At 38.5% G+C, this 70,309-nt stretch overlaps 3 protein-coding genes and 1 long non-coding RNA gene across 8 annotated transcripts; 3 read left to right on the top strand and 1 right to left on the bottom strand.

Annotated features, from left to right (window-relative positions):
* The first annotated feature begins 18,298 nt into the window (after positions 1–18,298).
* Positions 18,299–26,142, top strand: LOC143273172 (olfactory receptor 2W1-like). Its single transcript, XM_076571544.1, has 4 exons — positions 18,299–18,471; positions 18,916–19,250; positions 21,904–22,136; positions 23,527–26,142. Exon 4 carries the CDS (start codon positions 23,547–23,549, stop codon positions 24,498–24,500), a length of 954 nt encoding a protein of 317 aa, XP_076427659.1. The 5' UTR covers positions 18,299–18,471; positions 18,916–19,250; positions 21,904–22,136; positions 23,527–23,546; the 3' UTR covers positions 24,501–26,142.
* Positions 26,143–38,141: 11,999 nt separating this feature from the next.
* LOC102914065 (olfactory receptor 2W1) lies at positions 38,142–45,901 on the top strand. Of its 3 annotated transcripts, XM_042278752.2 has the most exons (4): positions 38,142–38,308; positions 38,548–38,879; positions 41,185–41,420; positions 42,553–45,648. In XM_042278752.2, the coding sequence occupies exon 4, from the start codon at positions 42,573–42,575 to the stop codon at positions 43,512–43,514; it is 942 nt and encodes a 313-aa protein (XP_042134686.2). In that variant the 5' UTR covers positions 38,142–38,308; positions 38,548–38,879; positions 41,185–41,420; positions 42,553–42,572; the 3' UTR covers positions 43,515–45,648. The 3 variants fall into 3 exon arrangements, 2 of the variants coding, with proteins under 2 accessions (XP_042134686.2, XP_076429092.1); XR_013051505.1 differs by lacking the exon at positions 42,553–45,648 and having other exon boundaries at positions 39,343–41,769; XM_076572977.1 differs by lacking the exon at positions 41,185–41,420 and having other exon boundaries at positions 42,553–45,901.
* On the bottom strand, positions 39,136–55,167 carry LOC102913744 (putative olfactory receptor 2W6). Its single transcript, XM_006988893.3, has 2 exons — positions 54,012–55,167; positions 39,136–40,200 (listed from the first exon to the last, which is right to left on the bottom strand). Exon 1 carries the CDS (start codon positions 55,165–55,167, stop codon positions 54,226–54,228), a length of 942 nt encoding a protein of 313 aa, XP_006988955.1. The 3' UTR covers positions 39,136–40,200; positions 54,012–54,225.
* On the top strand, positions 52,725–58,895 carry LOC143273410 (uncharacterized). Of its 3 annotated transcripts, none has more exons than XR_013051508.1 (3): positions 52,725–52,930; positions 55,057–55,201; positions 58,646–58,895. It is a non-coding gene; the product is annotated as an uncharacterized LOC143273410 (long non-coding RNA). The 3 variants fall into 3 exon arrangements; XR_013051506.1 differs by lacking the exon at positions 58,646–58,895 and adding an exon at positions 56,054–56,348; XR_013051507.1 differs by lacking the exon at positions 58,646–58,895 and having other exon boundaries at positions 55,057–55,428.
* Positions 58,896–70,309: the final 11,414 nt, after the last annotated feature.

Raw genomic sequence — 70,309 nt, forward strand, 5'->3', positions numbered from 1 at the left:
GCAGAAATGGTGGTAGATAGTTATTAACACCCATAGGAAACCATTTATAAATATATCAATTCTTGAGTATTTCAAAAAGTATCAAAGATTTTGTCAGAACATTTTGCCATACTCTTCAAATTTATAAGCTCTAAAACATGTTTACATTCACCAAAGAAGGAAAGTATAAAGAGAAATGGTGTTGAGTCAAAGACAATATAGTTCAAACCATCTAAGTCAGTGGTTCTCAACCTTCCTATTGCTGAAACCCTTAAATACAGTTCTTCATGTTGTGGTGAACTCCAATTATAAAATTATTTTTGTTGTTACTTCCTAACTGTAGTTTTGATATTGTTATGAATTGTAATGTAAACATCTGTGTTTTTCGATGATCTCAGGTGACCCCTGTGAAAGGTCATTCAACACCCCCACCAAAAAATTGCAACCCACAGGTTGAGAACCACAGATGTAGATTATCTTGAGAAGAGATTAGGAGTTCTAAGTCTCGTTCTGGCACCATGTTTCTCTTAGGCACCTGAGTTAGACTTCCAAAACTGAGAATTTACTACTTGAGTTCACCAAATTGCTATGAAAATTTTGCTGCTTAAAATATGCACAGAAATAGTAAAGTGGTATATAATTCTCTTTTCAATCTTGAGCTGACTAGAATCCCAAAAGAAAACCACTGTCTAATTCATCTATGGGCCTACTGTCAAATGCTGCAGATATCAGAAATTGTTATTACTCAACTAGAGTCACCTTAAGGCGAGAACACTAATGAATTCCAAGACATTGTTTGTTCTATTGCTGTTCTTTACTCATCAATGAAGTACTGTGGTAGCTGGGTTTTGTTATATTGATCCTGAATCTCCATGTTTCTCCCCAAATGACTTAGAAGACAAAGTCATATTTCATACATGCATAAGCATACTAATGAGATGTGATGGGACTTAACTATTAAATACAGTTAATAGAATTTAGATTCAAAGAATTGTGCTCAGTGTCTTCCTTCTGGGGCAAAGTTGGAAAATATCCTGAACTCTTGAGGCACAAATTAAAGTGCCTTGAGAAATGTTCCTTTATTATGGAAAAGTAGGCCAATCACTTCCTGTCCCCTTCCCAAAGAAAGGTGATAGAGATCTGTCACAACCATAGATTATGATACAGAGGATAATGCAAAGGAACCTTTGCATACAGATTACTACTATCAAGGAAGGAAAGCATCTCTGGCCTCTTTCTGCAAACATTTGGATGTGATTTGGATAACATAAGTGATAACTTACTATATCCACAAACCCATTTCATGGCAGAAAAGAGAGACTTCCCCAAAGTCACTAACTGTGACTGATAATCTAGGATACTGGAATGCTTTGAATACATGGTAAGACTCAGATACCTAGCAATGGATGTGGGGAAATCTTAGTCTCAGCTGCCAGAGTACAGTATTATTATAATGGGAGCAATTTGGAATTTACAAAGTCATGGGCATGTAGACTACCAAGTTCTCTAGGATCTATGACTATTATGATAAAGACTCAGAAATCACAATTAGTAGGTGTAGCCTGATAGTCAAGGTTAATAAACACCAAACTGGAAGACAGGTTTCATCGCATCAAGTCCCCCATTAGCAAATGCTAACTAAGTTCTCTTCATGTCTGCCTCATCTATCTCATGCATGTATGCGTTTGACATCCTTGGACTTAGAGAGCCTTTTAGGTTGGATGTAGATAAAATCAGAGTAGGATGGATAAAGTATTTCACAAAGGAAACTAACAGAATTTTCTGTCAAACTACACATTTTAAGGCTCGAAGGAAGAATTCAAAAAATAAAATCCTATGTCGTGCATGGCTATTAAAATGAAATGGAGTGTGATCTTCAAAGATAAAGATCTTAAAGCTTCAGAAAGAGAAGTTAGGTGTGCAACTCAGTGGTAAAAAAAACACATACCTAATACATTCAGGTCCCTGGGTGTGGTTCCCAGCATCACCATAAATATCTTCACCCTGAGATAAAATTTCATTGATGCTTCTTACTAATAAATCTTTTTGCTTGCTCCTTGGCAGGTGGAGTTGAGTCAAATACTTCCATTCCAAAACTACGTCAACAGAACAATCAACTCTCAACTGATGTAAAACAGTTGTAATTATTTTGTACCTAAATTTAGTGTTAATTAGCATTTTAATGTGTATAAATACACTTTATGTTTTACTAGCATACTAGATTATGCTTTATTCAAATGCATCCTTGAAGATGTGGTCAATACCTTGTTTCAATAGGAGTTCCACAATATCTTCTGAATTCACTTAACTCCGTACATGAGGATGGTTCTAGAAAGACAGAAAAATGATTAAATTATCTCAATCATTAAGTGAATTCATTTTATATATTACATGTCTACTAATGTGTGTAAAATTGACCATCTATTAGCAGACTTAAGTATCTTGAAAGCACGGAGTTCAGATTTGTAAATTATCTCCAAGGCTAAAAAGAGAAAAGAAGCAAATTTCTTCCAGAGGAGATGCAGCACCACTTTTCCTGGCATACTGCTTCATGGAATTTATTCTCTGGTTCATAAAGTCGGCTATACCTACCCTCAATATTATATTGTCTCATAACAAGTTCCCCTTTCCACTGCTTCAGTGCTCACAGAAATCCAAGATGTTTTTTGGCTTTATCTTCAAACAGAAGAGATTCTTCTTCTGGTGGTGGAGAACACTACTGTGGCCAGTTTTCTGTCAGCTCAACTCTAAATAACTTTCTTTAATCAATATGAACTTTTAACCCCTACCACATCCATTTAACAACTAGAACCAATCCCCATGAGTCGCAGAAGCATATGTTCTAGCTTGACCAATCAAACAGACCCAGCTGGTTGTGAAACAGCCTCTGTTAAGCAGCACTGGCTAACAAAAGCACGCTGGTTCTTCTTCAGGCATAACTGAAATCTCACAAAGCAAGCAGTGCTCACTGTATGTTCAGTGTGAGCCTGGCAGTCTTCTTTGGCTTTAGTCTATGCTTATCCTGCAATACCAAATTCTCCCCAGGTTTCTGCCCTGAGGGGAATTATCTCAGAGTCCAGAAAAGATGCTACCAGTGGCAGAGAATTAATCGAGGGATATCAAAAGAATCTAAACACACAGAGCTCTTTAGTCCATTCACTTTATTCTTCTAAGTCAATGATATCTACAGAGCTTCTTTTCTGATCTCATACTTAGCTCCTCTCTGTCCCTTCTTCCGCTGTTCTCTCATTGTTCTATCTTAGTTCTTTCCATCTTCATTCTTCCTCAAGTCTCTGAAGTTTCCAGTTTACATACACCGACAATCAGCAATTCTCTGGCCAAGGCAAGGTCACAAGGATTGAATTCTTTCAGGGTCATAAAGACAGATAAGAGTTTACACCAGGCAGTGACTGTCAGGCTTTCTTCACAACCCCCAAAAGGGAGTGACTAATGGGAAATCTCTGGTAGGGTCAGCTAAGGGCTAAAATCAATTAGAGGATTCTCAAAAGGAATTTATGAGGTCAGACTTTAACCTTAGAAGTGGATGGGTAAATAGGTTAGGAGTCTATGTCAGCATAAGTCATTAATAAAGTAAAACTGCCTTTTATTCTTTGGCACCATATTTGTCATGGCTTTCTTGGCTATGCCGCTTTCTGAGTAGGGTGGGAGAGAGTTACTCGGTTGCTAGGCAACCTGCATCACAATATGTAGTATTTGGTTAGTAAAAGCATTTTTGCTCTGAGTTAATTGATAAGGGGGGAATCTTTAGAAATAGAAATAACACCTGGGCTGAGATAAAAGAGGGAGGATTAAAGCTTGTTTTTCACAAAAAATGAAGCTTGGCACCTATCATCCACCTGGGCTTGTTGGCAGTCTTCTTGGGTCAGTGGGAATAATTACTTTTATGTGTAACTAGCAGATGTCCAAAACACCATCTCAGAATAGTAAGCAGTAAATTTCTTAAATTAGAGTCTTGTGTTAATAAACTGGAGTGAAGGTAAGGAGTTAAGGATTTAATTGTTAGTGGTTATTTTCTCTTATCTGTAGGTGAGATGAGCTAATGCTTATCTGTCTGCAGTCTGTCCTTGGATATAGGAGAAGTATCGCCGATGAAATACTTTTGTCCAGAGAATGGCCCTGGCCAGATGTTTGCTAATGAATAATAAACACAGCTGGGGAATGTTACCCAAAATACCACAATAGTATATGGGAAGTTGTGTCCAGTAAATGATCAACCGCACTTTTAAAAGTTCTTGGGAAAAATAATCACATGGGAAAGCTACAATAGCACACAAGACATCCACTACAGAAAACAGCTAATATATTCAAAAGCCAGTGTCACCAAGACTCCTTGCATTTTGGCTTTCCTCTGGAAGAGTTCTTGACCCTTCCAGTAATAGCTTTTGCCGATGTCAGCTGAATTCTCACTTCATATTTCTGCAGCTTGCAGCACTGCGTGGTCTTTGTCTCTTCTTCAAGGGTGAAAGATTCCTTTATTTTCTGCAGTAATCTTGCTTGGCGGTTGTTTTGTTTGAGAGTTGTGATTTTTCATTCTAAAATCTTTTCTTTTTTTCACTTGCTTTTGTACAAAAAGGGAGCTTGCTGTGGGATGTTCTGTATGTCCTGTGGGAGCCCATTCTCAGGTTCTTTGTGGCGTTACCCAGCAGGTCCGTATAGAGGATGATTAGGACCATGGGCCTGAGTGCAGGTGTTTGAGATGGTCTGCACTTGGCTGTGCTGGGGGATGGTCTGTATGTCAAGTTGCTCTGATTGGTTAATAAATAAAACCTGATCGGCCGTGGCTAGGCAGGATAAAAGGACAGAAAGGCAGAAGGAGACGCTGCAGCCGCCGCAATGACCAGAGAGGCTGCAGCCGTCGCCATGACCAGAGACACTGCAGCCGCTGCCATGACCAGCAGCATGTGAAGACGCCAGTAAGCCACCAGCCACATGGCAAGGTATAGATGTATGGAAATGGATCAATTTAAGATAAAAGCACAGTTAGCAAGATAAGGACAGTTAGCAGGAAGCCTGCCACGGCCATGCAGTTTGCAAGCAATATAAGTGTCTGTGTTTATTTGGTTGGGTCTGAGCGGCTGTGGGACTGGCGGGTGACAGAGGTTTGTCCTGACTGTGGGCGAGGCGGAAAAATCAAGCTACAGGAGCTTCTCTCTGGAAGCTTCTCTCTAGGTGCTTTTGGTTCTGTGTTCTTGGAAGTTTCAATGGAGTAAAAAGCTTTAAAAGTTACACTTTTTGTGAGCCCAGAAGTGGTGGCACGTTCCTTTAATCCCAACACTTGGCAGGAGGCAAAGATACATGGATCTCTGTGAGTCTGAGGTCAACCTGATCTATCCAGTGAGCCAGAGGTGACAGTGAGAACCTGTCTCAAGAAATAATGTGAAACATTTTTTTAAAACTAACATCATTATAACATGACAAGGAGAGGTATATTTCCCGCCACAGCTGTTGTGGTTCTAAATGTTTTCTGCGCTGCTGTGTCCACCTATTTCCCTTGAAGTGGGGGCACTTTCTGCTAATACTTCATAGAACATGTTTTCTGTGCCCTGAGTATCTCCACAATAGCTCCAGTGTCAGATCGTTACATTTGGTCTCTGCAGTGCTTTTAGTGAGAATGTCCCACACAGGTTCAGATATTTGAACACTTGGCCCCAGGCAGTGGTGCTTTGGGGATGTTGTAGTAAGTTTGGGGGATGGAGCCTTGATAGAGGACATCTGTTCCTAGAGACAGGTCTTGACTGTTTACAGTCTCTGCCCACCATGTTTGCTCTCTGACTCCTGCCTGTGACTGAGATACACTCTCTGATGTTCCTTTTCTTGCTGCTGTGCCTATCACTGGCTGCTAAGTCTCTCCACGATGACAGACACTTAGCTGCTGGAACCGGAAGCCCAAATAACGCTCTTCCTTCCATACGATGTGTCTGGCCATGGTGTTTTATCACAGAAACAGAAAACTAACAAGTACAATCTCTGAATAGCAACATCCCAGAGGTCTTGAGAGATGTGTTTATTACTTTTAATTTGTTAGTGTCTAACTGTAGTAATACTCCCACCTTGATTTCAAGCTCTGATGTTCTTCCACTTGATTCTCTCTGCTGCTCATGCTCTCTACAGAATTTCTATGCTTAGTGTGTAGGGATTTCTGTGTAAAATAATGCACTAGTTTTCACATTCTTTCTTCTGACTTTCACATCCAAATTGTGTGATCTTTTTCTTATATATTCAAATGTTCATCTTCACTGAATAGATGTTTAATTTCTAACTATTTTAAATTTTATTTTTATAGAATCTAAAATCTCTCTCATTGTGTGTGTGTGTGTGTGTATGTGTGTGTGTGTGTGTGTGTTTCCATATGTTATGGGTGTGCAGTTGCTTGAGGTGGCTTAGATAAGATGTCAGATTCCCTGGAGCTGGAATAACAGGCACTTGTAACCACTTGATGTGGGTTCTAGAAACTGAACTTTAATTCTAATGAAGAGCAAGAAACACTTTAACCACTGCACACACTCTGATTTTTTTTAAACTGCATGTTATATATTAATTAAAATATAAATTACATCACTTCATCCTTCTTTTTCCTTCCTTGGTCCCCTCTAATGACTCCACTCTCCTAATTATCCCAGCCCTCTCCATTTCTTCTCTAACTGATAGCCTCTCTTTAAAATTATATTGTCATCCCACACCCCACACAGAAAAGGATAAATACAACCTGCTGAGTAGTTTCATGTTCCTTATATGTATATGTGCCACATTTTCATTTTCCATTCATCATTTGAAGGGCATTAAAGCTGTTTCCATTTCCTAGCTATTGTGAGTAGAGTAGCAATGAGCATGACTGAGAAGGTGTGGACATGAAAGTCTGGATGGGAGGTCATGGGAAATTCACTGGGCTAGAGCCTGGAGAAGGATGTGGAAGGTCAGGCTATGTAGAGTGTGTGATTACATTGTGTTGCATAACCAATTAGAGCATTTGACCATGGAAGAGACTAATTCTCCCTTTTTCAGTAGTCATTAGCTGTCTATTGTTCTTTTTTAATTATATTTTTATATATTTAAAAATATTCATTCTTAAAATAATATTTTTGTTAACATTTACAACAGTATTTTTTTTATTTCATGCAAGATATTTTGATCCTGCTTTTCCCTTCCCCCAACTCATCCTGGATCCTCCCCTCTACCTGATCTACCCAAATTTATGTTTTCTCTTCTCTTTCTGTCTTTAAAAATATATCACACAACTAATATCTAAACAAACAAAAACAAGTAAGACAAAAACACAAAACACAAAGTTCCCCCAACATGCATTAAAAAAAAAAAAAAAAACCCTGGGGCCGGGCGTTGGTGGCGCACGCCTTTAATCCCAGCACTCGGGAGGCAGAGGCAGGTGGATCTCTGTGAGTTCGAGGCCAGCCTGGGCTACCAAGTGAGTTCCAGGAAAGGCGCAAAGCTACACAGAGAAACCCTGTCTTGAAAAACCAAAAAAAAAAAAAAAAAAAAAAACCCTGGAGTTTGAATTTTGTGTTAGCCAACTACAGTTGGATACAGGATGTTAATATACTCAGTGACACTCCATTAGAGAGAACAGATTTTGCCTTTGATGGTGGGTATAAATTACAGATAGCTTCTAGGTTAGGGATGGGAACATGTGTCCACTTGCTCTGCTCAGTGTAGCTTGAACCTGTGCACATTTTGTGTGTCCAGCCACAGACTCTGTGAGCTCATTTGCTTGTCAGTCCCATTGTGCCTAGAAGACGGTTTCTGTGTTTTTCATTTCATGACAGAACCTTTTATATGCTAAGATTTTGTCATGAATGAATATATTCTCTTTTCTATGCCAGCATTGTCTATTCCCATTGTAGGATACTTGACATATGAATATGTACTATAGGGAAATTTTCAGTCTGTGGATGAGAAGTTAACACATTGATTGTATGCAGTTACATGATTAGTGAGGAACTGAAACACTGTTGTTTTCCATGACAGAAGTTTGTATGTGATGCGTTATGTACCTATAATGAAGAGATGTAGTGAAAAGGACACACTTACTATTAAATTTCTAAATCTTATGGCATTATGAACAAGAAGTCTGTGAGCAAATTTTTGAAATATGTGTAGAGAATCATGGAAGCCTTGTCTAGTACCCTTGAGAGGCATGTGTCATTGTTTTTTGAGATTAGAGTCCATGGCTCCTGGGTCACTGTGTGCACTTCATTTCAGTTCCTAAGAAACTGAGGCACTCTCTCATGCAGTGAAGCATTCAGGCTGCCTGTGTTTCTCTGTGTTTTCTAGAAGTCATCAAAGTATACAGAACCAGTGCTGGACAACTAGCCTTAAACATTATTCTTGTGTACCCTGTATAGCTTGCGTATATCATTGTATCCTGGCAACTACCATTGTATTGATCCTGACAACATCTATTGTATTTTGATTCTGTAGGGTATAAAAAGTCTGATTGCTTGCAATAAACTTATCACAGCCTCAGTCTTGCTGTGATCCCTCCAACATGACCTGATTAAGTTCAATTTCTCATCGGCCATAACAGATAACCGTGGCTCAGTAAAGTGCCAGCACTTACAGGGAGGCATAAAAAGTTGAAAGAAACATCCATCCCGTAGTTGAAGTGTTGTCTATGAGGCATGGTTCATACAGAATGAGTATATTCTATTTTGTAAACACATATTCACTAATGTACAATATTAACCTTCTTGCAACATTATGCAACATGCATATCAGAGCAATTATGTAGCTGGGTAAAAATATGGTTAATTCCTCCCAGTCTATAATGATAGTTTTGTATCATTGTGGGAGGCCAGCTCTCACTTTTTTGCCGGGGTACTCTTGAGGAGAGAGGGATAAGAAACATTAGATAGAAAGGTAGTGGGGAGAGAAACAGACTCACAGGATAGTTTCAGGAGGGTCTGGATCAATATCCACCAGCCCTTCCTGTATCTTCTAAAGAGCTTTTTATAGGAATGCCAAGGGAAAGAGCAAAAGACCTCCCCCTAGCACAGCCAAATGCAGACCCTTCCAATCACCTGGTAACCATGCATGTGGTCAAGCCATGCTCTAATGCAGCCCTCCTGGGTAAAGCAAGCTCAGATCTCACTAGGAAACCTCTGTGGGCATCCACATATCATCAATATTACTTTTGTAACAAACAAGTTCCATTTTATAAGCCCATATTTCCTCTGGCTCTCTATAGGCATGTAAGTGTTATAGAGAAGTCCTTTGGTGCATTTCTGTAATTCCTTTATATGGAAAGAAAAAAGTAAGAAATGTCCATTTAATTTGAGAAAATTATATTTGAGGATATTTTATCTAGAACAAAGAGATCTATTTTCAAGCACATACTCCCCATACATGATTATCAGCCAAATGCACTGTTTCAAGAAGACTTAGAGATGATTACAAAACAGAAGTTGTAAAGATGTGTCATTCTTCCAGTCCATGAGAATATCAAGAAAGTAAATAATGCAACTTAAAAAACAGAGGATAGAAGTAAACACAGTTCTCAAAAGATGAAACACAAATGGCTGAAAAACACTTTTGTATTCTTAGCCCTCAGGAAATGCAAATTAAAATTTCTTTTAGATTTCATCTCACCCCAGTTAGAATGACAAAATTAATAAAACATTATATGCTTGCAAGGATGTTAGGAAAAAAGAACACATCATTCTTGGTGGAAGTGCAAACTGGTACAGCAACCATGGAAATCAATATGGAGGATTCTCAAAAAAGCTGAAAATAGATGTACCACTAGATTCAGCTATACCACACTTGGTGATATACCCAAAGGACTCTACATCTTACTACAATCAAAGAATGGATAAAGAAAATGTGGTACAAATACACAATGGAGCATAACTCAACTGTAAAAAAAAATGACATCATGAAATTTTCAAGCAAATGGTTGGTACTAGAAAATATCATCCTGAGTGAGGTAACCCAGACTCAGAAATACAAACATGGTATGTACTCACTCATAAGTGGATACTGGATGTAAAGCAAAGGTTAATCAGACTACAACTCACAGCTTTAGAGAAGCTAGGAAACAAGGAGGACCCTAAGAGGGATGTGCAGATCACCTTGGGTAGGGGAATGAAATGAGAACTCCATGAATAAACTGGGGATGAGGGAGGCAGTAAAGGGGAAGGGATGGGGCATGAGAACATGAGGGAATGGGATGGTTGAGCTGGGGGAGGGATGGAGTGGGAGAGCAATAAAGGAGATATCTTGATATAGGAAGACATTATGGGTAAGGGAGAAACCCGGTGCTAGGGAAATTCCCAGGAACCCACAAGGACGACCCCAGATTAGACTAGTAGCAATAGAGGTAAGGGTATCTGAACTGGCCTATTCTGGTAATCAGATTGGTGGATACCCTAACCGTCATCATAGAGCCTTCATCCAGTAACTGATGGAAGCAGATGCAGAGATCCACAATCAAGCACCAGGCCAAGCTCTGGCAATCCAGTTGAAAAGAGGGAAGAGTGATGATATGAGCAAGGGGGGTCAAGATCATGATGGGGAAATCTACAAAGACAACTGAACCAAGCTCAAAGGAACTCACAAACTTTAGACCGACAGCTGTAGAACCTGCATGGTACCGGATTCAACCCTCTGCACATGGCAGACAGTGTGTAGCTGGGTCTGTTTGAGGGGCCCCTGGCAGTGTGATCAGAATCTATCCCTGATGTATGAGCTGGCTTTCTGGATCCCATTACCTATGATCAGACACATTGCTTACCCTTGATGCAGCATGGAGGGACTTGGTCCTGCCTCAATTCATTGTACCAGGTTTAGCTGTCCCTCCATGGGAGAACTTACCTTGTTGGAGGAGGTGATGAGGAGGGGATCTGGGGGTACTGGGGGTGGATAGGGAAATCAGTGGTGGCTATGTAAATGAATTTTTAAAAATACTAAAAGAAAAAAGGGGGGGAAAGGCCTTTAGCAAATTCAATGTCCCATTATGGTTAGAAAAAAAAAAAAGCCCTGAAGGAAATATGAATAGAAAGTACATTTCTCAACATTATAAAGGCTATATAAGTCAATGTAATGTATAGCCAACATTATATCAAATGAAGAAAACCTGACAGCATTTCCTAAAATGAAACCAGGATGTCCACTCTACACTTTTATTCAATATAATACTTCAAGACTACCTAGGGCAACAAGAAAAAGAAATAAAAAGGATACAAACCAGGCATGTGCTACTTTTCTCATTGCGAAAACAAATATCTCTTAAGAAGCAGCTTCGAAGGGGCAAGGGTTGATTCTGACTTGTGAAGCTCAAAGAGATGCATTCCATCATGAAAGGGAAGACAAGGCTGCAGAAAGAAAAGGTGTGGCAGAAGCGGGAGGGAAAAAAACTTGCTGAAAAATAAATCAGATGGAAGTTTTATGCACAGTAGCTAAAACTTGAAAATAAGATGCTTTAGAATGAGCTTAACCTAGGATCTGAAACCTTTAAAGTGAGAACTTTGTGACTCGGAAGAAATGTTTGAAGAAAACACGAGAAGTTAGAATGGTCGCCTAAGTTTGTGAATCAGCAGAATTAGTCTTATGAAATTGACTACATTACTAAAACAGTCTATGGATTCAGTACAATCCTCAACAAAATCCCAAAGATGTTTTTCACAAAACTGGGAAAAAATAATCTCAAAATGCATATGGAAGTAGACAAAACCCTGAACAGCCAGTGTAATAATTAGCAGAAAGAGGAATGTTGGACTATCACAATACCTGGTCTCAAATTACATTACAGAGCCATAGTTTCAAAAACAAGTTGGGCATGGTGGCACATACCTCTAATCTGAGCACTGGAAGGGCAGAAGCGGTCAGATCTTTATGAGTTCTAGGTCTGCATGCTGAGTTCCAGGCCAGCCAGGGCTACATGAAGAGATCCTGCCAAAAACAACAAAAGCCTAGTATGGTAATGGAACAAAGCAGACACATAGACCATGGAATAGAATAGAAAACTCATAAATAAACCTACACAGCTACAACAAACTAGTTTTTATAGAGGTGTCCAAAGCATATATTAGACAGTCTCCTTAAAAAATGAGGCTATATAGGGAAATGGAACTAAATATATACCTTTCACCCTGAACAAAAATAAACTCAAAATGGATAATATTTGAGACTGCTAGAGGAAAACATAGCTAAAACACTTAATATATAGGCATACAGAAGACTTCCTGAAAAGAGTTCCAATAGCACAAGAGATCCAATGACTGAAATTTAAAAAAGAAAAAACTTCTGAATAACAAACAAATCACTGGAATGTGGAGACAAGCACATAATGGGTGGGAAAAGCAACCTTGACAACTACATATCAGGTGGAGTGAATATATTTAATACAGAAAGAACAAAAATAATTAAACATGAAAGACTCAAATCATCCAACCTATAGATGGGCTAAAGAATTTAATAGGCAGTACTTGAAAGAAAAAATACAAATTGTCAATAAATACTGAAAAATATTTAATATCTTCATCAGGAAAATATGAACTAAAATTGTTTTTAAAATCCATATCACACCAGTCAGAACAGCTGTCATCAAGAAAACAACACATGCTGGTGAGGATTTCAGTAAAAAGGAACATTTATTTATTGCTGATAGGGATAAAAACTTGTGCAACCACTATGGAAATCAGTGTGGAGGCTCCTCACAAAGCCATAAATAGCACTATCATGTAAATCAACTATTCCCCTCATGGGTAAACAACAAAAGAGTTTGTTATCATACCACAGACATACTATAGTACACATTCATGTTTATTGCTGCACTCTTCTTAATATCCAGGAAATGGAATTAGCCTAGATATCTGTCAACAAATAAATAGACAAAGGAAATATGGTACATATGCACAATGGAATTTTATGCAAACCTAAAGAAAACTAAAATGATGATATTTGAAAGAAAATAGAAATTCTGTGTTAAAGTAAGCTGGGTTCAGAAAGCTAAATGCTGCAATTTTTTTCTCAAACATAGAACTTACATTTAAAATTATATACTTGCATATAAATGTATATTTATATATGTGTAAAACATGAATGTAAAAAGGGATCATGAGAGGGGAGAAAGTGGTTATAAAGAAGGAAGAAAATAGAATAACATACTACTTGCAATAAGAAAGCAGAATTTGGGGTAAACAGGGCAATGAAGGGAACATGTTTGTGGGTAGAGGAACCAATTTTCCCAAGTTCCTCATCCACAAGAAAACCTTTCAGACCGCCTGAGTCTGTCAGCAGAAGGTCTATGCTATCCTGTGCAGCAATTGAAGACATAATCCTGCCCTATGTGATAAATGAAGACATACAACCTCTGTCCCACAACAAAGCCATTAGGACTACAGAAGCCCATTAGAGCTGATAAGTCTCTATCATTTTAATTGGTACAGAGGACATTTGATTTATACTTCCTCTATAATATAGCCTTCTCAAATTTCTGATGGTGTTGATTGTTGTGGAGTATTAGTTGAGGATCTGTTACATTTGTTTATGCTGTGGAACTTTCTTTAATGATGCAAATATGTGTTGTATTCTTTTATGTTGTTTTTGTTCTGTGAAAAACTGTGTAACTTTCCTTGTCTAAAACACTTAATTGGTGTAATAAAGGGCTGAATGGCCAATAGCTAGGCAGGAGAAAGGATAGGCAGAACTGCCAGGCAGAAAGAATAAATAGAAAGAGAAAAGCAGAAGATCAAGATGTGAGAGAAAAGAGGAGAGGAAGACTCCAGGGGCCAGGCACCCAGCTACACAGCAAGTCACAGAGTAAAAAGTAAAGAAAGGTATACAGAGTACAGACAGATAAAATCCCAGAGGCAAAAGTAGTTGGGGTAATTTAAGAAAAAGCTAGCTAGAAATAAGCCAAGCTAAGGCTGGGCATTCATAAGAATAAATCTCCATGTGATTGTTTGGGAGCTGGGTGGTGGGCCCCCTGAAAAGAACAAAGAGTAAAAATAAAACAAACTACAGTTGATGGCTAACTGTAGCTTTGTCATTTTGGCAGCAGCAGGCAACCAGCTTATTTGCCAAGGCTGAAGCTACATTAATAGTTCATATGTAAAAATCAGGACTTGCTTTTTCTAGAGCTACTTGGTCTCCTGCTGCAGACAGGTTTGCCTTGCTAACAGGCTTCATATTAAAGGATAAACAGATTTCAGATGTAACATTTTACTATCCCTTTATTTAAGGGAACTTGCTTTGCAATGACTGCTCTTTGTAATCAACCAATTGTGTTTTATGGTAAATAATTAGATAGAAAAAGTTTAAAGTTTATCTAAGTTATGAGGTTATAAGATAGTAATTTCTGAAGATGAGAACACATAAATGCTAATATCACATAAACAAGGACTAAGCATAAGGATAAGAGACCCCATGTGATAGGAATCTAGACTATATTAGGTATGTTCAGATCTATGTTTTTGTTATATGTCAAAGAGCAAATGAAATAAGGTAGTTGGAATTACCTGTTTGATGCAAAATGAAAAAAAATACTGTAAATACTTTTGAAAGTTATCAAATACATAATGGGATTTAAAGCATTGAAGCAGTATAATATCACCTATGAAGAGAATATAAACAGAGAACAGCACGCCTGATGAAAGAATAGGAATGTAAGGACTCTTTTTTTATGATTTCTACATACCCCAGTTTTTTTTCCATTTTATTTATTTTTTTCCCTTTTATTTTATTTTACAATACCATTCAGTTCTACATATCAGCCACGAATTCCCTTGTTCTCCCCCCTCCTGCCCCTCTCCCCTTCCCCCCAGCCCACCCTCCATTCCCACCTTCTCCAGGGCAAAGCCTCCCCCGAGGACTGAGATTGACCTGGTAGACTCAGTCCAGGCAGGTCCAGTCCCCTCCTCCGAAACTGAGCCAAGCGTCCCTGCATAAGCCCCAGTTTTCAAACAGCCAACTCAAGCAATGAGCACAGGACCCGGTACCACTGCCTAGATGCCTCCCAAACAGATCAAGCCAATCAACTGTCTCACCCATTCAGAGGGCCTGATCCAGTTGGGGGCCCCTCAGCCTTTGGTTCATAGTTCATGTGTTTCCATTCATTTGGCTATTTGTCCCTGTGCTTTATCCAACCTTGGTTTCCACAATTCTCACTCATATAAACCCTCTTCTTTCTCGCTAATTAGACTCCCGGAGCTCCACCCGGGGCCTAGCCGTGGATCTCTGAAACCAGATTCCTCAGTCCTTGGATGGGGTTTCTGGCACGACTATTAGGGTGTTTGGCCATCCCATCACCAGAGTAGGTCAGTTCCGGCTGTCTCTCGACCATTGCCAGCAGTCTATTGTGGGGGTATCTTTGTGGATTTCTGTGGGCCTCTCTAGCACTTTGTTTCTTCCTTTTCTCATGTGGTCTTCATTTACCATGGTCTCCTATTCCTTGTTCTCCCTCTCTGTTCTTGATCCAGCTGGGATCTCCGCTCCTGCAGGCTCTCTTTCTCTCCACCCTCGCCCTTCATTACTCCCACTCACATCCAGGTTGTTCATGTAGATCTCAGCCATTTCTCCGTCATTGGGCGATCCTCGTGTCTTTCTTGGGGTCCTGTTTTCCAGGTAGCCTCACTGGTGATGTGAGTAGCAGTCCAATCATCCTTGTTCCACATCTAGTATCCTCCTATGAGTGAGTACATACCATATTTGTCTTTCTGAGTCTGGGTTACCTCACTCAGGATGATTTTTTTCTAGATCCATCCATTTGCCTGCAAACCTCATGATGTCATTGTTTTTTCTCTGCTGAGTAGTATTCCATTGTGTATATGTGCCACAATTTATTTATCCATTCTTCAGTTGAAGAGCATCTAGGTTGTTTCCAGGTTTTGGTTATTACAAACAATACTGATATGAACATAGCTGAGCAAGTGCTCTTGTGGTATGATTGAGCATTTCTTGGGATACCCCAGTTTTTTTAATGTACAGCCAATTGTGCAACACCGCTGATAGTCTCCCTGTTTCTGAGACAAGGTCTGGAACTCTTGATGTAGAACAATCTGACTTTGAACTCACAGAGGTCCACCTGCCTCTGCTTCTCACGTGCTGCAGTTAAAGGAGTGTGCCACCATACCTTGTCTCGATTTAAAATGGCTTTCATAAGTCAAGGTTAAAACAAGCAAGAAAAAGATGGGAAACAGAAAGTGAACAATAAAATTTGTTTAATTAAAGGAGTTTGTAGAAGAGTTATCAGGTTATTTCAGAACCTGAGTACACCAGTGAGAACAAGGTCAAAGATTCATTTAAAACTCTAAGTGACAAGCCAGTTCAGTTCAGGCACCCTCTCCACTATTGCTAGTAGCCCAGGCTGGGGTCATCCTTGGAGATTCCTGGCAACTCCCCTAGTACCAGGTTTCTCTCTGTCCCCATGATGTCACTCTCTATCATGGTTTCTCTTTCATTGCTTTCCCCCTCCCTCCCTGTTTCACCTCAACCATCCATTCCCTTATGTTCTCAACCCCTATCCCTTATCCTCCATTTCCTGCACCTCATCCCCAGTTTACTCATGGAGATCTCATCTATTTTCCCGTCCCAGAGATCAGACCCTAACTGTCATCACAGAGATATTCTCCAATGACTGACAGAAGCAGATGCAGAGATCCACAGCCAATCACCAGATAGAGCTCCAGGAATCCAGTCAAAGAGAAAGAAGAGGGATTCTATGAGCAAGTGCATCAGGATCGTGATGGGGAAACATGCAGGGATGACCAAACCAAACTAGAGGGAACTCATGAAAGTTGGATCGGTGGCTGTGGAGCCTACATGGGACTGGACTAGGCCCTCTACATTGTGAGACAGTTGTGTAGCTTTATCTGCTTGGGGGGCCCCCTGGCGGTAGGATCAGAATTAATCCCTGGTGCATGAGCGGGCTTTGTGAAGCCCACTACCTATGATGGGGCACCTTTTTCAGCCTTGAGGCAGGGGGAAGGGCTTTCCTCTAATGGATGTGCCTCCCCATGGGAGGTCTTGCATTTTGTGGGTGGGAGTGGGGGATGGCTTGGGAGGGAGAGGCTGGGGGCGGGCAGGAGGAGGAAAGATCTTTGATTTGTGTTAAAATGAATGAAAAAATTATTAATAAAAATTATTAATTAAAAAGAACTCTAAGTGACTTATCTCTATTTTCTTCAAAGTATCAAGACTTTGGATATAGTTACAGGAAGAGAGAGACAGAGAGAGAGAGACAGAGTCAGAGAGACAGAGACAAAGAGAGACAAGGAAAATCACTGGGCCAATTGATGTGATCAGAATAAAAAAAAAAATGTGCAAGATAGTTGGTGTTCATTTTGTCCTCCAAGCAAAAATTTAGTATTTACTCAGGTAGACTTCCATTATGAAATTCACCTTTAACTATAAAGCCATTTGTAAAGAAAGTGGATAACCTATAATATTTATGGGAAAGATAGGACACACAAGAACACAGCAGATTAACAGGAAACACAGGCAATTCAAGGACCAGAGTCTAGGTAGACAAAAATGAACCACTTTACATTTCTTATGGCAATATTCTTGATATTGTTTAAAGAATATATGTATAAATGTGCACATACTATAAATAAAACCCTAAAGAAAATGGTTGAAGTGGAAAAACAGCATCTCAAGTATTTTATCAAATATTATATCAGCTTTCTGCAAACTGATAAAAAGTAAACATTATTGCATTAGAAGATGACTAAATAGGTTGAAATCACAAAATATGATTTTATTTTAGTGGTTACTATGTGCCAATCATCAGTGTATTATTCTATATCTTAAGCTCACTTAATCTTTATACTAAAACTTTAAGGTATTTCCTTTCACAATCCAGACATAAAGATAAGGTATAGGGAATTAGGCAATTGTCTCAAGTTTATATAACAGATAAGGGTAACCACAAAGACCTAAAGCTCAAAATTAGGCCCACAATGGATCCATTAAAGAAATACATTGCAAAATGGCCACTTTCACGCAGAGGAAAATAGTGAAAGTTGTTTTCTTGCTCAGTGACAAGAAGCCATTCACATGTGATCATGTATCATGTAGCAAATAATTTGTGTCATTTTATTAGAGTGATTCTTGGTGACATGGAATTATAATTCATGGAAGATAATACAGCTGATGATTACCAACTACCTCATCAAAGTCTTTAGAGTCCTTACTGGTCCAGGACCTTGTGTTTAAATAAGCATCCTGTGAGACAAAAAAAAAAAAAAAGCTACCAGTAATGGGCACTGATTTATTTAATCATGCCTCAGGATCACCAAGACAACTGAACAAAAATATAAATATGATCAAACTAAACTTACTGCTTGGGGCTTTGGAGCACACATCCTCTCTTTCAGGGGCAACTTCTCAGTTTGGGCATCTGAGGCAACAACTGAGTCATAAAAGAGGGAAATGTATCCTAAATTAGAAATGCAGTACCTTATTTAAGTTAATCTGCTCATAGCCAACTTATTCCTGTCATCAGTGTGTGATGTCATGGTAAGGTCATTTTATTTTTTTTTTCATTTTTTATTTTATTTTATTTTACAATACCATTCAGTTCTACATATCAGCCACGGGTTCCCCTATTCTCCCCCCTCCCCTTACCCCTAGCCGACCCCCCATTCCCACATCCTCCAGGGCAAATCCTCCCCCCCCGAGGACTGCGATCAACCTGGTAGACTCAGTCCAGGCAGGTCCAGTGGTAAGGTCATTTTATACAGCTGATTTTTTGCCATAACCTTAGTTTTCAAAATATACATAAAGAGAACACATTTGATTTGTAATGCATTCATAGCCTAGAAAAGTAATTCTAAAAATACATCCTTTATTCCTCTGTCCTTCAGCTTCCCTGCATGCTAGGCAAGTTTCCACTTCTTAAAGCTGTCTTAATGAAATGTCAAGGTGATTCTGCCAGTGTTTCACTGTCTGGTCTCTCCACAGCACCTCAGGGAAGTCAACTGAAGGCTGGTTTTCTGGGCTTCCAGGCAATACTGGTGGATTTTGCTCAGTGTTTGTTCTGGATTATCTGGTTGGTATTCACATTTCTCTACTATCAAGACATGTTTCCATGTTCATGTAGAGGTAAAGGAAGCAGGGAGAGCCCATGACAGCTGCAGCCCTGGGCTGGAGTCACCTGTGGAGAGTCTCTGAGGCAATCCCATGAGGAAGAGCTTCCTCACAGAAATGCTACCTGCAGATGCTGAGACAGCTGCAGCCTTGCAGAAGGACACTAAAGGAGTCCTGCTTCCAACAACCTGGACCTTGGCAATGGAGAGGTAAGACATCAGGGGCCTTCTCCAGTACAGTAATGTTAATCTCTATATTAGTACTGGAAAATAGTTTTCCTTAATTGCCACAAACATGTGAGAAGTAAAAGAAAAGAATTTCAATTGACACAGGGGACTATTCAGGCTTCTGACCAGAAGTGTGAGAACAAATACTTTAAATCTCTACAGAGAAATTATTCCTTTTTGTCCATGTTATACAGGAGAAAATGAATTTATTCATTATTAGAAGAGGAGAACCTAAGGCTATATCTTAATTTTTTATTTCATACATTTTGACACCACAGAAATGTAAACAAGTAATGTAGATTTAATTAAAAATGAAGAATTAAAATGACAAGATTCAGGCTTCTTTTAATCCATTTGTAAGTCTCATGATATGAAATACTAAAATGAATTTGATGGCTTTTTTGTATATTTTACAGTGCAGAAGGATTTTTATTCTTTCCTAAATTAATCTCTGAGCTATAGTGATAGTATTAAAGAAATGACAGCATGAGATTGACTTCAGTTTTTAAAGAATTTTCATTATTTGTGACAAGTGTGCCTGTCAAATCCAATGTGCACAGACTACTCGTTCCTCTGCAGAGACGTTTTGTACTGCACCACTTCTCAGGTGATCGTTTTTCTTTCCGTCCAGGATGATCAATAGCAGAACTCAGGCTCAGTTAACTGTGAAAAGCTAGTGCTAAAGAAATCATGAAATGACTCTCTCAAAATAACTGCTTCAAGCACTATAACCAGTTAGTCCAGTGAATGTGCGTACTTTTGAATCGGGGCCACAATTTAAAGTAATTTCCTCATAATCATCATGGAAAATATTTGAAAGGTCATAGCTAACAAAACACAGAACTTTTATATCATATCTATGCAGAGGGGCAGACAAGGATGCATTAGAAGCACCAGTTTAAGACTTAGCCAGAACTATTTTAACAATATTTTATACATCACGTGCTGAATGTCCAGCATATGCCTGTGAAGCCATCACCACAGCCTTTGTTGCGATCTTACCCATCACCTGTAGAAGCTCCTTTCTGCCTTCTCTGTGTATCACTATCGGATGTGTGATCTGCTTTATCACAGTTGTGTCAATACAGTACAGTAGGGTGCAGCCTTGTTATTTTTCTTCAGATGGCAAGTTATCTTTGTAACACTGGACAATAGATGCTGCTCAGTAGCTCACTTGACATAAGTGTTGGCAGTTCTCAGATGCTCATGGGTGTCTGAGGAAATCTGTGTCACAGTACTGTTGAATTGTGCTGAATTCACTAGTCCTGCAAGTAGAAACTAATGTTATAAATTATGTTCAGCAAGCTGAATAAGTGTTGTATAGATAAAAATCATTTTATCATTCTTTTTCTACTTACTATCACCTCCCTTAAGTAATGTCACAGAATTTAAGCCTAAATTTTAAATTGAGAAGCAATAGTTGCATGTGATTTTTCTGCTGTTATTTAGAGTGTGAGTTTATTTGTTAAAAATCATTGAAAAAAATGAATGGAAACACATGAACTATGTCCCAAAGGCTGAGGGGCCCCCAGCTGGATCAGGCCCTCTGAATAGGTGTGAAGTTGATTGGCTTGATCTGTTTGGGAGGCAACTAGGCAATAGGACCAAGTCCTGTGCTCATTGCATGAGTTGGCTGTTTGAAACCTGGAGCTTATGCAGGGACGCTTGGCTCAGGCTGGGAGGAAGGGACTGGACCTGCCTGGACTGAGTCTACCAGGTTGATCTCAGTCCTCGGGGGAGGATTTGCCCTGGAGGAGGTGGGAATGGGGGGTGGACTGGGGGTAAGGGGAGGGGGTGGGAGGGGGGAGAATAGGGGAACCAGTGGCTGATATGTAGAACTGAATGGTATTGTAAAATAAAATAAATAAAATTAAAAAATAAATAAATAAAAATAAAAAATAAAAAAATCATTGAAAAATACATTGAGGGTATGTATTAGATGCAATAGATAGAGAAAAGAACCACAGAGGACATGTCTGCTTTCTTGGAGTTTTCAGAACAGTGTGCGGGAGAATGTCTAATAGTCTTGACAAATGTTTGTCTGATTATATATTACTTTTATACGATTCTGGTGGAGAAAGGTTACTGAGAAATGCTGTGCCCAGAGCTGTTCTGAGCCACTGGCTTTTTTTTTCTCACTTGATTTCTAGGCTCTACAATATGTTTTTCTATTGTTCCCAATTTTTTTTATGAAAAAACTGAACTCAGCAGTTTTCTTAATTTTTTTCTGGTATCACATAGTAAATGATGGGGGGAGATAAGATGTAAATGAAAGATTGATTTTTAAGAGTGAAAATTGGCTTTATTATGATTAGGAGAGAAGAAATTGTGACAGAAAGAGCATTCTACTCTTTGAACTATTGTCTAGAGGTGGGCAGCCTCCTTACAGCTTCACGGCTCAGTTAAAATTGTATTTCCAGTTCTGTATACAATTGGGCTGTGAGAACAAAATTCATAAAGAATTGTGAGCATAGTACAGTTCTTCAAGAAGTAGCTTCTCCCCTACCCTATAGGATAGGAGGAGATGTGTCAATATATAACAAGAAAGTAGATTCAACACGCCAGGATAAAGGGCACAGATATGGATGATTAGAGCTTGACATTCAGAGAACAATTTGTTTCTAATTCTACTTAGAGGTCCATGCAACTGTACTACAAATTCACACTAAGAGGAGAGCCAGAGAAGTCACTGATGGCAGGGCCATGAAGTACCCGTGAACCAGAGCAAGTAATCCATGCTCAGCTGAATCAACCAAAACTTCAACCCCACAACCTCTGGAACACGGTAGATACGAACCTCGCAGGGGAGAAAACTTTCCTTTAGAAACTGCAGCTGTCAAAAGCTCGCCTTCCGTGGCTTGTCCCCAGGTAGGATTCTGAGCAATTTGCATGTGTGACCCAATCAATGTCTTTCTTCTGGACTTCAAACTCTTGAACACAAGTTCTTTAGCTACATGTCATATTGGCTCCCTGTAGAAGTTAGGCATGCATTGTCAGTAAAAGAGAAAATAAAATGTATGAATGTGTGTGACCATGTGCCTATTAAACATGATGAACATTAACAGGTTGTCCAAAACCAAAGATGAGTGATCCAGAAAACAAGAGAAGGTAGGTCTTTAGATGGAAATGACCTTTGAAATGTTTGAAAAAAGAGAAGACCAACAGTGAATGTGAAAATTGAAATGTAAGGTATGAATACTGAGGTTTATACAAGTACCAAAGCATGCAGGGGTTTCAGGGCAGTTTTCTAAAATGAGAGTACTTATAATATCAGCTGATATATGTTAAGCTCATGGGTGACAAGACCTTAGTGAACCTTGAAATTGTGTAAAGGCATAAGACAAGAATCAAAACAAGGTATCAAAATGATTTAGACTAGGATGATAGTGACTGAAAGTTTTTTAAAATGAGAGATATAATGTATATTTTTACTTTCAAATATATCAGCTTTAGTTAAGAGAAAGGCTGAGTATATAAAAAGATAATGGGGCCCAGGAAAACTTCTAGATCATTTAACAAAAAATGGGAGGACCAAAGATCTCTTAGAAATGAAAAAAGAAGATTGAGGAATACTTTTACTTTTAATCTGACATTAACATAACAAATAAATTTATACATGACTTCACTGACCAGGTAAGAGAGTATCTTCACTATGCTTTAACTACCTTTATACAAAACCAAATAAAACAAATAAAAAATTTCTTAATTAAAAAAAAGAAAAGAACGAACACAGAATAGCCAGTAAAATGGACTTTAGAAATATGGTGAGATTAAAATCTTTTATCACATGAACTTTTCATCTATTCTATTCCTTACTTGCACTCTGAACTAAGTTGTAGCCTGAAAATGCCTATTCTTTGAGATTTAGACTAATAAAAATAATTTGCATATTAAAAAAAGAGAAACCAAAGGGTCACGTTATTTTACAACCCTGTCTTTTTCAAACTTTCAAATATGCATGTGAAGAATTCACACCATGATATAAGAGTAAATTCTTCAGGGTCATCTAGATTAAAAAAAAATTAATATTAAACTCATTCGCCATCAAAGGATCCTCAACAGGTACAAGACAAGTTGACTATAATAGGCAACATGGATGCATTAATTCTTTCAATTATTAACCTAATTTTCCCCTGCAGCTCATTCTGTATTCTACCAGTTACTTTCATAGTCTACATTAACAAATTATTTCTTGTTCTCCTTGTCACACAACTCACTACCTCCCCTCTACCTCCCTCTTCTAATCTTATGACTATAGAATATAAACACTGAAAGACTATGGACCCAAGAAATTACAGTGCTCTGCATGTTTTTATCCTGCTTGGCTTCTCTGACCACCCTCAACTGGAAATGATCCTCTCTGGAATTGTCACCTTCTTTTACGTTATTACCTTAGTGGGTAACACAGCTATCATTCTTGCATCCCTCCTGGATCCCCATCTCCACACACCAATGTACTTTTTCCTCAGGAATTTATCTTTTCTGGATTTGTGTTACACAACAAGCATTGTCCCTCAGATGCTGGTTAACTTGTGGGGACCCGATAAGACCATCAGCTCTGTGGGTTGTATTGTTCAGCTTTATGTGTATATGTGGCTAGGTTCCATTGAGTGTCTTCTCCTGGCTGTCATGTCCTATGATCGTTTCACAGCTATCTGTAAGCCACTGCACTATTTTATAATCATGAATCCACGTCTGTGTATCAAGATGATTGTCATGGTCTGGAGTATTAGTTTGGCCAACTCAGTAGTATTATGCACACTCACTGTGAATTTGCCTCGATGTGGACACAATCTTCTGGATCATTTCTTGTGTGAGTTGCCAGCTATGGTCAAGATAGCTTGTGTAGACACCACAGCAGTTGAAATGTCTGTTTTTGCTCTGGGCATTGTTATTGTCCTTACGCCTCTTATCCTTATTCTGATTTCCTATGGCTACATAGCCAAAACTGTGCTCAACATGAAGTCAAGGGCAAGCCAAAAAAAAGCAATGAATACTTGTGGGTCTCATCTCACTGTAGTGGCTATGTTCTATGGAACTATTATCTATCTGTACTTACAACCAGGTAACAGGGCCTCCAAGGACCAGGGCAAGTTCCTTACCCTCTTTTACACCATCATCACTCCAAGTCTCAACCCCCTCATTTACACCCTAAGGAACAGAGATATGAAAGATGCACTGAGAAAACTCATGAGGTTTTACCACAGATTTGCAGAAGCAAGGAGAAACTAGAAGTCATAAAAGTATTAGAGAGGACAAAGCAATGAAATAACTTCTCTAATTTAGATTCAAATAAGGAATGATCTTTAGATCATGGAGATCAATGGTTGAAGTAATTCTTACAAACAGAGTTGTACGGATGCAAACAACTTGAGGACCATCATGCAGATCTTCAGGTTTCTAATCATTGGCTTGTTCTCAGGGAATACATGTCACTAAGGATCCCTGTTTGCTGAAATGTAGCACAAAGTGACTCTAAATGTAAACTTGAATGCATTTTAACTTATTTGGCAGTCCCATGGAAACTGCTTTGTCTCATTCTATATTTTCTGTTAATGCTCACATATTCTAAAACATCAACCCAAATTATTTCATGCCCATTATATTTTGTACATTAAATAACCATACACAAATAATTTGAAGTGTCCATTTGTCTGTCTGTCTGTCCCTCTATTTTCAAGTTAGGTTTTCATGAAACCAAGACTCTCTCAAACTTCTTATGTATCTGAGGATGACCATGAGCTTCTTGATCCTCCTGCCTCAACCTCCAAAATACTGGGATTATAGGCATGTGTCACCACAACAAGTCCATGTTACAGCCATGTGCTACCACACCCAGTATGTATGGTGCTCTGGATTGAATCCAAGGCTTCATACATGCTAGGTAAGCCCTCTACCAACAGCACTATACCCCCAGCCCTATAAACAATTTTGTATATTGAATCTTTTTTAATCATCCAAACATTTATTCATATTTAGCTCAGATAATGCAATATTATGGCAGCAATCATCATAAAGGCTACCTAAAGAGTGACTTGTTTACCCTTTGTTCAGTGATACTTTGTACTAACATCTTTTGCAATTGCCTTTTTTTTCTGGATTCGTAAATGAAAGCACACAGATTAAAGTGTTTTAAAAGTGACCAACACAGGGCTGTAGAGATGTCTCAGTGGTTAAGAGCATCCGTTGGTCTTCCAGAGGACCTGAGTTTGATTCCCAGCACCCACATGGCAGCCCACAACTATTTCTATCTATAGTTCCAAGGGATCTGACACTCTCTTCTGGCCCCCAAGGGTGCCAAGCACACATGTGGTGCACAGCCATCTATTCAAGCAAAATACCAATACACATAAAATGAATGTAGAGATTACAATACTATCATGTCTATTTCTTACTTGTTACCAAGTAAGAAATGGTTATCTCAACTTTAATGAAAATGGAATATAATGAATTTTATGTCAGTTAGACTTTTTATATGTCTATGGAGTTTGTGTGACTGTTAAGAGGTCACACTGTAATGTTTGTATGTAATGTAATTTCACAAGGTAAATGAAATGCGTATTTCCATATGTCATGACATTTAGCTTTCGTGAAAATAGTATCTCATTTAAACTTTGATATATTCTGTTATCATATATATATATACATATATATATATCCATCTCTAAAAATATCTCTTTTAGATCATTTAAATAAAAAGGAATTAGTAGAATTTCTTGATAAAATCTAAACTGTGGTGGTATTTTTTTCCTCTATTGCTTCATAATTCACAAAATGTGAAGAAGTAAGTCATTGGATGATTACTTACTTGGCCAATCAGATGACACTGTAACCACTCACATAAAATATGTTTAATACAGAATAGAATATTGTGAATTTATGTGTCTTCCTCCTTATATCACTTTCAAAATTGTTTTCAAACACAGTTCACCATCCCACAACACAGACTGTAAGTTCTGTGGGATGAATACTACCATACTCACTATTCTATGTTTTCTCTAATCTTTGTAAAGTTTGTAATTAATAATTTCAATGATATAGTAATCATTTCTAAGTTTCAACAAACTAGATATATAAAATACACAATAGTAATAGACCTCTAGAAGAGTATTAACACTGCCTACCTAGAATTGTTTACACGTATGTGTCTAATATTTGTTTCCCTTTTGCTTATCTTTTCTGCATTTGAGCTAGAAATCAAAATAATAACTCAAATATGTTTGTTTACCTGAATTTATATATAAATTTAGATCATTGCATGGAATATATTTATTGAATTATTATTAAAATATTGAACTTCTAGGAATTAATCAATGCCTAGATGAGCTAATCAGCATGATCTTACACAAATAACCTATGATGGGAGAAGCAAATGAAAATAAATAATAATGATGATAGCTAACTCAAATATTCACTTTAATAAATTGCTTCTTTGAACAAGGAATCATGTCAACACTCATAAGATTTGCCACACTGGCAAAAGCTCCACATAACAAGATTAATACTTTTCAGTGCATATACATTAAGGAGAAGGTACAGAGGCTAACTTCAGATCTTTACCTCTCCCTCCGTTCCTCCAAAGACAATCCCCCTGTCTCTTCCCCACCTCTACAGCAAAACACCTGTTGCAGCCTAATCCCTCCCTCATCTCTAGTGTATCCCACAGATCTTCCCCTCCTAACTTCCTTCCCCCAACTTGTTGTTTTACTCTAGCCCCCAACTCTAGCAGGGACATCCTAAAAACCCAAAGGCCACTCCTGCAAGGGGAGCAGGTAGACTAACTGCAGATCCTCACTTTTCCTTGCATTCCTAAAAACCCAAAGGCCACTCCTGCAAGGGGAGCAGGTAGACTAACTGCAGATCCTCACTTTTCCTTGCATTCCTCCAAGTCCAGTCCCTCAGTCTCATACCTCAACCTCTAGCAGACATTCTGTGCCTTCTCCCCACCACCTGTCCCCATTGCCAGAGAACTAAAAAGCAGATCCTGGTGGAACATCTAGCTTTCCTCCCTCTTGTGAAGCCCCACCACTGCCCCCAGCCCATCCTCATAACTAAGCTTCAGGTCCCAATGCCCAGAAACACATTTTACTTGGAATCCCCAGTGGCCAAACCTATCAAGACCCCCAATGGATTTTCTTACAGGCCACACACAGCCACCACACTCTCCTACTAACCAAAGAAGAAACAGAAACCAAGGAACAAAACACCCACCCAATAAAAACAACACCAGATATCAGCACCTAGAATTACAATCTTCCCAATCCAAAATGCCTAGACACCAGTGCAAAAACAAAATTAATAACAGCCAGAAAAATATGTCTGCACTAGGAACCAGCAACCCTACCATAGCAGGCCCTGAATATTCCAACATCTTTGAAACACAAATAAAAGACCTTAAAACATCCTTTATGAATATGATAGCATTCTTTAAAGGAGAAACAAATAAAACCCTTTCTATGAAAATACAAACAAACATTCAATGGAAACAATGAATAAAACCATTAAAGACCTGAAAATGGATATAGAATCAATAAAGAAAATCCAAACAGAGCGAAATCAGGAAAAGAAATTTTAGAAATTCCAACAGAAACAAGCTGGTTCCTTCAGTTGGTGAAGGCAATCTTCACCAAGAGAATACAAGAGATGGGAAAGAGAATCTCACTCATTGAAGACACATTAGAAGAAATAGATTGATTGATGAAGAAAATGTTAAATCTAATAAACTCCTAGTTCAAAGCTTCCAAAAAATCTGGTATACTATAAAAAGACAAAATCTGAGAATAATAGAAATAGAAGAAGGAGAAGAAACATAAGTCAGATGCACAGAAAAATACTGTCAATAAAATCATCGAAGAAAAATTTCCTAACTCCTGTGGGCAAATCCCTGGGAACCCTCTGGCCAGCCTTTTTAGAGAAGCAGGTAAACTAACTGCAGATCTTCATATCTCTCTCTCCATTCCTTCAAGTTCAATCCACCAGTCCCAGCCCTGCTCCCCAACAGACCCTCCCTAAAGAAGGATATCACTATCAAAGCACAGGAAGCACACAGAACATCAAAGACAAACGTACAAAACAAAGAAAGAATATTAAAAGCTGCAGGGGGGGAGGGAAGATCGAGTAAAATATAAAGACATCTTAGAATTACAACTGACTTGTAATTTTTTAATTTATTTTTATTTTATGTGCATTGGTGTTTTGCCATGGATGTCAGGTCCCCTGAAATTGGTGTTAAGACAATTATGAGCTTCCATGTGAGTGCTGGGAATCGGACCTGGATCCTCTGGAAGAGCAGTCAGTGCTCTTAACTGCTGAGCCATCTCTTCAGCCCCTGCATCTGACTTCTAAATGGAAATTCTAAACATCAAAGAGCCCGGACAAATGTTCTTCAGACTCTAAGAGACCACAGATACCAGTCCAGACTATGATACTCAACAAAACTTTCAAAAAATCACTGTAGATAGAGAAAATAAAACATTACATGACAAAACCAAATTTAAGCAATATCTATCTATAAACCTAGCCCTACAGAAGGTTATAGAAGGTAAACTCCAACCTAAAGAGGTTAACTACATACAAGAAAACATAGGGAATAAATAATCCCAGACCAACAAAGCCAAGAGAAGAAAAGCACAGGTACAAACACACACACACACACACACACACACACACACACACACACACACAACAATAACAACAACAAAATAACAAAAGTCACTTGTTTATTGATATCTCTCACTATCAATGGTCTCAATTCCCCAATCAAAAGACACAAATTAAGAGAATGGATGCAAAAACCAGAATCCACCCTTCTGCTGCATCCAAGAAACACACCTTAACATCAAGGATAGGCATCACCTCAGGGTAAAGGGTTGGAAAAAGATATTCCAAGAAAATAGGCCTAAGAAACAAGCTGGTATCATTATTTTAATATCTGACAAAATAGACTTCAAGTCAAAACTAAACAGAAGAGATAGGGAAGGACACTCATCAAAAGAAAAAGCCATCAAGAGGACATATCAGCATCTATGCCCCAAACACAAGTGCCCCAAGTTTGTAAAGAAAAAAAAATCCTACATCTTAAATCACCTACTGACCTTCACACACTGAGAGTGGCAGACTTTAATACCCTACTTTCACCAATAGATAGGTCTTCCAGAAAACAACTAAAGAGGGAAATGTGGGAGCTAACTGAAGTTATAAATCAAACGGACCTAACAGGTAGTTACAGAATATTTCACCCAAACACAAAAGAATATGCTTTCTACTCTGCATCTTATGGAATTTTCTCCAAAACTGACCACCTACTCAGACACAAAGCAAGTCTGAACAGATACAAGAAAATCAAAATAACACCTTGCATCCTATCTGACCACCATAGATTCTAGATGAGTATCAACAACAGAAACAACAGGAAGCTTTCAAACTCATGGAAACTCAACAGTTCTTTACAGAATGAAAAATGGGTCAAGACAAAAATTGAGAAGGAAATCAAGACTTTCTAGAACTGAATGAAAATGAATGCACAACATAGCCAAACTTATGGGACACAATTAAAATTGTTCTAAGAGGCAATTCATAGCACTAAATGCCTATGTTGTGGAATATTATTTTAACTTGGCAAAGATGTGTTACATTTGTTTATGTTGTGGAATATCGCTTTAACTATGTGAAGGTGTGTTACACTGGTTTCTGCTGCCTTTGTTAATGATGGAAATGATGTTACTTTTGTTTATGATACATTTGTTTATGTCAAGATGTGTTGCATTTGTTTCACCTTGCCTACCTAAGGTACCTGATTGGTTTAATAAAAAGCTGCATGGCCAATAGCTAGGAAGAAGAAAGATAGGCAGGGCTGGTGGGGCAGAGAGAATAAATATGAGGAGAAATCTAGGCTCAAAAGGAGAATGAAAGAAGAAAAATAGAGGAAAGGATGAAGAAGATGCCCAGGACCAGAAGCCAGGCAACTGACAGACAGCCAGACATAGAGACAGCAAGAAAGTAAGAAAAAGTAAAAAGCCATGAGGCAAAATGTAGATAAAAGGAAACAGATTAAGTTAAAAGAGCTAGATAGAAGTGAGCTAAGCTAAGGCTGAGCATTCAAAACTAATAAGTCTCTCTGTCATGATTTGGGAGCTGATTGGTGGCCCAAAAGAAAAAGCCTGGTACATGCCTACATAAAAAAAAAAAAAAAAAAACTGGAGTGATCTTATATTAGCAACTTATCATCATACCAGAAAGCTCTCAAACATAAAGTACTCACAGCCAAGAGTGGATTGCAAAAAAATAATCAAACTCAGGACTGAAATCAATAAAATAGAAAAGAAATACAAAGAATCAATGAAACACAGAGTTGGTTCTTTAAGAAAATCAGTGAGACTGACAAACCCCTGTCCAAATTAACAAAAAAAAAAACCCAGAGAGAATATAGAAGTTAATGAAATTAGAAATGAAAAGAAGGACATAACAACAGACATTCAGGAAATCATAAGGACATACTTTAAAGATCTATACTCCACCAAATTGGAAAATCTAAAAGAAATAGACAATTTTCTTGATAGCTACTACTTTCCAAAGTTAAATCAAGATCAGATAAGCAATTTAAATAGACCTATAACCCCTTGTGAAAGAGAAGGAGTCATTAAGAGTCTCCCAACCAAAAGAAGGAGGAGGAGGAGAAGGAGGAAGAGGAGGAGGAGGAAGAGGAGGAGGAGGAAGAGGAGGAGGAGGAGGAAAAGGAGAAGCAGAAGCAGCAGCAGCAGCACAGGACCAAATGGTTTTAGCACAGAATTCTACCACACTTTCAAAGAAAAGTTAATGCCAATACTCCTCAAATTCTTCCATAAAATAGAAACAGAAGGAACATTGCCCAATACATTTTATGAGGCCACGGTTACTCTGATACCCAAACCATATAAAGACCTAGCAAAGAAAAAGAATTACAGATCAATTTCCCTCATGGATGTGGTATTTGAATGGGAATGGCTCATATATTTGAATGCTTTGTCATTGGGGAATGGTGCTACTTGACAGAGATGAGGAGGTATAGCCTTGTTGGAGTAGGTATGACTTTATTGGTAGTGTGTCACTAAGGGTGAGCTTTGGAGTTTCAAATGATCAAGACAGGCCCAATATCTCTCTCCTTCCTGCTGTCTGCAGATCCAGAAATAAAACGCTCAACTACCACCCCAAAACCATGTCGGTCTGCATGCTGCCATACGTCTCGCTGATAATGGACTAAACCTCTGAAACTGTAAGCAAGCTCCAATGAAATGTTGTCCTTTATAAGAGCTGCTGTGCTCATGGTGTCTCTTCACAGCAATAGAACACTGACTAAGACAGAAGTTGGTATCAAGGAGTGAGGTATTGCTGTGGCAGGCCTGATCATGCTTCTTGTTTGGGGAATGTAGACTTTGGATTAGGAAAAGAGTGGAATGCTTTAAAGGGAGCTTAATGGGCCATTCACATAAGAGCATGGAAGACAGTGGTACTGACAGCAATGTAAATTATGATGGCCCAGCTCAAGAGGATTCAGGGGACAGTATTAATTAGAGACAGTTCTTGTGATATTTTGGCAAAGAATGTGGCTGCTTTCTGCCCTTGTCCAAAAAAATCTGCCTGAGGCTAAGCTGAAGAGTTTTTGGAATAATGGCATTGACAGAGAAGATTTCAAGGCAGTCTAGCATTGACTCTGTCATGTGGCTATTAGTGGTTAGTCTTGTGTAGATCTATAAAGAAAAAGAGCAAATTGAGCCAGGAAAAATACAAAATACACAGTTTGAGGAAAATGGAGCACCAGGAAGTAGAATGGAGCTAAGTCCAGTGATCTAGAAGACAAAAAGTTTAAAGGAAAATCTGATCCTAAAGGCAATAAAGGGAGTGGTGACCTCAGGGCAAGACCCCATCCAGATAAGATTCCAGTTTGTGAAAAGGAATTTTTTTTAAGCTTAAACAGTGAAGGAAACCATTAAAAACAGAAAGCTGGAGAAAGTACATTTGAAGCAGGGGGGCATGTTCCAGTCCCAGCAAGCAAACTTGGTAGCTTTGGCCACATGAATCTGCCTTTAAAGTCAAGGATACAAGAAAGGGGTTAATAGAAACTCTCTCCATGACAAAGGAAAGCTGCTGAAGCCAGGTATGTGTCAATTGTGCTCCTGCATGGAGGCCCAGAGAAAGCACTGTGTGACTCTGTGAAGGTGAAGCCTGGATTGTCCTGGAGACAACAATATGTTGGAGATGCCAAAGCCATGGGATACCTGCCAAAGAGAGCTGCAGACCAGGTGTGGAACCAGCCCAAGAGAGAGAAGTGTATTGCAATCAATAAAGCTGAAAGGAGTTGGAGATCTCAAGAGCACTTTGACATCAGACTTGGAGATGCAGTTTGGAGTTTGCCTAGCTGGTTTTTGGTCTTACTTTCATCTAGTATTTCCTCACTATGCTCCCTTTTCTTTATTTTTGAATGGTAATATATATTCTGTGCCATTGTATGTTAGAAGCATGTGATCTGCTTTTTTAATTTTACAGGGGATTACAGTTAAGAAATTGCCATGAGTCTCAGAAGAACATTGGGCTTTGGACTTTTAAGCAGTGTTGACACTGTTATAGACTATGGGGATTTTTGAAGTTATACTGAATGCATTTTTGCATTATGATATAACTAAAAGCCTCTGGGGGCCTGGGAGCAGAATGTGGTTGTTTAAATGGGAATCGTTCACATAGGCTCACATACTTGAATGTTTAGTCATTGGAGAGTGGTGCTGCTTGACAGGGACTAAGAGGTGTGGCCTTGTTGGAGTAGGAGTGACCTTGTTGGAGGAAGTATCACTGGAGGTGGGGTTTGGAATTTCAAATGTTCAAACCAGACTGAATGCCTCTCTCCTTCTTGCTGCCTGTGGACCTGGATGTAGAACTCTCAGCTCTTCCAGCACCATATCTGCCTGTATGCCAACATACTTCCCACCACGCTGATAATGGACTAAACCTCTGAAACTGTAAGCAAGCCCCAGGTAAATGCTTTCCTTCATAAGAGTTGTTGTACTATGGTGTCTCTTCACGGCAATAGAACGTTGACTAAGACAATGAAGATGGATGCAAAAAAGCTCAATAAAATACTTGCAAACAAAATCCAAGAACACATCAAAAAGACCACCCACCATGATCAACTAATTTTCAACCCAGAGATGCAGGGATGGTCCAATGTACATAAATCAATAAGTGTAGTTCACTCTGTAAACAACCTGAAAAGCAAAAACCACATGATTACCTCATTAGATACAGAAATGGCTATTAAAAAAATTTAACACACCTTCATGATAAAGAGTCCTAAAGATATTAGAGATACAGGGACATACTTCAACATAATAAAGGAAGTTTACAGAAAGACTATAGCCAACATCAATTTAAATGTAGAAAACTCAAAGCAATTCCACGGAAATCAGGAACAAGACAAGGGTGTCCACTCTCTCCATAACTATCCAATAAAGTAGTTGACATTTTAGCTAGAACAATAAGAAAACTGAAGGAGATCAAAGGGATGCATATTGGAAAAGAAGAAGTCAAAATATCTTTATTTGCAGAGGATATAATTGTAGTGATATTGTGTTCCCCAAAATATTGTGCATCCTAATAAACTTATCTGGGATCAGAGAACAGAACAGCCACTAGATAGACATAGACCCTAGAAAATGGTAGCACACACACCTTTAATCCTAGCATTCCAGAGGCAGAGATCTATCTGGATCTCTGTGAGTTCAAAGCCACACTGGAAACAGCTAGGCATGATAACAAGAGCCTTTAATCCCAGGAAGTGATGGAAGGAAGCAGAAAGGTATATAAGGTGTAAAAACAGGAACTAGAAGCTTTTGGCTGGTTAAGCTTTCAGGCTTTCAAGAAGTAGTTCAGCTGAGATTCATTTGGATAAGGACAAAGAGGCTTCTAGTCTGAGGAAACAGGATCAGCTGAGGAACTGTGAGGTGAGGAAGCCGTGGCTTGTTCTGCTTCTCTGATCTTCCGGCATTCACCCAATACCAGGCCCTGGGTTTGTTTTTATTAATAAGAACTTTTAAGATCCGTGCTACATATAATAGCATATATAAGTGTCCCTAAAAATTCCACCATAAAACTTCTACACCTAATAAATACATTCATCAAAGTAGCTGGACACAAAATGAACTCATAAAAATCAGTAGTTCTTATATATATATGAATTACAAAAGGTCTGAGAAAGAAATCAAGGGAACAACACATTTACAATAGCCTCAAAAAATATAAAATATCTTGGGGTATCTCTGATCAAGTAACTGAAAAACTTGTATGATAAGAACTTCAAGTAATTGAGGAAAGAAACTAAATAAGATGACAGGCAGAGGTATGACACACCTTTAGTCATAGCACTATGGAGGTAGAGGGAGGTGGGTCTCCAAGTTTGGTGTCAGCCTGGTCTACAGAGAGAGTGCTAGGACAACCAGGGCTATGCAAAGAAACACTGTCTCAAAAAAAACAGAGAAGGAGGAGGGGAAAGATGAGGAGGAAGAAGAAGAAATTGAACAAGATACCAGAAGATCAAGAGATCTCCTGTTCTCATGGATTGGTAGAATCAACATAGTAAAAATGACCATCCTACCTAAAGACATCTACAGATCCTTTGCAATCTCCATTAAAATTTCAACACAATCCTTCACAGGTCTTGAAAGGACCTTTTTCATCATCATATATAAAATTTTAAAAATGCAAGATAGAAAATACTGAATAATAAAAGAACTACTGGAGATATCACCATCCCCAATTTCAAGTTGTAGTACAAAGCTATAGTAACAAAAACAGCATAATATTGGCACAAAAGCAGACCCATTGATCAAGAAAATAGAATTGAAGAGCCAGACATTAAACCCACTCGCCTATGAACAGCTGGTTTTTCCACACAGAGGCCAGAAAAACACACTGGAAAAAAAGGAATCTTCAACAAAATGGTGCTGGTCAAACCTGACCGCTACATGTAGAAGAGTGCGAGTAGATCCAAACTTATCACCCTGCAGCAAACTCAACTTCAGGTAGATCAAAGACCTCAACATAAACCCAGACACACTGAAGCTGTTAGAAGACAAAATGGGGAGTAGCCTTAGACTCATTGGCACAGGATAAGACTTTGTGAACAGGTACTAAGATCCACAATTAATAAATGGGACCTCATGAAACTGAAAAGCTTCAGTAAGTCAAAGGACACCTTCATTCAAAATGGCAGCCTACAGAACAGGAAAAGATTTTCATCAACTCCACATCTAATAAGGGCTAATATCCAAAATACATAAGGGATTCAAGAAACTAGGTATCCAAAAACAAATAACCCAATTTTTTTAAATGTGGTACAGATCTAAACAGAAAATTCTTAATAGAGGAAACCAAAATGGCTGAGAACACTTAAAGAAATCTTTAACATCCTTGGCCATCAGGGAAATAGAAATCAAAACTACTTTGAGATTTCATCTTACACCTGTCAGCATGGTTGAGGTCAACAAAACAAGTCACAGCTCATGCTGGTGAGGATGTGAAGTAAAACGAACACTCTTACACTGCTTGTGAGTGTGCAAACTCATACAGCAACTATAGAAACCAATACGGCAGCAGTTCCTTCAGAACATCAGAATTTATCTATCTCAAGATCCACCTATACCACTCTTGGGGATATACCCAAAGGATGCTTCATCCTACCACAGGGATACTTGTTCATTCTACTTCATTGCTGCTTTCTTCATAATATCCAGAAATTGGAAACAACCTACATGCCCATCAACAGAAGAATGGATTAAAGGAAATGTGTTACATTTACACAATGAGTATTACTCAACCATTAAAAAAAATGACATCATGAAATTCGCAGACAAATGAATGGAACTAGAAAAAATCATGCTAAGTGACGCATACCAGGTCCACAAAGACAAATACGGTCAGTGCCTTGTTCAACCATCATCAGAGAAGCTTCCTCCTGTAGCAGATGGGAACAAATATAGAGACCCACAGCCAGACATTAAACAGAAAGTAGGAGACCTTGAAACACTCAGCCCTACCTAAATGGGATGTCTATATCAAATTCCTCCCTTCAGAGTTCAGGGAACCCTGTGGAAGAAGAGATGGAAAGAAGGAAGAGCCAGAGGGGATTGAGGACACCAAAAAAAAAAAAAAAAAAAAAAAAAAAAAAAAAAAAAAAAAAGGCCCTTTAAATCAACATATGAACTCACAGAGACTGCGGCAGCATGCACAGGGCCTGCATGGGTCTGCACCAGGTCCTCTGCACTTATATTATGCCTTCCAGTTTAGTGTTTTTATTGAATTCCTGAGCATGTGAATGAGTAGGGCTCTGACTCTCATACCGTCTCTTGGACTCTTTTTCTTCTGTTGATCTGACTTGTCCACTTTCTATGTGATAGTCTTTGTTTGATCTTATATTTTATTTTGTTACTTTTGAAAAACAATGCATGAATGAATTAATGAATGTAAACCTAGTCACTAGAGTAAAGGTTAACAATGGTACTGTCATTTCTAACTGCTGGGAGAGGGAAAATTGGTTTTCTCTAATAGAGTGAGACTGAACATATCAACCACTCCAGAGCAGATCTCATGTTCAGAAGTAGTTGACCAACAAATAATGGACTCCACAGTTTTTGTGAGTGTACTTTTATTTTGTTGTCATTTGTGGGTTTTGTTGTGGTGGCTGTTTGTTAGTTGGTTCTCTTTTGGGTGATGTATTTTGTTTTCTAGGATTTGGGAGCTTTCTTGTTGTACTGGGTTTTTGGTTTGTTTTTGAGGAAGAACTTAAGGGAAGGGAAGAATATAATCAAAATATATATTTTAAAACTGCTTTAAACAATGAAATTATTAAAAATAAATAAATAAAAGGCAAAGAACCTAACAAATGAGAAAAAAGAATACATGAAGAAATTTCCACATACTATAAATAAAACCATAAAAAAAAGAAAAGGGTTGAAATGGAGACAGATTATCTTAGGTATTTTAATAAATATTGGTATCAGCTTTCTACAAGCTGATAAAAAGTAAACATTATTACATTCTAAGATGCCTCAATGGGTTGAAATCATAAAATACACTGCTGGGTGGTGGTAGCGCATGCTTTCAATCCCAGCACTCGGGAGTCAGAGCAAAGCAGATCTCTGTGAGTTCCAGGCCAGCCAGGTGTACGGAGCAGGATCCAAAATAGACACCAAAACTACACAGAGAAATGCTGTCTCGAAAAAGCCGAAAAATAAATGAATAAATAAAATAAAATATAACTTATATGCATGGTTACTGTGTGTAAATGATCGGTGTATTATTGTATATCTTAAGCTCACTTAATCCTTAAACTAAAACTTTAAGGTATTTCCTTTCACAATCCAGATATTAAGATAAAGCATAGGTAATTAGGCAATTGTCTTAAGCATATGAAACGGATCATGAGAACCATAAGGACTTCAAGCCCAAAACTCTTGCCCAATAATTAATCCATCTAAGCACTACATTGTAAAATGCCCACTTTCATCCAAAGGAAAATAGTGAAAGTTGTTTTCTTGCTCAGTGACAAGAAGCCATTCACATGTGATCATGTATCATGTGGCAAATAATTTGTGTCATTTTATTAAAGTGATTCTTGGTGACATGGAATTATAATTCATGGAAGATAATACAGCTGATGATTACCAATTACCTCATCAAAGTCTTTAGAGTCCTTACTGGTCCAGGACCTTGTGTTTAAATAAGCATCCTATGAGACAAAAAAAAAAAAAAAAGCTAGCAGTAATGGGCACTGACTTATTTAATCATGCCTCAGGATCACCAAGACAACTGAACAAAAATATAAATATGATCAAACTGAACTTACTGCTTGAGGCTTTGGAGCACACATCCTCTCTTTCAGGGGTAACTGTTCTCAGTTTGGGCATCTGAGGCAACAACTGAGTCATAAAATGTAGCTTGAATTGGAAATGCAGTACCTTATTTAATTTAATCTGCTCATAGCAAACTTATTCCTGTCATCAGTGTGTGGTGTCATGGTAAGGTCATTTTATACAGCTGATTTTTTGCCATAACCTTAGTTTTCAAAATATACACAAAGAGAACACATTTGATTTGTAATGCATTCATAGCCTAGAAAAGTAATTCTAAAAATACATCCTTTATTCCTCTGTCCTTCAGTTTCCCTGCATGCTAGGCAAGTTTCCACTTCTTAAAGCAGTCTTAATGAAATGTCAAGGTGATTCTGCCAGTGTTTCACTGTCTGGTCTCTCCACAGCACCTCAGGGAAGTCAACTGAAGGCTGGTGTTCTGGGCTTCCAGGCAATACTGGTGGATTTTGCTCAGTGTTTGTTCTGGATTATCTGGTTGGTATTCACATTTCTCTACTATCAAGACATGTTTCCATGTTCATATGGAGGTAAAGGAAGCAGGGAGAGCCCATGACAGCTGCAGCCCTGGGCTGGAGTCACCTGTGGAGAGTCTCTGAGGCAGTCCCATGAGGAAGAGCTTCCTCACAGAGATGCTACCTGCAGATGCTGAGACAGCTGCAGCCTTGCAGAAGGACACTGAAGCCTTGCTTCCAACATCCTGGACCCCGGCAATGGAGAGGTAAGACATCAGGGGCCTTCTCCAGCACAGTAATGTTAATCTCTATATTAGTACTGGAAAATAGTTTTCCTTAATTGCCACAAACATGTGAGAAGTAAAAGAAAAGAATTTCAATTGACACAGGAGACTATTCAGGCTTCTGCCCAGAAGTGTGAGAACAAATACTTTAAATCTCTACAAAGAAATTATTCCTTTTTGTCCATATTATACAGGAGAAAATGAATTTATTCATTATTAGAAGACGAGAACACAAAGCTGTATCTTAATTGTTTTTATTTCATACATTTTGACACCACAGAAACGTAAACAAGTAATATAGATGTAATTAAAAATGAAGAACTGAAATTTTTTGTTCTTAAAAAAATTGTAGTTAGACAAGATTCAGACTTCTTTTAATCCATTTGTAAGTCTCATGATATGAAATACTAAAATGAATTTGATGGCTTTTTTGTATATTTTACAGGGCAAAGGATTTTTATTCTTTCCCAAATTAATCTCTGAGCTATAGTGATAGTGAAATGTATTAAAGAAATGACAGCATGTGATTGACTTCAGTTTTTAAAGAATTTTCATTATTTGTGACAAGTGTGCCTGTCAAATCCAATGTGCACAGACTACTCGTTCCTCTGCGGAGACGTTTTGTACTGCACCACTTCTCAGGTGATCGTTTTTCTTTCCATCCAGAATGATCAAAAGCAGAACTCAGGCTCAGTTAACTGTGAAAAGCTAGTGCTAAAAAAAAAAATCATGAAATGACTCTCTCAAAATAACTGCTTCAAGCACCATAACCAATTAGTCCAGTGAATGTGCGTACTTTTGAATCGGGGCTACAATTTAAAGTAATTTCCTCATAATCATCATGGAAAATATTTGAAAGGTCATAGCTAACAAAACACAGAACTTTTATATCGTATCTATGCAGAGGGGCAGACAAGGATGCACTGGAAGCACCAGTTTAAGACTTAGCCAGAACTATTTTGACAATATTGTATACATCACATGCTGAAGGTCCAGCATATGCCTGTGAAGCCATCACCACAGCCTTTGTTGCGATCTTACCCATCACCTGTAGAAGCTCCTTTCTGCCTTCTCTGTGTATCACTATCGGATGTGTGATCTGCTTTATCACAGGGTGTCAATACAGTACAGTAGGGTGCAGCCTTGTTATTTTTCTTCAGATGACAAGTTATCTTTGTAACACTGGACAATAGATGCTGCTCAGTAGCTCACTTGACATAAGTGTTGGCAGTTCTCAGATGCTCATGGGTGTCTGAGGAAATCTGTGTCACAGTACTGTTGAATTGTGCTGAATTCATTAGTACTGCAAGTAGGGACTAATGTTATAAATTATGTTCAGCAAGCTGAATAAGTGTTGTATAGATAAAATTATTTTCTCATTGATTACTACTTACTATCACCTCACTTGAGTAATGTCACAAATAGAAGCTTAAATTTTAATGGAAAACTATAATAACTGTATATGATTTTCTACTGATATTTAGAGTGTGCTTTTTTTTTTTTTCAATAGAATCTTCTCTCATACAGTACATCCCAATCACAGTTCTCCCCTCTCCACTCATACTACAGTGTGTTTTTATTTGTTAAAATTCACAGATAAATATATTGGGGGCATGTAGTAATATAGTGGATAGAGAAAAGAACCTTGGGGATAAAGTCTGCTTTCTTGGAATTTTACCAGTATTTGGGACAATACTAAACAATCCTAATACACATTTTCATGATTATATGAATTCTGGTGGCCCTGCATTAGTCTAAGCCACTTACAAATTTTGTTCATTTGATTTTTTGCCCCAACAGTAGATGTTTCTATTGTTGACACACACACACAAAAAAAAAAAATATGGACAACTGAACTCAGCAGTTTTCTTAAATTTTTCTGGCATCACATAGTAAATGATAGGGGGAGATAAGATGTAAATGAAAGATTGATTTTTAAGAGTGAAAATTGGCTTTATTATGATTAGGAGAGAAGAAATTGTGACAGGAAGAGCATTCTACTCTTTGAACTATTGTCTAGAGGTGGGCAGCCTCCTTACAGCTTCACAGCTCCGTTAAAATTGTATTTCCAGTTCTGTATACAATCGGGCTGTGAGAACAATATTCATAAAGAATTGTGAGTCTAGTACAGTTCTTCAAGAAGTAGCTTCTCCCCTACCCTATAGGATAGGAGGAGATGTGTCAATATATAACAAGAAAGTAGATTCAACACGCCAGGACAAAGGGCACAGATATGGATGGTTAGAGCTTGACATTCAGAGAACAATTTGTTTCTAATTCTACTTAGAAGTTCATGCAACTGTACTACAAATTCACACCAAGAGGAGAGCCAGAGAAGTCACTGATGGCAGGGCCATAAAGTACCCGTGAACCAGAGCAAGTAATCCATGCTCAGCAGAATCAAGCAAAGCTTCAGCCCCACAACCTCCAGAACATGCTGGATATATAATCTCACAAGGGAGAAAACACTTTCCTTTAGAAACTGCAGCTGTCAAAAGCTCGCCTTCCCTGGCTTGTCCCCAGGTAGGATTTTGTGCAATTTGCATGTGTCACCCAATCAATGTCTTTCTTGTGGACTTCAAACTCTTGAACGCAAATTCTTTACCTCTGTGTCATATTGGCTCTTTGTAAGAGTTCCGTATACATGAATAATCTAAGAAGAATGCATGTATGTGCCTGTTTCCCATGCCAAGAATTAACAGGTAAATTTAAAAAACAATAAAAATTTAAAAAAAAAAAGAGGAAGCAGGGTTTTAGATAGAAATGACATTTGAAATGTTTGAAAAAAGAAAAAAAACACTGAATGTGCAAAATGATATGTAAGGTAGGAATAACAATGCTTACACAGGTAACAAAGCATGCAGGTGCATGAAGGCAGTCTTCTAAAATCAGTCGATACATATTAAGCACATGGATGACCAGACCTTAATGAACCTCGAAATTGTGTAAAGGAGTAAGACAAGAATCAAGATAAGGTATCATAATGGTTTAGATTAGGATGATAGTGACTGAAATTTTTTTAAGTGAGAGATACAATATACATATATTTTGTATTCAAATATATCAGACTTAGTTAGAAGAAAGGCTAAGTATATAAAAAAGATAAAGGGGCTGGGGAAAACTTCTAGAATACTTAGATAAAAACTAGAGGACCAAAGCTCTCTTAGAAATAGAAAAAGAAGAATGAAGAACATTTGTGCTTTTAATCTGACATTAACAAAATAGCTAAATTTATACACGACTTCACTGACCAGGCAAAAGTGTATCTTCACTGAGCTCGAACTACCTTTATAAGAAACCAAAGGGTCATGTTATTTTTACAACGCTGTCTTTTCCAGATTTTCAGATATATATGTGAATAATTCACACCTTGAGATAAGAGTAAATGCTTCAGGGTCATCTAGATAAAAAGAAAATCTAATATTTTTTTCTCATTTGCCATCAAAGGATTCTCAACAGGTACAAGACAAGTTGAATATAATAGGCAACATGTATGCATTAATTCTTTTCATTATTAACCTAATTTTTCCCTGCAGCTCATTCTGTATTCTACCAGTTACTTTCATAGTCTACATTAACAAATTATTTCTTGTTCTCCTTGTCACACTACTCACTACCTCCCCTCTACCTCCCTCTCCTAATCTTATGACTATAGAATATAAACACTGAAAGACTATGGACCCAAGAAATTACAGTGCTCTGCATGTTTTTATCCTGCTTGGCTTCTCTGACCACCCTCAACTGGAAATGATCCTCTCTGGAGTTGTCACCTTCTTTTACGTCATTACCTTAGTGGGTAACACAGCTATCATTTTTGCATCCCTCCTGGATCCCCATCTCCACACACCAATGTACTTTTTCCTCAGGAATTTATCTTTTCTGGATTTGTGTTTCACAACAAGCATTGTCCCTCAGATGCTGGTTAACTTGTGGGGACCCGATAAGACCATCAGCTCTGTGGGTTGTATTGTTCAGCTTTATGTGTATATGTGGCTAGGTTCCATTGAGTGTCTTCTCCTGGCTGTCATGTCCTATGATCGTTTCACAGCTATCTGTAAGCCACTGCACTATTTTATAATCATGAATCCACGTCTGTGTATCAAGATGATTGTCATGGTCTGGAGTATTAGTTTGGCCAACTCAGTAGTATTATGCACACTCACTGTGAATTTGCCTAGATGTGGACGCAACATTCTGGATCACTTCTTGTGTGAGTTGCCAGCCATGGTTAAGATAGCTTGTGTAGACACCACAGCAGTTGAAATGTCTGTTTTTGCTCTGGGCATTGTTATTGTCCTTACGCCTCTTATCCTTATTCTGATTTCCTATGGCTACATAGCCAAAACTGTGCTCAACATGAAGTCAAGGGCAGGCCAAAAAAAAGCAATGAATACCTGTGGGTCTCATCTCACTGTAGTCTCCATATTCTATGGAACTATTATCTACATGTACTTACAACCAGGTAACAGGGCCTCCAAGGACCAGGGCAAGTTCCTCACTCTCTTTTACACCATCATCACTCCAAGTCTCAACCCCCTCATTTACACCCTAAGGAACAGAGACATGAAAGATGCACTGAGAAAACTTGTGAGGTTTTACCACAAATTGCAGAAATAAGGAGGAACTAGAAGTCATAGAAAAGTAAAGCAATGAAGTAACATCTCTAATTTATATTCAAATAAGGAATGATCTTTAGATCATGGAGATCAATGGTTGAAGTAATTCTTACAAACAGAGTTGTATGGATGCAAACAACTTGAGGACCATCGTGCAGATCTTCAGGTTTCTAATCATTGGCTTGTTCTCAGGGAATACATGTCACTAAGCATCTCTGCTAAATGTAACACAAAGGGACTCTAAATGTAAACTTGAATGCATTTTAACTTATTTGGCAGCCCCATGGAAACTGCTTTGTCTCATTCTATATTTTCTATGTTAATGCCCACATATTCTAAAACATCGACCCAAATTATTTCATGCCCATTGCATTTTGTATATTAAATAACCATACACAAATAATTTGTAGTGTTTATTTGTCTGTCTGTCTGTCTATTTTTGAGTCAGGTTTTCATGAAACCAAGATTCTCTCAAACTTCTTATGTATCTGAGGATGACCATGAGCTTCCTGATCCTCCTGCCTCAACCTCCAAAATACTGGGATTATAGGCATGTGTCACCAAAACAAGTCCATGTTACAGCCATGTGCTAATACACCCAGTATGTATGGTACTCTGGATTGAATCCAAGGCTTCATACATGCTAGGTAAGCCCTCTACCAACAGCACTATATCCCCAGCCTTATAAATAAGTTTGTATATTAAATCCTTTTTAATCATCCAAACATTTATTCATATTTAGCTCAGATAATGCAATATGGTAGCAACCATCATAAAGGCTACCTAAAGAGTGACTTGTTTAGCCTTTGTTCAGTGATACTTGGTACTAACATCTTTTGCAATTGCCTTTTTTTTCTGAAATACGCAAATGAAAGCACACAGATTAAAGTGTTTTAAAAGTGACCAACAGAGGGCTGTAGAGATGTCTCAGTGGTTAAGAGCATTTGTGGGCCTTACAGAGAACCTGAGTTTGATTTCCAGCCCCCACATGGCAGCCCACAAATGTCTCTATCTCTAGTTCCAGGGGAATCTGGCATCCTCTTCTGTCCCCCAAGGACATCAAGCACACATGTGGTGCACAGCCATCGATTCAAGCAAAACACCAATAACTAAAATAAATTTAAAGGTGACAACACAATCTTGCTTATTTCTCAATTATTCATAAAAAAAAATTCCATGGTTATCTCAACTTTAATGAAAAGGGAATATGATGAGTTTGATACCCGTTATAATTTTGATATATGCTATGGAATTTGTGAGACTGTTAAGAGGTATTGTAATGTTTCCACGTGAAGGAATTTCATAAGTTAAATGAAGTTTTTATTTCTATATATCATGATATTTAGCTCTTACCAAAAAATAGTATTTTATTCAAACTTTCATATTTTCTATTATCTGATATCCTTCTCCAAAAGATCTCTTTTTGATAATTTCAATAAATCAGCCAGGCAGTGGTGACACACACCTTTAACCCCAGCACTTGGAAGACAGAGTCAGGTAGATATCTGTGTTAGTGGCCAGCTTGAAATACAGAATGTGTCAGGACAGCCAGGGCTACACAGAGAAACCCTGTCTCAGAAAAATATATATAGATAGATAATTTCAATAGATCAAGATAGAATTCACAGAATACCTTGACAAAATCTAAAAATGTCATGATATCTTTTTTCCTCTGTTGCTTCATAATTCATGAGATGTGAAAAAAGAAGTCATTGGAAGCTTACTTACTTAGCCAAGCAGATGACACTATAACATCACATAAAATACTTTTAATGCAGAATAGGATATTGTCAATTTTTTTGTCTTTCTCCTCATCTCTGTTCTAACGTTATATTCAAAACAGCTCACCATCCTACAACAAAGTCTGCAAATTTGTGGCATGAATACCACCCTACTCATTATTCTGTTTTGTGAGTTGTTTTTTAATCTTTGTAACATTTGTGACTAGTGAAGTTCAATTTTATAGTAATCACTTCCTAGTTTCAATAAACTCAATATGTAAACCATACAGTAGTTCTAGACCTCCAGGAGAGCGTTACACTGTCTACCTAAAATTGTTTGTCTGTGCATGTCCAATTTTCATTTCCCTTTGGTTTGTTTTTTCTGCATTTATACTAGAAATTAAATTAAACCTCAAATACTTTTGTTTATCTGAATTTAGATATTTAAATCATTGCAGAAAATATATATGCTGAATTATAGTTAAAATATTGAACTTCTAGGAGATAATCAATGCCTTTGTGAGCTGATCAGTCTGATCTGACATGAATAACCTATGACAGGAGATGTAAATGACAATAAATAATAATAATAATTAAATTGAATTATCACTTTAATAAATCGCTTTTTTTTGTAGATTTTTTGTGGGCTTTGTTTGGTTTGGTTTTTTGAGACAGAGTTTCTCTGAGTAGCCCTGGCTATCATGGAACTCACTCTGTAGACCAGGCTAGCCTCAAACTCACAAAAATCCACCTGCCTCTGCCTCCCAAATGCTGGGATTAATGGTGTGTGCCACCGCCACCCAGCAATAAATTGCTTTTTTGAAGAAGGAATCAGGTCAATATTCACGAGACTGTCCACACTGGAAAAAGCTCCACACAAGAGGATCAATACTTTTAAAAGCATATACAATATGAAGAAAGGACAGAGAACACAAACACTAGACTAGAAATCAGACCAGATTTGAATCTCACATTTTCCTTGATTAAAAACAAATCTCAGCTACAGTACACATCTGTCATACCAGCACTCAGAAGGCTGAGGCAGGAAAATTGTAAGTTCCAGAAACACTAGTTCCATTCAACACTTTTCAACACTTGCTGCTGTCCTTGGTGGATGTCTTATGGTCTGGCATCTCCAGAATATTGAACTCACCACTAAAACTGCAGTGCATCTTCACCAATGGCCTTTTCTGGACTCTCTTCAGGGAGTCTGACACTGGCACATGGTGCCAAGCCTCAACTTCTCCCCATGACCTCTTTATTCCTGGGGCATCTACTTCAACCGAGACCGCATATTCAACAATGTCCTCTCCTAACCTCTTATAGTACCAAGCCTTAGCTGCTCTCCATGACCACTTCATACCTTCAAAACCAGTGCCATCTTGAAGATTCCTACCAATTATCAAGTTTGACTGCTGGCATAGGATGCAGCCTCTGCCTCCTGAACAGCTTCCATGTACTGACCTGAGGACACATGTCTCAGAAAATTTCACCTCAATGATACTGGTGTCTTCTTAATTACTGGTAATTTATCAGCTCTAGCTACCCAGCAACGATTATACCAACAAACCAAAGGTTTCACTTTATTGGTTCTGGTCTCTTGTTAATCCCAGTTGAGTCTTTGCCCGCAGCTGACCAAAGCAACAGATTGTTAACTGAAAATATTGAACATATGGCCACAGTAGAGTCATTGCTTCCTCTGAAACCTCACAAACCAGGCATTTCAACAGTCTTATCTTCCAACCTCCCATAGAACAGCCCAATGAAATCTGAGCACTAAACGGCTTTTCTAGCCCAAATTTCAAATGCTACCATAATCCTCCAAAAAATTACATGATCATGTCTTTCACACCAAAACCCCATGATTGGGTACCAAAATCTGTTAGGGTTTCTATTGGTATGATAAAACAGCATGACCAGAAAGCAACTCGGTGAGGAAAGTGTTTATTTTTGCCTTGCACTTCCACATCAGAGCTCATCATCAAAGGAAGTCAAGGTAGGGACTCGGGCCTGGAACCTGGAGGCCAGAATTAAGGAGAGGCTGTAGAGGAATGCTGCTTACTGGCTTGCTCCTGCCTTCTTCAGTTTGCTTTTTTACACTATCCAGAACGGCCTGTCCAGTGATGACGACACTACCCACAGTGAGCAGGGTCCTCCCACACCAATCATCAACCAAGAAAATGCACTACAGACTTGCCAACTAGTCAGTGTTATGGGTGCATTTTCTCAATTAAGATTTCTTCTTCCTAAAAGCCCCTAGCTTGTGTCAAGTTGGCATAAAAAAAAATTTCTTTTAGGGTCTCCAACTTAATGGAGCACAGGATTTAAATTGTTCCTTTATAATATTCTGAATTTCTTTGGTGTCTGTTGTACTGTTTCCTTGTTCACTTCTGATTCTGTTCATTCGGATGCCCCCTCTTTCTTTGTTTTTGTTAGTTGGGCCAAGATTTTGTTTATCTTCTCAAAGAGCCAGCTCTTAGATTTGTTGATTCTTCGTATTGTTTTCTTTGTTTCCATTTCATTTATTTCTGCTCTGATTTTTATTATTTCTTGCCACCTACTAGATTTGGTTGGGCTTGTTATTATTTTTTCCAAATTCTTAAATTAAATCATTAATTAGTTTATCTATGCTCTTTCTGATTTTTTTAATGTAGGTACTTAGAACTATGAATTTCCTTGATTTGAGTTTACTCCAGACATTTGGTTGTGTTGTATTTTCATTTTTGTTTAGTTTCAGAAAAATTTGTTTTCTTTCTTAGTTTTATCTTTGACCCATTCATCATTTAGTAATGAGTTGTTTAATTTTCAGAAGTTTGGGAACTTATTAAAGGGGTTTTTTGGGTTTTTTGCTATTTTTAAGTTTTATTGCACTGTGATCAAATAGGATACCTGGAGTTATTTCAATTTTTCTGAATTTATTTATTTTTTAAAGATTTATTTATTCATTATGTATACAGTGGTCTGCCTGCATGACAGAAGATGGCACCAGATCTCATCATCGTTGGTTATGAGCCACCATGTGGTTGCTGGAAATTGAACTCAGGACCTCTGGAAGAGCAACCAGTGCTCTTAACCTCTGAGCCATCTCTCCAGCCCTTTTCTGAATTTATTATGGTGTGTGTGTGTGTGTGTGTGTGTGTGTGTGTGTGTGTGTGTGTGTGTTGGTCTTTAGGTGGAATATTCTGAATATGTCTGCTAAATTCTTTCAATATATGATATCATTTGATTCTGATGTTTCTCTGTTTATTTTTTGTCTAAATGACCTGTATACTGGGGAGAGTGGGGTACTGAAATCACCTACTACTAATGGATTGCTGTTAATCTGTGTCTTTAATTCCAGTAGTATGCTTTTTAATGAAATTGGGTGCACCAGAGTTCAGTGCATATACATTTAAGATGGTAATGTTTTTGTTTTGTTTTTTTTTTGTTTTTTTTGTTTTTTTTTTTGGTTTTTTGAGACAGGGTTTCTCTGTGTAGCTTTGCACCTTTCCTGGAACTCACTTGGTAGCCCAGGCTGGCCTCGAACTCACAGAGATCCGCCTGGCTCTGCCTCCCGAGTGCTGGGATTAAAGGCATGCGCCACCACCGCCCAGTTGGTAATCTCTTTTTTGGTTGATTGTTCCCTTGAATAGAATGAAATGTCCTTTATCTCTTCTAATTTGTTTTAGTTTGAAGTCTACTTTGTAAGATATTAGGATATTAATGTCTGCTGGCTTCCTGGTTCCCTTTGACTGAAGTATTAGTGAAGACATGATTCTATCTTTAAAGCTAAGGTAAATTTCTTGTAGAAAATAGAAGTCTAGATTTTGTTTCTTAAATCTATTCAGCCAGCCTGTTTCTTTTGATTGAGAATTAAGGCCATTAAGATTTAAAGTTAGTTTTGAAAAGTGTGTGTTATTTGCACTCATTTTGTTGCAGACTTTTGTTTGTGTTCTTAGTCATACTTCGTGTTTTAGGAATTAATGCTTTGCTTGTTTTCTTTCTACAGCCTCTTGGCTATACTTATTCATCTCTTCAATTATAAGTATTGTTCCCAGTATTCTCTTTAGAGTCAGTTTGATGGATATGAATATTATTAGCCTGCTTGGATTTTGGAAAGTTTTTCTTTCTCCTTCAAATATGACAGATAGTTTTGCTGGGTACAATAGTCTAGGTCAATGGCTACGATCTTCCAGAACTTGGAATGCATTTCTACAGGCTCTTCTGGCTTTCACATTTTCCACTGAGAAATCATCTGTTATTTTGATGGGTTTTCATTTATATATGACTGATGTTTTTTTCTCTTTCAGCTTTTAATACTCTTTTTTTCATATTTACTGTTTTAACTATGATAAGCTATAAAAGTTTCTTGTCTTGTCTATTTGGTGTTCTGTGTGCTTTTTGTATTTATATTGCTGTCTTAGATTGACAAAGTTTTCTCCTGTGATTTTGTTGAAGTTCTGAAGGTCTATGGAATCTTCTCCCTCATCTATGACTATAAATCAAAGATTTGGTCTTTTCATGGTGTTCCACGGTTTCTGCAGGTTACTTCCTCTTTTTTTAAATGATTCATACTCTTTTCTGTTCTAGATGCTCTATTTTATCTCCAAGTCCTAATATTCCTTTACTAAATCCATTCTACTTGTACAGTTTTCTCTTCAGTTGTCTATCAGTTGGGTTATTGAGTTTTTCATTCCCATCTTTATTTGGGGTTGAATTTTCCTCAATATCTCTACCTCTGTATTGAAATCTATTTTCAAATCCTGGATTGTCTTCAGCCTTATGTTTGTGTTTTCTTGGGCATTAATCAGGTGTTTACTCTCTTTAAGTTTTTTTCTCTTTACATTCACTAAGCTATTCAAGTTTTCTTTAAACTCCTTGAATTTTGTTTTTCAAAATAGGGTCTCACTATGTAGCTTTGGCTGTACTGGAACTTACTATGTGAGCCAAGCTTGTCTCAAACTCATAGAGTAACACTGTCTCTGCCTCCAAGTACTGGTATTAAAGTCATGTACCACCCCACCCTGGCCTTTGAATTCTTTGATGAAGTGTATGGTGCTTCTTTTAAATTCTGTGTCCTGGAGTTCATCTAGGCAATTCTCAATGGAGAACATTTCTAAAGAACTGGTGGATTTGGGAGTTGGAAAAATGTTATCTTGATATTTCATATTATTTGCATTTTTGCCACGGATCCTAGAGACAAATATTTCTTTTAGTTCAGTGCCTGATATAGATACAACAGGCTAAGTCAGAGCACAGGACATGTGATGGGGTTGAGCCTGAATGTTATATATGTCATGGATCTGATAAATTCAGGTGAACACCAGAGCCTGCACTGACACACAGGGTAAGTGTCCTAGGCCAAGCCTCAAGGGTGAATGTGGTGTGGGCCCGACTGACTGGATTATGCAGAGGCACTGGATGTTAGACAAGATCTAGACCAGAGGGTTGAGAGTGGTATGCAGAGGGGAAGATCGGAATCAGGAAGATTCACCAACCTGTGCCATGGAACAAACGGTGCAGGACCCAGCTGCACAGAGAGCCACTGTTTTTCCTTTCCAGTGAATCTTGCCTCTCATTTCTCCCTGCCCCTTTTAAAAGTGGGTTTGGAAGACACACCCTAGAAAGGTCAAGTTTGTCTCAGAAGTGGTTAGAACTGTGTTTAGGATAGGCATTGTCACCCTAGAAACACTTTTAAATGAAGCGACTGACACCAGAAAGCAAAGATTCTAAGACATTCCAAGAAGGCAAGAGAGGCTAATGGGGTCGGGAGAGTAAAACTTGTCCTGCAACCTGTCATGCCCAGGGGAGCAGAGCTCCACCTTGATTTCACTGTCCATGGCTCACTCACAAGGCTCATTGGCCTTACTGCCTCAGAGATAATCATTTTGTAGCTATTGAGAGGTTCAGGGAATGCACCTGTTTTGGAGGAACCTGCAGCGTCCTGAATGGGCAGAGACTGTCAAGAACGAGCCTTCTACAAGAAACCAGTGAGCAGAGCAAGTCCACTTGACTGCTTTTTGCAGTAGTGGTCCAAGAAGTAAAAAAATCAACATCCTCTGGAAATCTCAAGAAGAGGAAAAGTTATTATAGCTTCAACAAAACTCAGTTCTGCCAGAGTTATTGGATTATTGCAACTCTCTGATGAAAATGCATGCTTTTCAGACTGGAAATCCTGAAAACCAGGGCCAGCCAAGACCCTCCCTGGCAGGAAGAAATTTATTCTGGAGTCACGTGCTACACCCTTTGGCTCTTGGACTACTGAAATAAAGGAATCCAAGAAGTTGGGATTTTTCCAAGAATCAATATATTGAGCAAAGGAAAAGGCTGAAGCCTATGCCAACCAGAGAAGGAGTTTGTTTCCTGCAGAGAGATTTCACAAAGTTCTGACAACTTGTCACCAACCTCCTGGGAGAAGGAAGCAGTGGCAATCATGTTGGGTAGTGCCATACCCTGACCAGGCCTACTTTAGTTATGCATGCCATTTGCCCACTATTTAAAACTAGACCCCACCCTAGTGACAGAAAGATGGGCATGGGTGGTTGTCATTTGGCCTCTTTGTCCATTTTCTAATGTGGCCACATTGAATCTCTTTTACCTGCTTTGCACCACTGTTTCTTTTTTATCTTTCATGTAATACATCTCAAGTGCAGTTTCCCCTTCGCCCTCTCCTCCCAGTGCCCACCTCCCCTCTTTCCCATATCCACTCCTCCTCCCTTTCCCTTCAGAAAACAGCAGGCCTCCCAGGACTATCAACAGAACTTGTCATAATAAACGAAATAAGACTAGGCACAAACCCTCATATCAGGGCTGGATGAGGCAACCCAGTAGGAGGGAAAGGGTCCTAGGAGCAGGCAAAAGAGTCAGAGACCCATGTAGGCTCCATGATTGCTGCTTCAGACTCTGTGGCTTTACTTCAGATCGTATAAATCTTTTGCCTTTCACTACTATTTCTTTAATTGACTAATTAATGGTCTGTGGCTGAGCCAGTGCCCAGGCTCTTATCCTAACAGCTCTGAAAGCAGCCACTCAGACCAAACTGCGCCTTGGAGATTCAAAAGCCAAGAATAGGGACAGAAGATGACAACGTCCTTACAAGGACATCTATAAATCAGGCAGAGACCTGATGCCATTGGTTCTCATGGGGTACACTATTGATTGAGGTCCTGGACTACAGCCAAAGTGCCACCTTAGTGGCACCATAGTGCTGGTAAGAACAAAAGTCAACAATGGGCTTTGTCTTAGCGTGCAAACTGACATGAACTTATTTTAGAGTTTAAAACTTGGAGAATTTTCAAGAAGAGGAGCCTAAAATACAGAGCCTAGATAGTTCTATTGCAGAGATTCTCAACCTTCCTAATGCTGCAACTCTTTAATACAGCTCCTCATGTTGTGGTGACCCCACACACACACACCATAAAATTATTCCATTGTTACTTCATAACTGTAATTTTGCTACTTTTATGAGTCATAACGTAAATATCTGACATGGGTCTTACAAAGTGATTGAGACCCACAGGTTGAGAACCACTGTTCTGTTGGTCCTATAAGCATGGGATGATGGATTAGTAGAATAATAACTGAAGGAGACCCTGGACTAGACACAAACCACATCCAAACACCTCTCACAGAGAGATCCTTTATTAAGCAGGGAAGAAAATTTAAATGTAACTGCTTTCTGACTCAGGAAGAAAAACAGCAGCAAATGACCTTGAAGGTACCATTTTTAGGAGAAGGAGGAGAGGTCTGTGTTAGAGTGGGCTAGGATGCAGTGGTAAAGGAGACAGGGGGTGAGAGAGAAGACTAGGGGACAAGGAAAGGGGCAGGGGTATTTGTCCTGGGGAGACAAGGGACTGCCTCTGGACAGAGAGGAGACAGATGTGGCACATAGGCAAATGGGGGCTTATAAAGGTAAAGAGGGACATCCTGTGCTAGGATGAAGTGTTTTTTAATTATGCATGTTAATTAGGTGAGCCAAAGGGGGCTTCTGATTGCTGGACCTTGGTAGTCAGCCTCAGGAGGAGGAAATGGCCAAATAAGGGAACAGACCTTGGTGGCTACCTTTAGGAATTAAACCTAGTGTTCTTTTAGGAAGTCAGAGGGAATGGGGGAAAAGGGTGAGGCCTGTCAGAGCCATGCTTGAGTGGGCTGGTGTCCCTTCAGCAGCAACAATAAAAATGGATGTATTTGTGCCATCTTGGAATAGCCCAGTTAACACACAAGAACATAAAACATAATTTTTGGTTTTCATGTGGTCACTGTGTCTACTTAAACTTGTATGAAAGGGTTAAAAGCTTTAATATTTGTTGATGGCAATCTCCTCCTGCTACTCCTTGTTCCTGGCTCTATCTATCTGTGTGTGTGTGTGTGTGTGTGTGTGTGTGTGTGTGTGTGTGTGTGTGTGTGTGTGTGTGTCTGACTCTTTATCTCTCTGTGTGTGTCCTCTCTCTATGTCTCTGTTCTCTCTCTCTCTCTCTCTCTCTCTCTCTCTCTCTCTCTCTCTCTCTCTCTCTCTCTGTGTGTGTGTGTGTGTGTGTGTGTGTGTCCTCTCTCTGTCTCTCTGTCTCTCTCTCTCTCTCTCTCTCTCTCTCTCTCTCTGTCTCTCTCTCTCTCCCTCTCTCTCTCTCTGTCTCTCTCTCTCCCCTCTCTCTCCCCCTCTCTCCCTCTCTCTCTCTCTGTCTCTCTGTCTCTCTGTCTCTCTGTCTCTCTCTCCTCCACATCTCTTCATAATAAATATCTGACAAAGGCAGCTTGAGAAGCAAGCAAGGTTTGCTTTGACCCCCAGTCTCCACACTTACACTTCATCACAGTAGGAACTGGAGGCAGCTGACCACACTGTATCCATCGTCCTGAACTTAAACACGGTGAACGTTAACATTGTGCCTAAGAAATTCTAGCTACTAAGTGAATGCCAGATAGATGGTCTTGAATGGACTGATTAAGCTGCCGGTGACAAAGGCCGTTGTTCCTTTAGCTCGCCACACTCTGGCTGAATTTTTTTCTCCATTGACCTCACACTTTGGCAGAATGTTTGTCTATTCCCAGAATTCTCTTCACTGCACTCTTTACATCTTTGTTTCTTAAGGTGTAGATCAAAGGGTTAAGGCTAGGAGTGACAATAGTGTAAAAAAGAGTGAAAAACTGTCCTTCCTCATGGGATATGGTATTCTGTGGCTTCATGTACATATAAATGAGTGTTCCATAAAACAGGGTTACTACCGTGAGGTGGGAACCACATGTATTAAGGACCTTTTTCCACCTTGTTGCTGACTTGATCTTCATCACTGCCTGAGTAATGACTCCATAGGAGATGAGGATTAGTGATAGAGGTACTAGAAGAAATATAACTCCAAGAGTAAACACAACAATCTCGATTACTCTGGAGTAGACACAAGCCATCTTGATCAACGCTGGCATTTCACAGAAAAAATTATCCACTTCCCGGTGCCCACACCTTGGCAACTTCAAAGTCAAGGAACAGAGAATTAAGGCACTGCCGAGACCACCCATCCAGGCTGACAGCACCATCTTCTGGCAAAGAACAGGGTGCATTATTACTGTGTAGTGAAGAGGTTGACAAACAGCAGCATAGCGATCATAGGCCATTACAGCCAAGAGGAGACATTCTGTGGCTCCCAGGTCCAGAGCAAAGAAGAACTGGAGCACACACCCTCCATAGGTGATAGACTTCTTTGGACCCCATAGATTTACCAGCATCTGTGGGACAATGCTAGTAGTGTAACATAGGTCTACAAAAGACAAATTAGATAAGAAGAAATACATGGGAGTATGGAGCTGAGAGTCCAGATAGGACACTAGAATGATGGTTGTGTTTCCTACCAGAGTCACAATATAGAAGATGAAGACAATGACAGAGATGGCGTGCTCCAGTTGTGGTCGACTGGAAAATCCCAGAAGGATGAAGTCTGCCCCAGAGCTTCTGTTTATTTCCATCACTCCTTAGGAAAGGCTAAGAGACAATACTATGGTAACCAAAAATAATTTCAGCCTTGGGTGAAATGGAAAGTCACTGACTTTTCTCACAAAGTATCTAAAATTCATCCATCTGCATGCATCTTCTTATTGTAGCATATTTAAAATATTTGTCAATGACCAGTCCATACTTATTTATATCCAGCTGATTCTACAATGTGCTGAACTCAGTCCCTGTGCATTAGAAATCATTGAAAAGCATGAATATGCAGTATCACCTCATCCATGGTTCTGTGTGTTTTGATTGTGTGTCAAAGCCATAATAATTATAAGAGTCATATTATATACCACATATGTGTGTATATGCGTGTGTGTGTGTGTGTGTGTGTGTGTGTGTGTGTGTGTGTGTGTGTGACTCAGGGCTTTGCAGTGTCACTTGTGCTGGCCTTGAACCACCATACCCTGCTGGAATGGAAAAGATCTTGAAATTTTCCCCTGGAATTACAACATTTATCACTTGATAAACCTTTTCTTTATCAAAGGAGCTAAACTTCAAGCAAAAAGTTTTTAACTTTTTATGTGCTCCACCACTTGATAGTATAATCCTTTCTCTCGTGTTCATTTACAAATGCCTACATCCCAGCTATTATAATTATCATAACCATACCACCAACAACACCTATTCCCTCTCTTCTGAGTTTTTCTCTATTCAATATTGTGAGCATTTTGCTTTCTGTATCAACTTTGCTGTTCATAGCTACACTTTTTTGTTGTTGTCATTGATGATATATCTTTGTTTCTAAAGAAATAACCTTTCTAATTATTAACCTTTTTGTGATTTGTGCCACTTTGAATACCTTAAAAATGCCTGTTAGATATTCTGCTCAACTTTATGGATTTATTTCAGGGTTAAACATTGACCCAGTTCCAGAATCTTTTGACCATTACAGACATATAGCAACAGCCGCTGTCAGGTTCGGGTCCCTCACCCACTCCACAGAAGCCTGGCAAACGGTTCAGTAAGAGACAGTTCATACAGCAAGCAGTAGAGTGCCCATCCTCATCAAATTCAATAGCAAGTAGGTTTTCCGGTTACTGTGGAGCCTGTTAAGAAAAACCATCACCTGGTTACCTCTGAAAGAGAATAGATAGGGAATAAAACTTTCATCAACCTTGCTATTTCTGCATCATGTGACATATCTGTGCATAACATGCAATGTTTAATCATTCAGTATATTTTTTGTCAGTGAGCTTTGAACCATGAAATTCAGACCTAGAACTTCTTATATTTATAGCGTTCCTATAGGCATGAAAATAAAGAAAGCGCCTCATTTTCACTATAACAAGGTGATGATAAATTACCTCAAGTAAATCATTGTGGTATAAACCTTAGAGCATGAAAATGTTTTAATTATGAAAATGAGGGTTTTATTCACAAATTATGTGGAGTGACAATGTAGTTTTTCCTAGTCTACAATGTAAATTTAGCTGAATATCAAGCTTTTATATTAGTAGGATGTTTTTATATAAGTGGGAAGTCAAGCATAGCGCTTAGATGAACTATTTTCTTTTTCTTTTTTTTTGGGGGGGGGGCTACTTTTTGAGACAGAGTCTCTTATAGCCCAAGCTGACCTTAAATCTGCTGTATAGCAGAAGATAGTCTTGAATTCAGGATCCCTCTGCCTTTACTTCCCAAGTGCTGGGCTTGCCAGCATGTGCTACCACCCTTGATGAATCCCAAGCAATGTACGTGGTATTAAATCCCAGTCATAAACTGTACATAAGCTGTACTCTTGGGCAGTAATTTAACCTAACTGAATGCTAAGCTCTTCATATGTGAAGTGACTATAATAGTATTCCCTTCTTCACTGGGAGGTTAGGAACATTAATACTCATGAAAGTTCTAGAACCTGAGCTTGTATTTAATTTTAAAAAGACAGACTACCCACACTTCAAACAAGCACTCTTCTCCCTGACCCCTTCACCTTTTGTGATACTCGTTTTACATGATGGTTTAGAGCTAAACTCAAATTTCTTGTTTTTTTTAACCTGACTTCTAAGATGTACAAATGTACTTCTGTGCACAAAAATATGCACAAGCGTAGTATAATACATATCCTGTGCAGAGAAACCATAGGATCAGGAGATGACTTCAGCTCCTGAAATACTGTGGTTATAAGTTACCTGCGTTCATTGGATTTCTTAAAGTTGAGGATGTTCAGAATTAAAAAGTCATGATTTCTAAAGTAGAAACAAACCTCAGAAGCTCTGGCTCCATCCCTCTGCAGCACAGACATTCTTTCCAGAGAACATTCAGCAACTCGCATTATGTAAGCTCGGTGGCAGGGAAATTGGCTTTGCCTTTAAGTGTGCCTCTTTCGCTGAACACAAAAATCTCCTGTTTGGTGACACCTAAGCACAGGCTCTTTGTTTTAATTCCAAAAGAAACACCAAAAGTAGTCTATCCACCATGGCCTCACATCTAGCATGGTTTAGTTAATAAATAAGACAGATGCAATATCAAAATAAGGAAGATGCTGAGTAGATAACCAGTCTAGCAACTAGGACCCAGTCAAAAATAGTACAACTACCCCAGAAGCCTTCTTTCTACCTCATTCTTCATAACTCTTCCTGAACCATCCACTACTGGTGATTCTTCCCTTTCATTTTATTAGGTTGAGGATGTAAATGTAAGTATATATTGGATCATTTAGCTTCTCAAAAATTGGAGGTCCTAGCCAGGCGTTGGTGGCGAACTTCTTTAATCCCAGCACTCAGGAGGCAGAGGCAGGTGGATTTCTGTGAATCCGAGACCAGCCTGGTCTACAGAGTGAGATCCAGGACAGACACCAAAGCTACACAGAGAAACCCTGTCTCGAAAAACAGAAAGGAAGAAAGAAAGAGAGAGAGAGAGAGAGAGAGAGAGAGAGAGAGAGAGAGAGAGAGAGAGAGAAAGAGAGAGAGAGAGAGAGAGAAAGAAAGAAAGAAAGAAAGAAAGAAAGAAAGAAAGAAAGAAAGAAAGAAAGAAAGAAAGAAAGAAAGAAAGAAAGAAAGAAAAAAAAGGAAAATTGGAGGTCCAGTAAGATAGCTCAGCAGTTAAATGGCCCTTATAGTGGGAGCCTGAAGAGCTGAGCTCCATGTCAGAAGGAGACAAGTAACTCCCAGCAGTTGTTCCTTGGCCAATATGTGCATCACACAGACACACAGACAGACAGACAGACAGACAGACACACACACACACAGAGACACACACAGACACACACACACAGACACACACACACAAACACACACACACAAACACACACACACACACTGAATAGATAGATGATAGATAGATAGATAGATGATAGATAGATAGATAGATAGATAGATAGATAGATAGATAGATAGATAGATAGATAGATAGATAGATAGATAGATGAGAGATCATTAAATATGTCTTAAGTTTCTTTTAACTTTAGAAGTTATTATCAAATAAACTCTTAGATTTCTTTTGCAGGAAGAGTGCTGTGTCAGATGTTCCTTGTGCTGCCTGACCTTGAATTTTCAAGTTTGTTTTGTTGCTGTCTGGTGGCCACCATGGTTCATCCATGCTCAAGTCCATGAATCAACAGTGACAGAACACCATAGAAGAGCAACACTATGGAAGAGAACTGGGAGCACCTGTGATCCCCATACCTTTCCAAAACATACATCAGTATTTTCAGATGCAAATCTTACTAGCTCGTAATAAAGTGTGGATCACTTAAGACCCTGGGCATTCTTATTAGAAATGCCACAGCAGAAATGCTCTTTGTAATTTCATGTTGTGACCTAAGCATAGCATCCTTTGTGTTTTAACCACTCTATTTATCAGAGTAAGCCTTTGACCTCAAATATGGGCTGTTATTTAGCTTTAATATGAAAGGGAGTATGACATTAAAATTGAGGCTTTGGCTACTATACCCGAAGGCACAGGCGGTAAAAAGTGGCATGCTACATTTAAAACAAAGCTGGTTTGTCATTGGCATATTTCAGTTTCTAATAATGTAACATTATTCCATTTGCTAAGTTCAGTAATTTTTAAGATAAATGAACTAAGTATATCTGGGCATAGTTTGATATGTATTATGATCTGGTGAGAAAACAGAAACAAAATTTTGCAATTGTCTTAATACTTTAAAACATGTTCACTTATTAATAATAAACTAAGATGTATGTTGCTGTCATCCACAGTCCAAACAGAAAAGTATCAGGTCAAAAGAGTTAAGATCAGAGCTTCAGGAAACCTGTGTGTCTTCCGGCACCAGTCTCTGCCTCTTCTCTACTGTGTGAACTTTATCAGGCTAATCATCGGCTTTTGTAGCTCTTGGTTTCTTCACCTACTGGTATTCAAATGGCACCTGCTTTGTTCAATGCTTGGAGGAGGCTCAAAGGACAGAATAAATCTAGAATACTTAGGATGGAGCTTGATGCCTGAAAACCACTCAGAAACTTCAAAATATACAAACTGTCGATTTTGAATTTTAGTCCTCCCTCCTAAGAGGTCTCCAAAGTGTCCATATGACATATATAGTCTACACCTTTCAGAATTCTGGTTTTTTTTTGTTCGACTGAGGCCTACACTGTCTATGACCTGGTTCTGGGTCTTCTGTTGGATGCAGGAGACGATACTCACCAGAGGACAGGATGATGAGAATATGTTTCCAGGCAGGAAGTTGTCATGCTTTTCTCTAGTCCGACTGTACCCATGTTCTCACTAGGATGATCTCTCCTTTCACTAATAATGCAGAGAAAGTTCTTGTGCAAAAAAATGTGAAAGTGCCAAAAATAAAATTGGGTGAACTACCAGCTTTCTTTATATCCATCCCACAAACCTGTTCATACTTAAAAGCAACAGTTGGGCTAAGATTTAATAGCAATAGTATCTTTTTAATTTGGATGTTGGATCAAAATTAGATCTGAAAGCAATGGAAAAATCAGTAAATCAGTTTTGGCTAATCACATCTTGGTTCAATATTTGAAATTGTTTATTGCATTCTCTTATCCATAATCACACCTTGCATTTTGCATGAGAGCACTGTGTTATTTGCCTTGTATTCCAAGGCTACTTAATAATAGTGACAAAGTACTTGTGCACAACTCTAAAGGCTACTGTGTTGGTGTGGTTTAGACCCAAAGGGATTAGTGTTGCCCAGAGGTGATTAAGGAAATCTGTAACTATAGCCAGAATCCTATCCAAATAACAATTTTATGAAGGGCTCCCTTAAGACAATGGTTTTATCTCTTCCTTTTGCTTTAGATTTTTTATTAATAAAGTTAAATTTTATTAATTAATTTGATATAGTAAATTTATATTTATATAACATATATAGCACTTTAAATTATATAATTTTATTATAATAAATGTTATTAACTAAAAGAAATTAATTTTATAAATTTAAATACTTAATATTATATTAAGTTTATATTGAAAATTAGAAGTATGACATTATCTATAAAAATTAACAGATTATTTAAAACATTTTTTGATCAATGAATATCAGATTGAAGAATTTATTATCGAAGTGTTGCATCTACAGAACAGAAAATAGTTGATCTCTTAACATATTTATGAAGTAATCATAATTGTTAGTGAATGAATTACCTCGTTCTTATTTCATTGTCAATGAATTAAAATAACAGCTGAAAATTCTTAAAGCTATCCCCAATTTGAGGACTGGAAATTTAACAACAGCTCAGAGCCTCCTGCTTTACCACTCTTCCCTTATTCCTATCTGACTCGTAGGGAATCAGAGTGATGAATCATGTTCATTACACACTAGTTTTAAAAAGTAAAATGCAACTTACCCTACATTTGTATGGGAGTGCTTAAATAACATGTGTCCTAAAGTTTACTTGCTTTTAATTTAAGCAAAGAACATATGCCATTCTGGGGGATTTTCTTCTTTCACTTAACATTTTTTTGTACGATTTATTCAATACATTCTGTCTAGCTGTGGTTCACAGCCCATTGTATAAGCTTGCTATTATTATAGATTCCAATGCTGACAGACATTCACACACATTATAGTTTTCAACTTATGTGGATGGTTCCATAATGAATGATTACATACAGCTCTCATTGAACATGCAGTCAAGAAAGTCTGTGTGTGTGTGTGTGTGTGTGTGTGTGTGTGTGTGTGTGTGTGTGTGTGTCTAATATAGGAATTGTTGGTTTATAGAACATGTTAGGAGTAACCTTTACAAGCCATTTCTCCCCAAGGAATTATATCAGTTTGTCCTACACTTACTACCTATGGAGTATTCTATTGATCTACACACTCTACAGCACATGGCATTATAGACTTTTAAATTATTGCCAGTTGAAACGGTGTAAATGATATCTACCCATATCCTTGTAGCGTTGTGAGATTCTGACCAAAAGAGTCATGACACAGGGTTTCTCCAGAAAAAAGCATTAATGTGCATTCACAGATTTGAGCAACCTCTTGTTCATAAAGAACCCAAATGACAAAAACAGTTTAACAAAGGGGGCAGTGACTGTGGTCTTTATTACAGTAGTAAAACACTAAGACAGGGCATCTCTGACTCTCCTGACAACTTGAGATAAGATTTCTCAAACCTGGCCCTGGGGTTTTTGCTAGTCTATGGCTCTTAAAGTGTTGTTATCCCAAGAGGTGTAATATGTAGTTTAAACTATACATAGAGTATATATAAAGTGGTATAGTTTAAACTCTACATGTACATATATGTGTATGTGCATTATACATGATTTAAAGTAAATATAAAACGATAACTCCTTATTTATTTACCAGTGTTGTTTATCCCTCGTTCTACCCTCTCATTCTGTATTGCTCTCCGTCCTCCCATCCGATTAACTCCCCATTTTCCCATTTCTCTCTCATAGCACCTGTGCCATTCCATTCCTCACTCTAAATCTCCTGCTTCCCACCTCCAGTCCCTTCTTATTTCCCTTGTTTCTGTGGGTAATAGGGGTTATACACATCTATACACTTGGAACTAAGAGCCACAAAGGATAGATAACATGCAACATTTGTTTCTCTGGGTCTGGGTTACTTAATTCAATATAAAATACTCTAGTTCCATTTATTTATCTGCACACCTCATGATTTCACTTTTCTTTACAATAGAGTAGGATTCCATTGTTTATATTTGCCACAGTTTATTGCCCATTCATCAGTGGAAGCACATTTAGGTTGTTTCCATTTCTTAGTTACTGAGTAGCAATGAACATGGCTGAGCAAGTATCTGCAGAGTGGGATGTCCAATCCTTTGGGAATATGCCCAGGAGTGGCACAGCTATGTCTTATGGTAGATACATGTTTAGCTTTTTGAGAATTTCCATGCTGAGTTCAAAAGTAGCTATATCAGTTTGCAATCTAACCAAAAATAGACAAGACTTTCCCTACAACCTCACCAGCATTTGTGTTATCTTGATATACTTATTCTAATGGGGATGCAATGAGATGTATTCCTCTAATTGCTAAAGGAGTTGGAACTTTCTAAGGTATTTCCTAGCCATTTTTATCCCAACCCTTAACTGGGTTGTTTGTTTTCTTGGTTCTGTTTTTTTTTTTTTTCTTTTGAGATGTTTTATATGTTTTAGATACTAATATTTTCTCAGATGTTGTCTTAATTACATTTCTATTGCTGGGACAAAACACCATGACCAAGGCAACTTTTAAAGAAAGCATTTAATTCGGGGCTCAAGGTTCCAGAGGATCAGAGTCCATGTCCATCATGGTGGGTAACATGGCAGCAGGCAGGAAGGCATGGCAGTAGAGCAGTGGCTAAGACAGCAACCGTGGGGCCGAGAGAAAGATAACTAGGAATGGCATTGGCTTTTGAGACCTAAAAGCCATCTACAGTGACACACCTCTACCAACAAAGCTACACCTCCTAATCCTTCACAAACAGTTCCACCAACTAGAGATGAAGCATTGAAATATATCAGCCTAGGAGGCCATTCTCATTTAGATCACCAGATTCCACTCTCTGGCCCTCATAGGCTCCTGGCCATATCATAATGTAAAATACATTATTCCAACTCCTAAAGTTCCCATAGTCCTTCACAGTCTGAACAGTGCTTAAAAGTCCAAGTCTCTTCTGAGACTCAAGGCAATCTCTTAATCACAATCTCATGCAAAATCAAAAATAAAATTATATATTATAATATAAAATGTCAGAGCTTATACAATACTTTTTCAAAAGGGAAGAATTTGGGCAATGTGCTGAAATGCTGGACCAAAGCAAGACCAAAACCCAGCAATAGAACTCTAACCTGTAGTTGTATGTCCAATGTTAAATGGCTTAGATAGCTACTCTCTTCAGGCTTTGCTGACTGCCACATTCTTCTCTCCCTTACACTGGCTCCACTCTCCATGTGCAGCTCTCTTTGGCAGGCGTCCCATGCCTCTGGTATCTCTAATGTTTGGGGATCCTCACCAAAATCCAGGCTTCACTTTTACAGCTTCATACAACGGCTTCTCCAGGCCTCTGTTCAGGAACACCACTGTCACATGCCTGGCCTCATCAGTTTTCCTTAGCCACAGAGGAAGATCCAGGGCTCCCTTTAAGGCTCTAAAGCCAGAACTACAGGGCCAATGGCGACAAATACAGCCTATGTAGAATGGAATCTGATCCCTCTCCTTGAACTACATTTGTGAAAGCTTTGGTTTATTGCTTCCATTTGTTGCATTAGCTTTCCTTTTTAAAAGTTGAAAGATTAGCTGGACAGAGTCTTGCCCTAGGACACTACTTCTTTTATTCCATTTAGCTTCAAGCCTCTCCTTTTCTCCTGCAGCATATGCCTTAGCTCCAACATTAAATTTCCTGTTTCTCATCTCCTCAATCTGCACATTTTGTATTTCTTTTTGCTTCACTTGCTCTTTTTCACTGTAGGCCTGCATAAGAGTGATCACTAACAACTGAGTGACAGAGTCAATATTAGGTTGTCTTGAAATCTTCTCTGCCCATGAAATTAGTCTAAAACTATTCAATTTAGTCTCAGGTATATCTTTAGGACAAGGGCAAGAAGCAGTTATAATCTTTGTCAAAATACCACAAGAATTGTCTCTAGCCCAGTTGCTAATATTGTTCACCTCTAAAATCTCTTGAGTGGGCCTCCATAGTTCACATGGTTCTCACCATTACTGTCTTCTTCCAAGATCCTACTAGGATGGCCCATTAAACTCTCATTCACAGCCATCAACTGATTTTCTAGTCCAAAGTTCAAAAGTCTTCCACATTCCTCCAAAACACAGCAGCAGCCCCACTCATGGTACCAACTTCTTTCTTAGCTCCTTTTCTATTGCCATGACAAAACACCATAACCAAGGCAACTTATAGAAGAAAACATTTAATATGGGGCTCAAGGCTCCATAGGATTAGAGTTCATGGTCATCATGGTAGGGAGCATGGCAGCAGGGAAGCATGGTGCTGGAGCAGTAGCTGAGAGCTTACATCTGATCAACATGTACAAGACAGAGGCAAAGAGAGAACTAAGAATGGAATAGCCTTTGAAACCTCAAAACCCACCACCGAAGACATACCTCCTCCAACAAGGCCATGCCTTGCAATTCTTCCCAAAGCAGTTCAACCAACAGGAGACCAAACATTCAAACACATGAACCTTTGGGAGCCATCTCATTCCAACTACCCCAGACATATAGCTAGTAAAGATTCTCTGCTGTTCTAGGCACTTCCCCCTCACTCCATTGACAGTTTCTTTAACTGTGCAGAGCTTTATAGTTTTCTGAGGTCCCATTTGTTAATTGTTAGCCTTAATTCCTCTGGGAACACATATTCAGAAAGTCCTTTCCAACACATATGTCTTGTAGGGCACTGCCTATGCTTTCTTCTAGTAGTTTCAATGTTTCAGGTTTCACATTGAGGTCTTTGGATCCATGTGGAAATGATTTTTTTCAGGGTGATGGGTACAGGTCTAATTTCATTCTTCTGTATGTGAATATTTTTCCCAGAACTATTTGTTGAAAATATTGCCTTTTTTTCCAATGTATATTTTTGGCACCCGTCTTAGAGTTCTATTGTTGTGAAAAGACATCATGACCATGTTGTCTTTAAAAGAAAGCATTTAATTGGGGATTGTTTATAGTTTCAGAGGTTTAGTCTATTGTCATTGTAGCAGGAAGAATGGAGGCATGCAGGCAGACATGGAGGAGCTGAGAGTTCTACATCTGGATCTGTAGGCAGTAAGAAGAGAGAGCCTCAAAAGCCCACCCCCAGTGACATACTTCCTCCTAATCTTACCTACATACATTCACACCACCTATTCCCTTCAAATAGTGCCACTTCCTAAGCATTTAAATACATGAACCTATGGGGACCATTCTTATTCAAACCACGACAGCATCTTTATCAAATATCGTATGGCTATAGTTAGCTACATTCATGTTGGAGGGTCTTATACTTTGTTCCATTAGTCTACATGTCTGTTTTTGTACCAATATGCTATTTTTATTACTTTAGTTCTGTTATATATCTTTCTTTTAATATGTATATGTGTTTTTGCTTGAATGTATATCTCTGTGCACCACGTACATGCAGTGACCTAGAGGCCAGCAGAGGACATCAGATCCCTAGAACTGGAGTTACATACAGTTGTTAGCTGCCATGTGGGTTTTGGGAATTGAACCAAGGACCTCTGGAAGAGCACCCAGTGCTCTTAACCCCTGAGCCATCTCTGCAGACCCTCTGTAATAGGTCTTGAAGACCTATAATGGTTATTCTCCAGCATTGTTCTTTTTGTTCTGGATTGCTTCAACTACCCTTGTTTTTTATGGTTCCATATGAATTTTTGGATTTTTTTCTATTTCCTTTAAGAATGAGGTGAGGCTGGGTGGTAGTCGTGCATACCTTTAATCCCAGCACTCAGGAGGCAAAGACAGGTGGATCTCTGAGTTTAAGGACAGTCTGGTCTACAGAGCAAGTTTCGGGACTGCCAGGGCTATAGAGAGAAACTCTATCTCAAAAAACAAATAAAAAAGAATGAGATGGGTATTTTCATTGGCATCGCACTGAATGTATAAATGGCTTTGGTAGAATGGTCATTTCACAATATTGATTTTACCAACCCGTGAACATTGGGTGTCTTTCTATTTGTTAGTTCTTTCTCTTTTTTTTTTCAGAAATCTCAAGAATTCAATGCAGAAGTCCTTTACCTCCTTGGCTAGCTTGTTCCTAGATATTTTTTGAGTCTATTGTGAATAGGAATGTGAACGCAATCTTTTTCTCAGCATGCTTATTGGTGAAGCAGAAAAATTGCTGAATTTGTAAGTCCATTTTCTTTCCTGCTACTTTGCTGATGCATTATCATTTGCAAATAGGGATAATTTGACTTCTTTTCCTATTTATATCCCATTAATTTCTTCTCTTGTCTTATTGTTCTAGTGAATGCTACATTGAAAAGGAGTGGGTGCATAGCCCAGTGTTTTTTCTGACGTCAGTAGGATTACTTCAAGGTTTTTCCATGTAGTATGCTTTTGACTGTGGGTTTATCATATACCTGTTGAGATATGATCTCTCTAGTCTTACTGTCTCTAGAAACTGTATCATGAAGGCATGTTGAAATTTGTCAAGATTTTTTTCTGCATCTATTGAGATGACCATGTTATTTTTGTGTTTAAGTTCACTTATATGATTTATTACATGTATTGACTTATGTATGTTGAACCATCTCTAGAAGAAATCCAACTATATCATAGTGGATGAAGCTTATGTGTCTGTACATGGCTAGTAAGAATTTATTGAGTATTTTTGCATCTGTGTTCATCAGGGATATTGACCTGTTTTTGTGTTTTTTCTGGGGTGTGGCTATCTGTGTTTCTTGGGGAGGACTATTGCTTGTTTTTGTTTTGTTTTGTTTGTTTTAAAGATAGATGAGAGAAAGAACATAAAGTTGGGTAGATAAGAAGGTGGGGAAGATCTGAGAGGATTGGGGAGAGAAAAATATCATTAAAATATATTGTATGGCTTTTTTCAATAAACAAGAAATAGCTTAGAAATCCCATTGATAAGTTAAATGCAAAATGGGGAGGAGGTTCAAATTTTATTTGGAAAAGTTTCTATCTAAGTGATATATCAAAATGTTAGCTTTAAACTGATTATTTAAATAACTTTCCTATAGATGTGTTGTAGACCAACCCATTGAAATAAATAAAAAGTCACATGGATATGTGCTCATTTGTCATACATTTGTGAACATTCTATCATCCCAAATGCAATGACAATGAAGTGATTTATCTTGATTAAGCAAATAAACTTCTACATTGAATGTTTATAAAAAAAAATAACTAAGTAATAAAACAGCAGTGATTGATTCTCCTCTCTCTGTCAATTACACAGGCTAAGCCTGGGTGTTCTGCCACATAAAGCACTGGTTGTTGTCTGCTCCTGTGGCTAAAACCTAGCTGGGAGCTCATGTGGAGCTAGGACTTCTAAGATGGCTTCATCAAAGACTGGCACCGTGTCTGGTGAGACGTCTCCCTACCGAGAGATACTGTTGTGGAATATTCCTTGACACTGTGTGAAGTTGTGTCACTGTGATTGGTTTAATAAAGAGCTGAATGGCCTATAATTAGGCAGGAAGAGATTAGGGAGGATTTCTGGGAACAGAAAGGATTCAGAAAAGAAGAAGGGGGAGTCACCAGCTGGACACAGAGGAAGCAGGACATGTAGAAGGAGAGGTAAAAGCCTTGAGCCATGTGGTGGCATGTAGATTAAAATAAATGAGTTAATTTAAGTTATAAGAGCTAGTGGGGCGAGCCTAAGCTAAGAACAAGAATTCATAATTAATAATAAGTCTCTACATCATGATTTGGGGGCTGACAGTATAAAGAAAGACTGGCTACAAGATGCCATCTCTCCATGGGTTTGGGGGTCTCTAAGAGAAGAAGTAGAAGTTTCCAAGCCTCTTCTATCACCTTCTCATACCAAAGCACATAACAGGACCACCCTAGATTCAAGGGATTGGAAAGTAAATTGACAGTGAGAGTAGATTTCTTGGTGGTCGTATTTACAGGGAATCTACCAAAATATAATCCCACTCACAAAAAAAGGATAGATACTGAAAGTTTTAAAAAGCACACAAGAATAAAAATGCAGAAATGACTGCAATCGATATGCACCTTTCAAAAATAACTTTAACAGCTTCAATTCTCTGACTAAAAGACACAGCTGACTGGATAGATTAAAGACAAAACCCATCCTTCTATTGTCTATAAGAAACTCGTCTTACACTTTGCGCAGCCTTGGTGCAGGGAGGAGGGGCTTGAACCTGCCTCAGCTGAATGTACCAGGCTCTGTTGACTCGCCATGGGAGATCTTGCCTTGGAGGAGGTGGGAATGGGAGGTGGGTCGGGGGAACAAGGCTGGAGGGTGGGAGGAAGGAGGACACGGGAATCTGTGGTTGACATGTAAAATGAATAGAAAATCTCTTAATAAAATAAATGAATAAATGTCATTTAAAAAAAGAAAGAAAGAAAGAAAGAAACTCATCTTAGCTTTAAATATAGGTACCATCTTAGACAGAGTGAAAGGATGGACAAAATCACTCCAAACAAATCGGAGTAGGAAGCAAACAGGCACTGGTAATCTAATACCTGACAAAACAGACTTCAAACAAAAACTAATCATGAGACAAAGAACAGCACTTCACTCTAACCAAGGGAATAACTAATCAAAAAGACATTTCAATCCTGAATATATTTTTTCCCAAGACAGGGTTTCTCTGTGTTGCCCTGGCTGTCCTGGAACTCACTCTGTAGACCAGGCTGACCTCAAAGTCACAGAGATCCACCTGCCTCTGCTTCCTGAGTGCTAGGATTAAAGGAATACACAACCACCACCCAGCTACAACCCTAAATTTCTATGCACCAAACTCTGGTTCATCCAATGTCATAAAAAGTATACTACTGGAATTAAAGACAGATTGATATTAACTCATTAATCATGAGTTTCCTACAATATTTCCTACAATAATCAGGTCATCTGGACAAAAATAAACAGAGAGGAGCTGGAGAGATGGCTTATCAGTTAAGAGCACTTGTTCTTGCAAATGACCCAGGTTTGCTTCTCAGAACCCACAACCACCCATAACTCCAGTTCCAGGGAATACAGCACCATTTAAAATTCCTAGAACACAACAAAAATGAAAATACAATGCAACAGAACCTCTGGGACACACCAAGGGCAGTCCTATGGGAGAATTTTACAGCTTTAAGTTTCTACATTAAAAAGTAGAAAGAGTACAAATCAATGACTTGATGCACTCAAGAATTTGGAGAAACAGAACAAACCAAACACAAGTGTTGTGGAATAATCTTTTTGTACACTGTGAAGAAGTGTCATTCTGATTGGCTTAATAATAAGTTGAACAGCCAATAGCTAGGCAGGATTTCCAGGCAGAGGGGATGCTGAGAAGAAGAAGGGCAGGGAGGTGAGGAGACAAGGAAGAAGCAGGAAAGCATGATGGGCAGTACGTAGATGAGGTAAATGAGCCTGAGACAGCACACGGATTAATAGAAATGGGTTAATTTAAGTTATAAGAGCTAGCTAAAATCAATCCTAAGCTATTGACAGAGATTTCATAAATAATAATAAGTCTCCATGTCATGGTTTGGGAGCTAGCTGGTGAGACAGAGAAAGACTCGCTACAATGGTGTTCAAAGTGGGGGCTCAAATATCCAAACACAGGGCCTGAGAAGGGAAAAAAAAAGTCATGGACAAAGAACTGGATGTAGCTTCCTAGTTCTGCAGTCTCTCAGGCAGGCTGGTGCTCGGTGGCTGGCCTACAGAGATGCAGCTACCATCCACTTCCTGCAAGCTGGAGCCAGCTGCCAGTGCCATGCTGAGCTGAGCTGCATGGTACATGATCAGGTAATGCTACAGAAGCTCAATAAAGACAGATTCAGATGAGGGAAAAAAACCCTAAACAGGTTACAGTGTGTTTAAAAAAATATGCATAGGCTTAAAAAAGAAAAGAAAATGGGTATAGACAGTCATAGAAAAAATAGTTTATAAATAATAATAAAGTCTTTAAAAGAGAAAATAAAATAATGTAAAAATGATAAACCATGTAGAGATGGGAAATAAACAGGGAGTCTGGATCCTGTATGGTGTTGTATCGACTTTAAATTTTTTA

The sequence above is a fragment of the Peromyscus maniculatus genome, chromosome 5 (genome assembly GCF_049852395.1).
Source record: "Peromyscus maniculatus bairdii isolate BWxNUB_F1_BW_parent chromosome 5, HU_Pman_BW_mat_3.1, whole genome shotgun sequence".
Lineage (NCBI taxonomy): Eukaryota > Metazoa > Chordata > Mammalia > Rodentia > Cricetidae > Peromyscus > Peromyscus maniculatus.

Excerpts from the sequence above, each read along its gene's own strand:
- LOC143273172 (XM_076571544.1), top strand. The coding sequence starts at position 23,547 with ATGGACCCAAGAAATTACAGTGCTCTGCATGTTTTTATCCTGCTTGGC.
- LOC102914065 (XM_076572977.1), top strand. The coding sequence starts at position 42,573 with ATGGACCCAAGAAATTACAGTGCTCTGCATGTTTTTATCCTGCTTGGC.
- LOC102913744 (XM_006988893.3), bottom strand. The coding sequence starts at position 55,167 with ATGGAAATAAACAGAAGCTCTGGGGCAGACTTCATCCTTCTGGGATTT.